The 72,089-nt window shown below is 42.5% G+C and overlaps 2 protein-coding genes across 2 annotated transcripts; both read right to left on the reverse strand.

Moving 5' to 3' along the window:
* Window positions 1–16,067: 16,067 nt before the first annotated feature.
* On the reverse strand, window positions 16,068–33,913 carry LOC306917696 (uncharacterized protein). Its single transcript, XM_079530605.1, has 4 exons — window positions 33,043–33,913; window positions 29,409–29,603; window positions 23,610–24,014; window positions 16,068–18,179 (listed from the first exon to the last, which is right to left on the reverse strand). The coding sequence occupies exons 3-4, from the start codon at window positions 23,856–23,858 to the stop codon at window positions 18,027–18,029; spliced, it is 402 nt and encodes a 133-aa protein (XP_079386731.1). The 5' UTR covers window positions 23,859–24,014; window positions 29,409–29,603; window positions 33,043–33,913; the 3' UTR covers window positions 16,068–18,026.
* A 52-nt stretch (window positions 33,914–33,965) lies between these two features.
* LOC306917700 (uncharacterized protein) lies at window positions 33,966–59,500 on the reverse strand (the record flags this gene model as incomplete). Its single annotated transcript, XM_079530608.1, has 5 exons — window positions 58,409–59,500; window positions 57,406–57,600; window positions 56,482–56,838; window positions 52,736–54,292; window positions 33,966–34,027 (listed from the first exon to the last, which is right to left on the reverse strand). Exons 1-5 carry the CDS (start codon window positions 58,713–58,715, stop codon window positions 33,966–33,968), a joined length of 2,478 nt encoding a protein of 825 aa, XP_079386734.1. The 5' UTR covers window positions 58,716–59,500.
* Window positions 59,501–72,089: the final 12,589 nt, after the last annotated feature.

A 72,089-nucleotide genomic window follows, 5' to 3' on the forward strand; every position in this document is an offset into this window, starting at 1 on the left:
GGGACACTGCCTCCACTCTCGCACAACTACTGGTACAACTTACTGCTAGCCAGCAGAGACAAGAGGTTCTCTTGACTAACCTTGCTGGGAATCGACCCGTTCCCTTAGGAACAGACATCTTAGGAATCGAACCCTTAGGCAGTTACTATTGTCTGACGTTCCAGTATATTTTCACAAGTTTTATGAGTCAATGACAAAAGTAAGTGCATGTATATGTTGATGTATTGTAACTATTGCTGTGTTTTATGCCTCGTAATGCGTGATTCATGTTGTGTAAGAGATGCAAGCATGGATGTTATCTATAAACTTCTGTTCAAAGTGTGAAAAGAAACACTACTAATGTCTACAGATGCAGTTTAATATTGAGCATACAGTATATGGTGTGATTTGTTACCTGCATGGTATCTTGCATAGCCTACTCATTGTGATAGAGTGGTATTTATTATTTGTTTGTTCATTTTGGCAAAGTACCGGCGTCTAACTATAGATGTATTCTGTTTGTTACTACAGAATTACTGTTTATAAAGACTGTGGAATTAAAAGGAAGTCAAGTCTATGTCCATCACTGCATTCTAATTTCTGACCGATGCACCATTTTGGTGAATGCACAAACCACAAAGAACTTGCACCCCCATATTTCCCTATTTTATACTCGTCATGATGTGCTTTCAGTGGTTTACGATTTTCCACCACTGTGGTAGACAACACAGTGGCTGGGTTATGTTTACACCCTAAAATGGGACATATCAGGGCCAGGGATGGATTAACCCCCACCAGGGCCCCTGGGCCGGTATTTTTTGCAGGGCCCCCATAGCGTGCGTGCACTCAACATGTTTGTGTTTTTCCATGTTTTTATCATGCTTTTGACCTAAATTTAACTAAATCAATGGCCAATGAAGGACCCCACTACCCCAGGAGTCCTTTTCAGGGCCTCAAACCTAGTACTGCGCGGTCCAATTCCCCGAAGGGCCCCTGAGAGCCAAGGGCCCCTGGGCCACGGCCCCACTGGCCCAATGGCTAATTTGTCCCTGATCAGGGCTATTATCTCTGTGCCGTAGCAGTTGCCTTAGCCTCGACGACCTTACAGGTGTATGCATAGGCTAAATGTATGTAATTTAGATAGCATGTTATGTAGACATAGTGCTCTATAGTGTATACGCATATAGTTTAATTATATAGATATTCCACTGTTAGGTTCTTAGCTTACCTATGATTCATGATGCCTAAATTGTTTATGAGAGAGCCATTACCATTCAAGCTTTTCATAGCATGTACAGGTGACAAAAACAAGGCCGGGGAAGTGAAACAAAAAACCAATTAGGTGTGCAGAAACAGACTATAATTTCAAGGCTATCCGCTATCCGTTTCAAATCTATCTTGCTGATATCATTCAGATGTTCTTCTAATGTATCTGAGTGATCGTTTTCCATCGCCCTCATTTATCTTTGTCACATCGTTCCAACTGGGTTCCAGTTCATCTTGAAAACATGACGCCAAACTGTAATCTCCCTGTCTGTGCGCACGCACATGCACACGCACACAAACGCACGCACTCACGCACGCACGCACAGGAAGCCATTAACATCCCCCGCCCCTCTTCATTTCCTCACGGTGGAGTCATGGTTTTTCTGTGGTATCGATTGTGCCGGGGGCACGCCTCATTAATGGCCTCGCTCAAGATGAAGTCAGCTGCCGATGGATGAGAGAGAGAGAGAGAGAGAGAGAGAGAGCGCTGTTTACTCGGCACCAACCGCATCATGACGGACAACGCAGGGAACTGGATTATACACTAATCTGATTTGTAACGACAATGATGACACTGCTGTGTGTTTTTAGAGCTAGAGTAAAGTAAACTAAACAGGTAACATTAACAAAAGGATACTTTTATGCTTCGATTTGCAAAGGGCTTCTCAATTTCTATAGGTTAACAGGGATGACTCATTTAACCCAATAAAACAGGGAAAGCATCTGTCCCATTTTCCCATTTTGGCACTTGAAAATCACACCCGTGTGAACTGAGTGGTGCAACTACCCTCTCCCCTCGCCTCTCTCTCTCTCTCTCTCTCTCTCTCTCTCTCTGTAATTAGCAGGCATCAGTGCAAAACTATCTCTCTCTGTCTGTTTCTGCGCCACTTTGGCCCCTACTGGTACTCTAAACATAGTCACAGGTGAGGATGGACATTGCTGTTCCTTGGAGTGGTTGCACCACTCAAAAAATAGGAGCTATACAGTACAAGCTCAGCTAGTACAGCCGCTATTTTGGAACGTTTCTGAAAAATCTTGAAAGTGTGAGAACTGCTGGTCTGGAAGGCATTTGCAGAACCTACGTCAGGTCTTAAGACTCCAGATTATAATTTTTCTTACAGAGTACTAAAGAACTCCTCTATTTGTCCTCCGGCGACTATACTCATGATATGACCTTCATGGGCGATGCTGGCTCACAGAAAAACTATACTGATGATATGACCTTCATGGGCGATGCTGGCTCACAGAAAAACTATACTCATGATATGACCTTCATGGGCGATGCTGGCTCACAGAAAAACTATACTCATGATATGACCTTCATGGGCGATGCTGGCTCACAGAAAAACTATACTCATGATATGACCTTCATGGGCGATGCTGGCTCACAGAAAAACTATACTCATGATATGACCTTCATGGGCGATGCTGGCTCACAGAAAAACTCCAGAGAAGCAAACACGCAACCCCACACACATCTGAAGAATGTGTGTGTGTGGGTGTGGGTGTACGCACGCGCACGCGCACACGGACACACACACACACACGCACACGCACGCGCACACACACACACACGCACACACACACACACACACACACACACACACACACACACACACACACACACACACACACACACACACTGTGATGCATAACAGCTTTTGATCTATAAAGTGACGTTTGAGTGACACATTTTATATTTCTTCACTGTCAGGCAGAAGACTCTTAATTATCCCCCCCTGGCCTCCCTGTATTTTAACTTTATCACTGTCAGGCAGAAGACTCTTATGCCCCCCCTGCTGGCCTCCCTGCATGTATTTTAACTTTCTGTGTGTGTTTTTTTTTGGGTAAATCAACTCCCTACGTGATCATACACTACAGCAGTCACACACAAAAGTTGTCAAAAGTAGCAGATCCACAAGCTCCACAATTCAAATGTAAAAAATGGCACGAGTAGCAGATTGAGTACATAAATATCAGCTTTTTTTTATCCTTAAAAGTAATTGAGGTTTTCAAAAACTAAGGGCCTATATCTCGGCCTCGCCCTTAGAGTATATATGAATAGAGACGGCACCCAGATGAAACCCTGAGGCGAAATGGACATAGTGGCCGAATTTGATATTGCAGCGTGGGCCCAAACACATGAACGCGCTGGTCCGTTGACTATCATTGTGCACATTCACGATGACACGTGAACGCTGAATGCCTGCAATGATAGTCAGCGGCAGCGCGTTCATGTGTTTGGGCCCAATCCATCCCAGAATGCACTCTGTTCCTACCCAGAATGCACAGTGAAATCGCCTCATGCGCTTTTGAGCAACTTAATGCAAGTGGATGGGAGGAGAACACGGGTGCCGTCTCTATTCATATATACTCTAAGGCCTCGCCCCGCTCCCATTGGGCTACCAAGATGGCGGCAGCACCAGGAGGGGGTGGGGCGGAGGGGGGCGGGGCAAGGCGAGGCCGAGATAGGCCCTTATTATTTGTCCTAGAATGTTTACATTATTCCCCGCCAACGTTTAAGGTAAAAAATAAAAACCTGTGAACCGGAAGTAATAATCTATCGTTTCTGGGGCACTCTCTAAAGACTTTCGTTTGACAGAAGCGCTAAAACGGCATCGCGAGGTTGCTGGGATTTTTTATTGAGCTCCTAAAACATGGATGTTTTGTATGATCACCTCAATCTGAGCTTCAATTCTGAGTAAAACGCTGCTAAAGATCGTCGCTAAAGATATGGACGGAGGGAAAATATTGAATGACGACACAACACGGAAGCAAAGCGCTGCCCTGTGACAGAGACGCCCGTCGCCAAGAACTGGTAAATATAACATTTGCGATGCTGGATCGCATTATAACACTAAGGCCTCACTCACACCTTTTGATCTAGCATACAACATTGATGCATGCTAGATGTAAGCAAGATGTAAGTGTCGGCCGCCCCAATGCATTTCCAATGGAAGTCACATGGTTTGATACAACATTTTGGACTACAAGCTGTTGTATGGCTTTCGGCTGTGTTTCGACTGCCCCCATCCCCCTCATACAACACAAATGTTGTGTCAAACCATGTGACTCCCATTGGAAATGCATTGCGAGCTTGCATCAGCTGACTTAACTTAAGACCTGGAGGCATGGTCAATTCTCTTTGGCCACTCAGAATAGCCAAATGGCATTGATCACGCCTCCAGGTCTTAAGTTATGTAATAAGACCTGGTACTTAAGACACGCAAAATACAGCCCATAACCTTTAATCCACCCGACACTGAAACATATCTTTATTACGTCACCATCGAGAGACTTTAGACTAGGGTTATACCCCACATTGATACATATCTTCATTACGTCACACTCAAAATCAGTATATGTACCACTGAATACGCATAAAAAAACCAAGTCACCACAATATACTATACTTTTCAACTTACAACTTACATATACATACATACAACTTACATATACATACATATCTTCATTACGTCACACTCAAAATCAGTATATATACCACGGCATACGCATAAAAAAACCCAGGCGACCACAGTATAGTACTTCTCAACTTACAACTTACATACAGTACATACGTTACCTATTAGCTAACCAATATTAAAACATATCGTAATTGCGTCACCATTGACGGACAGTTATAACCCGACTTCAGTATTTAATTCCAATGTTTTACAAAGAGGCTGAGATATGAAAGTCCGTAGCAGCAAGGAAAGCGTGCAAATATTGTGGTCATGTTGGGACGTATGCACGTGAGCTTGGTAGCTATATATATATATAGTACCTTGTTAGTGTGGAGGTTGATGGAAAGATCAAGACAAAACCAATAGACATTGCCAATCATTTTGCTGACCATTATGAAATCAAGGTAAATAATCTCAGGTCCAATATGCATGTAAATGCCTCAAACGAAGAACTGGTGGGAAATATAGATGCACAGATTATGCAGGGGAAAGAATGCAGTTTTGTTTTACCACCAGACATATCTTTTGGTGAAATTGAGAAAATGAAAACAAATCTCCAGGGCATGACCTCATTGACAATGAATTACTAAAATATGCTGCCCCATTTATCGCTAGACCTGTGAAATACCTATTTGATATTTCTCTGCAACAAGGCAAGTTTCCGACAATATGGAAGCATGCAAAAATCTGCCCTATTCCTAAGAATAGTAAGTCCGCTTTTACTGCCCCAAATAGTCGACCAATCAGCCTACTTTCCTCCCTAAGTAAAATCTTGGAGAAAGTAGTTAGTGATTATATATGGAAATACATGGAAACAAATAACCTATTAACTCGTGCCCAACATGCATACCGTAAAAACCATTCCACTGAAACAGCTCTCATTGACATGACGGATACCTGGCTGAATGCTCTCGACCAAGGTAAACTTGCAATCCATTTTACTCTTAGATTTCACTGCCGCTTTCGATCTGATTGATCACACAATTCTTCTAAAACAATTAAATCATTATGGCTTCAGTCAGAATTCTATCAATTGGATGAAATCCTATCTGTATACAAAAATAAATTAATTGGTATAATGAGACTTAATAAAAAGGAATACTACAATAAACTGTTGCAACAAAACAAAAGTAATACACAAGGTACATGGAATATTATATATATATATATATTCAAAAAAATCGGATTATCCCGAGCATTTTACCACAGAAAGTAAACCCCTTATATCCAATCACAAGGACATTGTAAATGAATTTAATGACTATTTCATAAAGGTTGGTCCAAATCTGGCAGACGAGATTGTTGACCCAATTAAGGACGGTGTTGATGTGAATATCATTAATAACAACCCCAATACCATTTTTTTAATGAAAATCGAGGAGAAAGAATTAATTGATGTGGTAAATAAATGTAAAAACAAACGATCCACTGATTGTGATGATATTGACATGAGCCTAGTTCAAAATATTATATTATATATTGCAAAACCACTGACCCATATTTGCAACCAGTCATTTCTGACAGGAATATTTCCCAATAAAATGAAAACTGCAAAGGTCATTCCGATCTTCAAAAATGGGAATAAGCATAATTTCTCCAACTATAGGCCAATTTCTCTTCTCCCGCAATTTTCAAAAATATTAGAAAAGCTTTTTGCACACAGACTGGAACATTTCATAGAAACAAAAAATCTATTAAGTGACCAACAATATGGTTTTAGATCTAACCGATCCACAACCATGGCAGTTATGGAACTTATAGATAAAATATCTACCAACACCGAAAATAATGAATACACTGTGGGACTATTTATAGATTTAAAAAAGGCATTTGATACTATAAATCATAGATTACTACTGGATAAATTAAATAGATATGGTATTAGGGGGGTTGCAAATGCATGGATTAAAAACTATCTAGAAAATAGAACTAAATACGTACAAATTAATAATGATAGATCTGAATCATCAACAGTCACTTGTGGGGTCCCACAGGGATCCGTCCTGGGACCAAAGCTTTTCATTTTATACATTAACGACATATGCAATGTCTCCGAGAGGCTGGATTGTGTCTTGTTTGCTCATGACACAAACTTGTTTTGCTCTGGCACAGATCTGAAGCATCTTCTGGATACAGTGGAAAGGGAATTCAAAACAATAAAAAGGTGGTTTGATGCAAATAAACTATCATTAAATCTAAATAAAACTTATATTTGGAAATCGTCAAATTGAACAAAATATACAAATTATGATAGATACAGTAAAAATAGAGAGAGTCTATGAAAATAATTTTCTTGGCGTGGTTATTGACCATAAGCTAAGTTGGAATCCCCATATAAATCAATTACAAACAAAAATATCAAGGGCAATCGCAATACTGCATAAAACAAAAACCATTCTTTCCATGGATTCACTATATATTCTGTATCAATCTTTAATATTACCACACATTACATACTGTATTGAAGTCTGGGGAAACACTTAAAAACATTAAGCAACCAAATATACATACTTTAAAAAAAAGCAATAAGAATTGTCCACAATGCTGAGTACTATGAGCCAACCAATACATTATTAAATTCAGAGAACTAGTGGACTTTAAAATCGCTCAATTCATGTACAAAATAAATAATCACATGCTCCCAGACTGTATCCAGAGGATGTTCCATAATCCATATAAAACAAACAAGATATAATCTCAGAGGTACATGCATTTATTCAAAAATAAAAACCAGAACAAATGGCAAACAAAGATCCTTAACATTTGCAGGAGTAACATTATGGAACAGCCTAAATAAAGAGGTAAAATTAAGCAGCTCATTACATTTATTTAAAAAAAATCTTAAAAACTATATGATAGACAATTATACAATTATAAGTGGATTGATATCAATTATAAGTGGATTGAATAACAAATACAAATACTCCTTCCTCCCTCTTTTGCGTTTATTATTATTATTATTATTATTATTATTATAATTATTATAATAATAATAATTATTATTATCATAATTTTTTACTATTATTATTATTATTTATTTTCTCTTTGTCCTTTTTTGTTTTTTTGTTTGTATGTTTTGCTTTTGTTTTTGTCTTGTTTTTGTTTTGTTATGCTTGTTTTGTTTTTGTCTTGTTTTAGTTTTTTGTTGGTATTTTTCATCCGTTATAGCTATGTTAAATATTAAAAGGGCTGGCATTATAAGCTGAGGCTTCTGCCAAACACTCCCTTTTGGTCAACAAAAAATATATATACCCTGAATACATTGTATAAGGTGTGTTTATTTTAAATGACCAATAAACTTGAACTTGAACTTGAAGCAGTCTGTATATGTCAACGGCTCATTTTCCTCACCTCGTTCTACTTCCTGTGGAATTCCACAGGGGAGTTGTCTTGGTCCTCTATTATATATTATATACACAAATGATCTTCCATTAGTACTAACCAACTCAAATGATCTTCCATTAGTACTAACCAACTCAAATGATCTTCCATTAGTACTAACCAACTCAAATGATCTTCCATTAGTACTAACCAACCAACTCAAATGCACACATGTTCGCTGATGACACAACCATCACTGCAGAAGCTGAATCACAAACTCAGTTGCACGAGCACCTGGCAAATGATTTTAAACACGTTGTTAAATGGGTTGAGAATAACAAATTAGTACTGAACACTGATAAAACTAAGAATATGGTCATATGCACCAACAGAAAAATAAATATGTTAGGGCCATGGAACTTATCTTATGGAGGGGTACAGATAAATGAGGTCACAGAAGTCAAACTACTAGGAATTAAAATACAAAATAATTTATCATGGACAGCTCGTACCACAGATATCTCTAAAAAGGTAATGCAAATGGCAGGAATGGTTGGGCGAATTGCAGGGCTTCTATCTGAAGAGACGTTGAGGCTAATATCCCGTAGTCTGATTTATAGTCATGTAAACTATTGCTGTGCAGTATGGGGCAACGCAGCTCAGACCGATATGAGAAGCCTGCAGATCACACTAAACAAAGCAGCTAGAATGGTCTTAAGATGTGGGTATGAAACAGACTGATTGATTGAAAAATTTATTAACAGTTTGCAGAATTACAGTACATTTCAAGCACACACTCAATACAAAGGCTGTTAACTGTGAGTGGACGACCGAATTAAGCATTACACTTGTTTCCAATAGGGTCCACCATGTTCAATTCATCAAAAACATTTAGAGACGTACAAATAGACACTTCTATATAGACAAAGAACAGAACAGGAATTCATCATAATGGAGGTAAAAAGGGAAAAGAAACATATACAGTGAGGGAAAAAAAGGGGTGGGCGGTGGGGGGGATTCACGTTCAGCTCCGTTCATTTGTTTGTTTTCCTTGGAGGAGCTGCGTTGGGGCCCCAAGTCGGCTCCGTGGCCGTACCTTGAGTTGGCTGTGTGGCCGTGACCGTCTCTTGTGTTGTCCTTGCGTTGGGTCCCCAAGTCGGCTCCGTGACCATACCTTGAGTTGGCTGTGTGGCCGCGACCGTCTCTTGTGTTGTCCTTGCGTCCGTGTTCTGCATAACAGAATGGGATGGCCCACAGCACTTGAATGCATAAGAAAACAGTCTCTTGCATTGATTTCTAAAAGAAATAATATAATAAACCAGTAAACATAAAGAATAAATTAACATTAGTTCGCGAGAAACATCAGGTCACAAGATCAAGACACGAAGATATTTATGTTCTACCAAAAATAAAAACTAGTATGGGAAGCCGATCTTTTATTTTTAGGGCAGTTAAATTATGGAACTCATCATTATAGCTGGGATTGCTTTTATTGATTCACTATTATGTTGTGATTTCTGTTTAGCTTTGTTTTTTTAGTTCTAGTTTCTGTGTTGGTATGCGGTCAGGTTTTCAGCTGGCTCAGGGAAGAGGATGACCCTGCCATGCATAGTTCACTATAGATAGTAGATAGTTAGCTAATAGGTAACGTATGTACTGTATGTAAGTTGGTGAAATTGAGAAAATGAAAACAAATCTCCAGGGCATGACCTCATTGACAATGAATTACTAAAATATGCTGCCCCATTTATCGCTAGACCTGTGAAATACCTATTTGATATTTCTCTGCAACAAGGCAAGTTTCCGACAATATGGAAGCATGCAAAAATCTGCCCTATTCCTAAGAATAGTAAGTCCGCTTTTACTGCCCCAAATAGTCGACCAATCAGCCTACTTTCCTCCCTAAGTAAAATCTTGGAGAAAGTAGTTAGTGATTATATATGGAAATACATGGAAACAAATAACCTATTAACTCGTGCCCAACATGCATACCGTAAAAACCATTCCACTGAAACAGCTCTCATTGACATGACGGATACCTGGCTGAATGCTCTCGACCAAGGTAAACTTGCAATCCATTTTACTCTTAGATTTCACTGCCGCTTTCGATCTGATTGATCACACAATTCTTCTAAAACAATTAAATCATTATGGCTTCAGTCAGAATTCTATCAATTGGATGAAATCCTATCTGTATACAAAAATAAATTAATTGGTATAATGAGACTTAATAAAAAGGAATACTACAATAAACTGTTGCAACAAAACAAAAGTAATACACAAGGTACATGGAATATTATATATATATATATTCAAAAAAATCGGATTATCCCGAGCATTTTACCACAGAAAGTAAACCCCTTATATCCAATCACAAGGACATTGTAAATGAATTTAATGACTATTTCATAAAGGTTGGTCCAAATCTGGCAGACGAGATTGTTGACCCAATTAAGGACGGTGTTGATGTGAATATCATTAATAACAACCCCAATACCATTTTTTTAATGAAAATCGAGGAGAAAGAATTAATTGATGTGGTAAATAAATGTAAAAACAAACGATCCACTGATTGTGATGATATTGACATGAGCCTAGTTCAAAATATTATATTATATATTGCAAAACCACTGACCCATATTTGCAACCAGTCATTTCTGACAGGAATATTTCCCAATAAAATGAAAACTGCAAAGGTCATTCCGATCTTCAAAAATGGGAATAAGCATAATTTCTCCAACTATAGGCCAATTTCTCTTCTCCCGCAATTTTCAAAAATATTAGAAAAGCTTTTTGCACACAGACTGGAACATTTCATAGAAACAAAAAATCTATTAAGTGACCAACAATATGGTTTTAGATCTAACCGATCCACAACCATGGCAGTTATGGAACTTATAGATAAAATATCTACCAACACCGAAAATAATGAATACACTGTGGGACTATTTATAGATTTAAAAAAGGCATTTGATACTATAAATCATAGATTACTACTGGATAAATTAAATAGATATGGTATTAGGGGGGTTGCAAATGCATGGATTAAAAACTATCTAGAAAATAGAACTAAATACGTACAAATTAATAATGATAGATCTGAATCATCAACAGTCACTTGTGGGGTCCCACAGGGATCCGTCCTGGGACCAAAGCTTTTCATTTTATACATTAACGACATATGCAATGTCTCCGAGAGGCTGGATTGTGTCTTGTTTGCTCATGACACAAACTTGTTTTGCTCTGGCACAGATCTGAAGCATCTTCTGGATACAGTGGAAAGGGAATTCAAAACAATAAAAAGGTGGTTTGATGCAAATAAACTATCATTAAATCTAAATAAAACTTATATTTGGAAATCGTCAAATTGAACAAAATATACAAATTATGATAGATACAGTAAAAATAGAGAGAGTCTATGAAAATAAATTTCTTGGCGTGGTTATTGACCATAAGCTAAGTTGGAATCCCCATATAAATCAATTACAAACAAAAATATCAAGGGCAATCGCAATACTGCATAAAACAAAAACCATTCTTTCCATGGATTCACTATATATTCTGTATCAATCTTTAATATTACCACACATTACATACTGTATTGAAGTCTGGGGAAACACTTAAAAACATTAAGCAACCAAATATACATACTTTAAAAAAAAGCAATAAGAATTGTCCACAATGCTGAGTACTATGAGCCAACCAATACATTATTAAATTCAGAGAACTAGTGGACTTTAAAATCGCTCAATTCATGTACAAAATAAATAATCACATGCTCCCAGACGGTATCCAGAGGATGTTCCATAATCCATATAAAACAAACAAGATATAATCTCAGAGGTACATGCATTTATTCAAAAATAAAAACCAGAACAAATGGCAAACAAAGATCCTTAACATTTGCAGGAGTAACATTATGGAACAGCCTAAATAAAGAGGTAAAATTAAGCAGCTCATTACATTTATTTAAAAAAAATCTTAAAAACTATATGATAGACAATTATACAATTATAAGTGGATTGATATCAATTATAAGTGGATTGAATAACAAATACAAATACTCCTTCCTCCCTCTTTTGCGTTTATTATTATTATTATTATAATTATTATAATAATAATTATTATTATTATCATAATTTTTTACTATTATTATTATTATTTATTTTCTCTTTGTCCTTTTTTGTTTTTTTGTTTGTATGTTTTGCTTTTGTTTTTGTCTTGTTTTTGTTTTGTTATGCTTGTTTTGTTTTTGTCTTGTTTTTGTTTTTTGTTGGTATTTTTCATCCGTTATAGCTATGTTAAATATTAAAAGGGCTGGCATTATAAGCTGAGGCTTCTGCCAAACACTCCCTTTTGGTCAACAAAAAATATATATACCCTGAATACATTGTATAAGGTGTGTTTATTTTAAATGACCAATAAACTTGAACTTGAACTTGAAGCAGTCTGTATATGTCAACGGCTCATTTTCCTCACCTCGTTCTACTTCCTGTGGAATTCCACAGGGGAGTTGTCTTGGTCCTCTATTATATATTATATACACAAATGATCTTCCATTAGTACTAACCAACTCAAATGATCTTCCATTAGTACTAACCAACCAACTCAAATGCACACATGTTCGCTGATGACACAACCATCACTGCAGAAGCTGAATCACAAACTCAGTTGCACGAGCACCTGGCAAATGATTTTAAACACGTTGTTAAATGGGTTGAGAATAACAAATTAGTACTGAACACTGATAAAACTAAGAATATGGTCATATGCACCAACAGAAAAATAAATATGTTAGGGCCATGGAACTTATCTTATGGAGGGGTACAGATAAATGAGGTCACAGAAGTCAAACTACTAGGAATTAAAATACAAAATAATTTATCATGGACAGCTCGTACCACAGATATCTCTAAAAAGGTAATGCAAATGGCAGGAATGGTTGGGCGAATTGCAGGGCTTCTATCTGAAGAGACGTTGAGGCTAATATCCCGTAGTCTGATTTATAGTCATGTAAACTATTGCTGTGCAGTATGGGGCAACGCAGCTCAGACCGATATGAGAAGCCTGCAGATCACACTAAACAAAGCAGCTAGAATGGTCTTAAGATGTGGGTATGAAACAGACTGATTGATTGAAATATTTATTAACAGTTTGCAGAATTACAGTACATTTCAAGCACACACTCAATACAAAGGCTGTTAACTGTGAGTGGACGACCGAATTAAGCATTACACATGTTTCCAATAGGGTCCACCATGTTCAATTCATCAAAAACATTTAGAGACGTACAAATAGACACTTCTATATAGACAAAGAACAGAACAGGAATTCATCATAATGGAGGTAAAAAGGGAAAAGAAACATATACAGTGAGGGAAAAAAAGGGGTGGGCGGTGGGGGGGATTCACGTTCAGCTCCGTTCATTTGTTTGTTTTCCTTGGAGGAGCTGCGTTGGGGCCCCAAGTCGGCTCCGTGGCCGTACCTTGAGTTGGCTGTGTGGCCGTGACCGTCTCTTGTGTTGTCCTTGCGTTGGGTCCCCAAGTCGGCTCCGTGACCATACCTTGAGTTGGCTGTGTGGCCGCGACCGTCTCTTGTGTTGTCCTTGCGTCCGTGTTCTGCATAACAGAATGGGATGGCCCACAGCACTTGAATGCATAAGAAAACAGTCTCTTGCATTGATTTCTAAAAGAAATAATATAATAAACCAGTAAACATAAAGAATAAATTAACATTAGTTCGCGAGAAACATCAGGTCACAAGATCAAGACACGAAGATATTTATGTTCTACCAAAAATAAAAACTAGTATGGGAAGCCGATCTTTTATTTTTAGGGCAGTTAAATTATGGAACTCATCATTATAGCTGGGATTGCTTTTATTGATTCACTATTATGTTGTGATTTCTGTTTAGCTTTGTTTTTTTAGTTCTAGTTTCTGTGTTGGTATGCGGTCAGGTTTTCAGCTGGCTCAGGGAAGAGGATGACCCAGCCATGCATAGTCCACTATAGATAGGTGAATGAACTGTATCTGTCTGTGGGCAGGCATATTCTGTGCCTGTGTGTGCGTGAGTGTGTGCGGTTGTATGAGTTGAGGATTAGGTATCTGAAATGTATTTTTGAAATGCAATGTACTATTTTGTAATGTAATATAATGTATTCTGTAATGTATTTATTTATTTCTGGACTCTTGGAAGATTAGCCGAAAGGCTAAAAGAGATCCAAATAAAAATCTAATCAAATCAACCAAGCATATATGTACATAAAAAATCACACCCGTGTGAACTGAGTGGTGCAACTCCGTGTGGGGGTCCCCGGAACTTCCAGACCCACAGGAACGCGCCCAGGTTGCCAGCCCGGTTCCGGTGAGCTGCCCCGCGTCCGAAACGGTCGAGAAATAGGTTAGGACATAGTCACAGGTTAGGACATAGGGACATTGCTGTTCCTTGGAGTGGTTGCACCACTCAAAAAAATCACACCCATGTGAAGTGAAAGGCACTCTAATCACCGTACATCATCATGCTTAGAAATAGACACTATGCCTATTTGCTCAGACACTGACGTAAAATTAACCAGTCATTGTCAATGGGAATTTAATGTTTGTGTAGGACAAAAATAGGCACACTCAGATGTAGATATAGGATGTATTGTTCACAGTAGTTATGGGGTAAATACAACACATCTTTGATAACATTTCTGTAATGATAAAAAGCACACATAGAGGACCTGTAGTGTTGAAACCTTTATTAAACCAAGAAAACAAACACATTATAAATATTTCCATCACCCTAACCCTAACTAAGGTATAAAAGGGTTTCTTTAAAGGGACACTTCACCCTTTTTGCAAAAAGAAATAATATGTTAATGACGTTTAGAAGATTTAGAACACTTTCCTGGGGGTCTTTATGTGTGTAATATGTGGTTTTAGATATTTTAGATTTTAGCAGTGAGCCCAGTGTCTCTGATGTCATCGACACTGGGCTCGCTTCCTTCCTGGACTACAATTCCTATAATGCTTTGGTGCACTGCTCCTCCTTGTGGATAGTGGGAGGGCTGTCTTACTGAGACAACATGTAGTCCAGGAAGTAAGTGAGCCCAGTGTCGATGGCCTCACTGGGCACTGGGCTCACTGATAGAATCTAAAATATCTAAACCCACATATTACACACATAAAGACCCCCAGGAAAGTGTTCTAAATCTTCTAAGCGTCATTAACATATGTTTCTGTGTCCCTTTAAGTTCCGAAAAAAACACCTCAATACAGACACTAATTTCTGTAGACTATAAACAATCAAAGTAATAAAAAAAAACTAACTCAACCGTCTCTGGAATCGACCATATTATGTACTATGATAATGTAACAATGTAAAGAACACACATGTCAACACACAGTGAACAGCTACACAAACCCAGCAGCTTGTCAGCACTTTACTGCACCATAATTTACTGCATATCAATGAACATAATAATTATTGCATAAATATTAATGAATATGACTTGTTAAAATCCTGACCAATGTGGACACACACACACTGATGCTCATATTGTACTACCAGTAACCTATGAGCTGGAGGGAATAATGCAAGAGAAAATAAACATGACATTCCACAATGTTGAATAGAAAATAAGATCCATACACAAAAATACATCACAATAAACTATTAACGTGTGTTTTATTCAGTCATGTTTGTCAGATTATGTAATTCCTCTGCTTTTGAATCATTGTCATCCTAGATTAGACTGCCTGATCATATGTGACTAAATTTGACTGAGGGACTGCCATTGGAGTTTTTTTTAATTTTCGTTTTTTCACGTCATATTAAAGCAGGGAATCATATCAAATTGACATATTGGTTGTTCAGTTTGACCCACCAGTTTTGGAGATATGGTTTATAGAGTATTGTCTTGCAGAAAACAATAAGTTGTGAAAACAGGCTTGAAAGGTTCACTTCTGTGGTCTCTAACATTACACCTAGCTACATGTTTAAGCATTTATTTCATATTTTCATGTCGATTTCAGCTCTGACACTTATTTCAGACATGCTCTATTATGTGAAGAGTCTGCCTGTGCTATTAACTCAACAAAAAAAAGCTGGAATTTGCGCGATGGCAGTCTCTCAGTCAAATCTGGTGACATATGTCATACACTAAAGGCTTGTGAGCACTTTACTGCATATCAATGAACATAATTATTGCATGAATGTTAATGCATATGACTTGTTAAATACTGACAAATGTGGACACACACTGATGCTCATATTGTACTACCAGTAACCTATGAGCTGGAGGGAATAATGCAAGATAAAATAAAAATGAAATCATGTTGAATAGAAAATAACATCCATACACAAGATACAAATTAAACTCAATCACAAGATACTATTAATGGGTATTTTATTCTGTCATGTTGATACTGTCAGATTACACATGTAATTCCTCTGCTTTTGCATAAATCATCCTGGATTAGACATTATGTCTTAAACTAAAGGCTTTTAGCCTGTATGAATCATCATGTGTGTTTTTAGATTACCTGCCTGAGTAAAGCCTGTACCACAAACTGTACAAGAGAATGGCCTTTCGCCTGTATGAATCCTCATGTGTCTTTTTAGATTACTTGTGTTAACACAGCCTTTACCACATACTGTACAAGGAAATGGCTTTTCACCCGTATGAGTCATCATGTGTGTTTTTAGATTACCCGTCACATTATAGCCTTTACCACATACTGTACAAGAGAAGGGCTTTTCACCTGTATGAGTCATCATGTGTGTTTTTAGATGACCCGTCATAGTAAAGCCTTTACCACATACTGTACAAGTATAGGGCTTTTCGCCTGTATGAGTCCTCATGTGTACTTTTAGACTACTCGTCTCAATAAAGCCTTTACCACATACTGTACAAGAGAATGGCTTTTCGCCTGTATGAATCCTCATGTGTGTTTTTAGATTACCCGTCACAGTAAAGCCTTTACCACATACTGTACAAGAGAATGGCTTTTCGCCTGTATGAATCCTCATGTGTCTTTTTAGATTACTTGTGTTAACACAGCCTTCACCACATACTCTACAAGAGAAGGGCTTTTCGCCTGTATGAGTCATCATGTGTGTTTTTAGATTACCCGTCACATTATAGCCTTTACCACATACTGTACAAGAGAAGGGCTTTTCACCTGTATGAGTCATCATGTGTGTTTTTAGATGACCCGTCCGAGTAAAGCCTGTACCACATACTGTACAAGGAAATGGCTTTTCGCCTGTATGAGTCCTCATGTGTACTTTTAGACTACCCGTCACATTATAGCCTTTACCACATACTGTACAAGAGAAGGGCTTTTCACCTGTATGAGTCATCATGTGTGTTTTTAGATTACCCGTCACAGTAAAGCCTTTACCACATACTGTACAAGAGAATGGCTTTTCGCCTGTATGAATCCTCATGTGTCTTTTTAGATTACTTGTGTTAACACAGCCTTCACCACATACTCTACAAGAGAAGGGCTTTTCGCCTGTATGAGTCATCATGTGTGTTTTTAGATTACCCGTCACAGTAAAGCCTTTACCACATACTGTACACGAAAATGGTTTTTCGCCTGTATGAATCATCATGTGTCTTTTTAGATGTGGCTTTAGATTAAACATTTTGCCACACTCTGTACAGCTAAAAGGTTTCTTCCCTGTGTGACTCCTCATGGAGTCAGGATGTTTTGATGATTTCAGGTCCTGGGACAGCTTGTGCTGTCCTCCCACATTTTGTGTGTTTTGTGATTTCAGTGTGTTTAAAGCTGACTGATCTGTCCTAGTCTCCTCCAACTCATCACTGTCTTCAGTGTCAGATTCAGAACAATGTGAAGAGAGGAGCTGCTCATCACTAGTTGGTTGTGATGTTCCACAGTCCTCTACATCAGCTTGTGTTTTCATGTGTTCAGTTGAGGTGCCGGCTACAGGCTCTGTCTCTCTGTTTTCATCATCATCATCTTCACTTTTCACTGCTAGTAATGTCAATGTTGACCCACCAGCCTCTTCTGGTCTTTGAAGTAGCTCCTCCTGTTCTTCTTTAATGTGTGGAGGTTGTGGTTCTTCCTGGGCCAGACTGGAGCTCCTCTCCTCTTCAGGTGGAGCCTCCACTTTACACACAGGGAGGTGCAGAAAGTCTAGAAAAGAATAATACAAAGAGACTCTATAACAGGTTTGAATCTTGTAGTGCAGAGTAGTGGCTGTAAGAGGTATCAACAGATTGAAAAATTTAACATTGAAATGTGACGGTGAACTGACTGTGCTGTAAATAGTGTGGCCGTTGTTTCTTTACATTGCAGCACTCTCATAGAAGATGTGAGACGAGCTGAATGAGAGGTAGTCATTATCATAGATATATATGAGAAAGGCTAGATGACACGTCCCCGCTGCTGGCCAATGGAGAGTGACGTTATAGAAGGGGTAGATGACTCGCCCCTGCTGCTGGCAAATGGAGAGGGACGTTATAGAAAGGCTAGATGACTCGTCCCCGCTGCTGGCCAATGGAGCGTGACGTCGCCGCATGTCGGCCATCTTGCTAAAGGTAGCTCGCCCACTCACAGCATTGTGTCTGTGTAGCATGTACTTGAGTGGTGCAAACCACTTCAACAACCAGCTTTGTCTGTACCCGTGTACCTGTACGTGTACCTGTACGTGGGACCCAAAGATATGAGCATGGTTACTATGGTCACTGACATTACGTCAGACCACAGCTGATCAGGCTATATAAGACCTTGCACCAACAGTTTGGTTTGTTATAAACGTCAGATGATACTGCATACTTATAATGGACTTTCATATAAAAAGGATTTAAGCAGATAAGCATCCTGAATCATAGCCATGTTGATGGCGTTTGTAATAAACCAACCCATTTGTAAATCTGTCAAGATTTCAGCGAGTTAAGAGTATTTTTGTTTGGGCTGATTACCAGCTACCATAGAATGTACCAGAAAAGTTCACTGTAGCAAGATGGCCGACTGGTGAACGACGCCTTTTTTCTCACTGGTACCCGTTCCAGAGACCATATTACACCAGTCCTCCGTGACCTTCACTGGCTCCCAGGCAAACAAAGAATCCATTTCAAAACACTCCTGACCACCTACAAAGCACTTAACAACCTGGCTCCCCTCCAAACCTTCAAAACATGGATGCACCTGGGACGTATCCTCAGTGATGTATCCCAAGGTCATCAGGGTTTCGGGTCTCCCAACATCATACCCCTCACTCAGGTGACCCAGCCGGGGTGATCAAGTCCCGACTTACGTCCCAGTAGTTACCCTCGATCAGTCCCATTAGGGAAAAACCAGGGCCACACAATTCGTTCTTCCTGAACTACTCTGCCAGGACTGGGAGGTACCATTCTGGCGCGTGGAAGGACTAGGCTCTGTGGGTTGACTCCTGTCCGGGCCCCTCCTACGTCTCACCAGGTCCACTCCTGCTCTCACTAGGTCAGGCCCTGTGCGTTGCACCAGACTCCCAGCACCAGGCACTTTATTCAGGAATGGTGGATTCTCGAGCCGCAACGGTTCCGCAGGCTCCACCTTGCTTTTGGTGGTGCCGCAGGCTCCGCTTGAGGCTTGAATGGCCCTCCTAAAGGCCTCACCGTGGGTTTGTTGGGCTTCTTCCTCACGGAAGACACAGGCTAGGGCGCCAACCCATACTGCTCCCGGGTGCCGTCTACTTTCTGGCTGCCACCCGTCTCTCCGGTGGTCACCAGACTATTCCTGGTTGTCACGTAGTCTATTCCTATGAGTCACTATAAATAGAATAACTAAAACAAAACACATACATACATGGATGCACCTGGGACGTATCCTCAGTGATGTATCCCAAGGTCATCAGGGTTTCGGGTCTCCCAACATCATACCCCTCACTCAGGTGACCCAGCCGGGGTGATCAAGTCCCGACTTACGTCCCAGTAGCTACCGTCGATCAGTCCCATTAGGGAAAAACCAGGGCCACACAATCCGTTCCTCCTGAACTACTCTGCCGGGACTGGGAGGTACCATTCTGGCGCGTGGAAGGACTAGGCTCTGTGGGTTGACTCCTGTCCGGGCCCCTCCTACGTCTCACCAGGTCCACTCCTGCTCTCACCAGGTCAGGCCCTGTGCGTTGCACCAGACTCCCAGCACCAGGCACTTTATTCAGGAATGGTGGATTCTCGAGCCGCAACGGTTCCGCAGGCTCCACCTTGCCCTTGGTGGTGCTGCAGGCTCCGCTTGAGGCTTGAATGGCCCTCCTAAAGGCCTCACCGTGGGTTTGTTGGGCTTCTTCCTCACGGAAGACACAGGCTGGGGCGCCAACCCATACTGCTCCCGGGTTCCGTCTACTTTCCGGCTGCCACCCGTCTCTCCGGTGGTCACCAGACTATTCCTGGTTGTCACGTAGTCTATTCCTATGAGTCACTATGAATAGAATAACTAAAACAAAATACATACATACATGGATGCACCTGGGACGTATCCTCAGTGATGTATCCCAAGGTCATCAGGGTTTCGGGTCTCCCAACATCATACCCCTCACTCAGGTGACCCAGCCGGGGTGATCAAGTCCCGACTTACGTCCCAGTAGCTACCCTCGATCAGTCCCATTAGGGAAAAACCAGGGCCACACAATCCGTTCCTCCTGAACTACTCTGCCGGGACTGGGAGGTACCATTCTGGCGCGTGGAAGGACTAGGCTCTGTGGGTTGACTCCTGCTCTCACTAGGTCAGGCCCTGTGCGTTGCACCAGACTCCCAGCACCAGGCACTTTATTCAGGAATGGTGGATTCTCGAGCCGCAACGGTTCCGCAGGCTCCACCTTGCTTTTGGTGGTGCCGCAGGCTCCGCTTGAGGCTTGAATGGCCCTCCTAAAGGCCTCACCGTGGGTTTGTTGGGCTTCTTCCTCACGGAAGACACAGGCTAGGGCGCCAACCCATACTGCTCCCGGGTGCCGTCTACTTTCTGGCTGCCACCCGTCTCTCCGGTGGTCACCAGACTATTCCTGGTTGTCACGTAGTCTATTCCTATGAGTCACTATAAATAGAATAACTAAAACAAAACACATACATACATGGATGCACCTGGGACGTATCCTCAGTGATGTATCCCAAGGTCATCAGGGTTTCGGGTCTCCCAACATCATACCCCTCACTCAGGTGACCCAGCCGGGGTGATCAAGTCCCGACTTACGTCCCAGTAGCTACCGTCGATCAGTCCCATTAGGGAAAAACCAGGGCCACACAATCCGTTCCTCCTGAACTACTCTGCCGGGACTGGGAGGTACCATTCTGGCGTGTGGAAGGACTAGGCTCTGTGGGTTGACTCCTGTCCGGGCCCCTCCTACGTCTCACCAGGTCCACTCCTGCTCTCACCAGGTCAGGCCCTGTGCGTTGCACCAGACTCCCAGCACCAGGCACTTTATTCAGGAATGGTGGATTCTCGAGCCGCAACGGTTCCGCAGGCTCCACCTTGCCCTTGGTGGTGCTGCAGGCTCCGCTTGAGGCTTGAATGGCCCTCCTAAAGGCCTCACCGTGGGTTTGTTGGGCTTCTTCCTCACGGAAGACACAGGCTGGGGCGCCAACCCATACTGCTCCCGGGTTCCGTCTACTTTCCGGCTGCCACCCGTCTCTCCGGTGGTCACCAGACTATTCCTGGTTGTCACGTAGTCTATTCCTATGAGTCACTATAAATAGAATAACTAAAACAAAATACATACATACATGGATGCACCTGGGACGTATCCTCAGTGATGTATCCCAAGGTCATCAGGGTTTCGGGTCTCCCAACATCATACCCCTCACTCAGGTGACCCAGCCGGGGTGATCAAGTCCCGACTTACGTCCCAGTAGCTACCCTCGATCAGTCCCATTAGGGAAAAACCAGGGCCACACAATCCGTTCCTCCTGAACTACTCTGCCGGGACTGGGAGGTACCATTCTGGCGCGTGGAAGGACTAGGCTCTGTGGGTTGACTCCTGTCCGGGCCCCTCCTACGTCTCACCAGGTCCACTCCTGCTCTCACCAGGTCAGGCCCTGTGCGTTGCACCAGACTCCCAGCACCAGGCACTTTATTCAGGAATGGTGGATTCTCGAGCCGCAACGGTTCCGCAGGCTCCACCTTGCCCTTGGTGGTGCTGCAGGCTCCGCTTGAGGCTTGAATGGCCCTCCTAAAGGCCTCACCGTGGGTTTGTTGGGCTTCTTCCTCACGGAAGACACAGGCTGGGGCGCCAACCCATACTGCTCCCGGGTTCCGTCTACTTTCCGGCTGCCACCCGTCTCTCCGGTGGTCACCAGACTATTCCTGGTTGTCACGTAGTCTATTCCTATGAGTCACTATAAAAAGAATAACTAAAACAAAATACATACATACATGGATGCACCTGGGACGTATCCTCAGTGATGTATCCCAAGGTCATCAGGGTTTCGGGTCTCCCAACATCATACCCCTCACTCAGGTGACCCAGCCGGGGTGATCAAGTCCCGACTTACGTCCCAGTAGCTACCCTCGATCAGTCCCATTAGGGAAAAACCAGGGCCACACAATCCGTTCCTCCTGAACTACTCTGCCGGGACTGGGAGGTACCATTCTGGCGCGTGGAAGGACTAGGCTCTGTGGGTTGACTCCTGTCCGGGCCCCTCCTACGTCTCACCAGGTCCACTCCTGCTCTCACCAGGTCAGGCCCTGTGCGTTGCACCAGACTCCCAGCACCAGGCACTTTATTCAGGAATGGTGGATTCTCGAGCCGCAACGGTTCCGCAGGCTCCACCTTGCCCTTGGTGGTGCAATTTGCTTTACCCAGCTAACCCTTTTCAATGTTTTTAATGTTTTTAGCTCTTAGTGTTTATTTATTTTTCCTAATAAAGTAGTTTTTATTTTTGTTGTTACCCCTGCCCCCCATGTAAAGCATCTTTGTTTACTCAGAAAAGCGCTATACGAGTTTGAGATATTATTATAATATGTCTATGGTCATTATTATTTATTCCATCTAGCCTTTATGTCTATGGTCATTATTATTTATAAAGTAAAAGTAGTAGTAAAAGTTAATAGTAAGCCTTGCCGAGCCATGAGGCCCATGGGCAGGAGCCTATCTCCTGTTTCTGTAGCGTGAGGCAGCTTGATGTACAAGTACACCCCCTAGACATGACGCTAGTATATCGCAGGGACTTACCCAAAATCCAACCCTTGATGCTGAGTGCCAAGCAGGGAGGCACTGGGTCCCATTTATATAGTCTTTGGTATGACCCGGCCGGGGATAGTTAATAGTATACTGAAGTAGAATTAACTGCAAAGCTTCAGTGAACGCATTAATACATTTACAACCAAACCATCGTCCCATTCAGAATACATTTAGATCAATGCATCGATGTAGTCACATTGTTAATGCTTAAGTCGATAACCGATTCATATTGGTTCATATATTTTCACCTTCAGTACCGACCCACTGTCACCAATAAAATAAATAGACATCTTTACACCCTCAGTACCGACCCACTTTCACCAATAAAATAAATAAAGACATCTTTACACCCTCAGTACCGACCCACTTTCACCAATAAAATAAATAAAGACAGATTGCTTTAAACTTACTGGGATCCATGTGGTCTTCAGGTTCATGTTTAAGGTAGTCTTCAGGTTCCTGTTTAAGGTGGTCTTCAGGTTCCTGTTTAAGGTGGTCTTCAGGTTCCTGTTTAAGGTGGTATTCAGGTTCCTGTTCAAGGTGGTCTTCAGGTTCCTGTTCAAGGTGGTCTTCAGGTTCCTGTTCAAGGTGGTCTTCAGGTTCATGTTCAAGGTGGTCTTCAGGTTCCTGTTTAAGGTGGTCTTCAGGTTCCTGTTCATGGTGGTCTTCAGGTTCCTGTTTAAGGTGGTCTTCAGGTTCCTGTTTAAGGTGGTCTTCAGGTTCCTGTTCAAGGTCGTCTTCAGGTTCCTGTTTAATATAACCAGTCGTGGCTGGAGAACTGATCTTCACCTGCAGACTGGACTCCACACACTGCTCTAAAATGAAGGAATACAATAAATACTTTAAAGATGGAGTGCCACATAGGGCTGGGTGCAATAACCGCAATATCACCATACCGCCGGTATGTAACGCATACCGCGGTGTCGGGTTCATTACCGCGTTTTTTTTTTCATTTAATTTATTTAAACTTTTTTTATATAGGCCTACGGGTGCATATGGTGTTGTATAAAATTAAAACAAAAGTTAACCATAATAAACAAGTATCATTGTTTAGTGTCTGATTATTTATGAACATATCATGAATCATGATGCTAGACTAGGCTAACCTGTATGGTATTGGCTTCGCGTTCGGGGGCGGGATTGTGTCGGCTCCTTAATAGCAGACCCACAAGCTAAGATCGCCTCTCGACTCGAGGCAGTGTTAGCTTGTAAATCAGTTATCTTGAGCAAGACACGGACAGGGACAGTCCATTATAAAACGTATGGGGGGTTTCTTGTGTGTGCCACTGCCTGTCTGAGTTGAGTCGACCAATCCAGTCAACTTCCGCTCAACGTGTTTCTCCTCTCCAAACAATAAATGGCAACTGGAGGTGGAGGTGTTGTTGTCGATATAACGAAATTGATTACTAAGCCAAATGTCACAGCGTCTATTTGGAAATATTTTGGGTTTATACCAGACGACAACGGCAAGCCAAAAAATGTGGATGAGGTTATTTTCCGCATCTGTGGCGCCAAGATTCCTGCTCGTCGTGGAAATACAACAAACCCCAGGACGCATCTCAGAGTAAGCCATCCTGCAAAGTTTGCTGAGTCGAAGCACGGCGCCGATGGCGGCGAAAGCAGTTCTACTTCTGGAAATGAAGGACATAGCAGGCGACAGCTAGGAGTCTCCGAGTCCTATGCTAGAGTGGCAAAATACGAGCGAGACAGCAACCGATGGCGTAAGCTCACCGACAGCGTGGTACGCTACTTGGCTGAAGAAACCGTACCATTTCGCACCGTGGATAAAGGGGCATTCATGGACATGTTGTACACGTTCGACAGACAATATACACTACCTGACAGAAAATACTTTTCTGGGAAAGCAGTGCCGGGTTTGTATGATGCGATGAGAGAAGATGTCGAGCAGGAGCTGAAGGACGTTTCCTTCTACTCGTTGACAACCGATTTGTGGTCAAGCGTAAACATGATGCCCTACATGAGCCTTACGGTACACTACTTGACCAAAGAGTGGGTGTTAAAAGTGAAGTGCTTGGAGACAGAGTTTCTACCAGAAAGCCACACTGCAGTACATTTGGCTGAAGCCCTCAGAGAAGCCCTCCAACGCTGGCAACTGGATGAGAAGCGACTGGCTTGCATTACTACGGATAATGGAGCCAACATAGTTGCTGCTATTCGAGACCTTGGGTGGACATGGCTAAACTGCTTTGGCCACAATTTGCATTTGGCTGTAACCAATGCATTGAAGGCGGAGGATGCCAGGACATCCCGAGCACTCGGCATGTGCAAAGGTCTCGTGAGAACCTTTTCATAAAAAAGAAAAAGCTCAGGGAAACACTGAAGGACCTCAACCCAAACCTTGAAACTCCTGCCAAAGGTTTAGTCATGGTGAGTTAAAGTTGTTCTTAATTTCATATTTCTTAATCAATAGTCAATAGTTATCGACGTATTTTATTAAATATATAGGCCTAATATAATAATGGGAATCTCAAAGTGATACAATGAGCAAATGCAAAAAAATAAAAGTATATACGTTAAATAAAATCACACCCGAGTGAAGTGAGGGGCGCTAATATATTAACTCATGTTGCTATGGTTGGGTGATGTAATGGTGATGTAAAACAAACACGGACAAAATAAACATTAAACTCTGCTCGTCACCTGGCCTGACGCAGAACAGGCTCATAGTGCCCTCTATCACAGATTCCCTCTCTGAGGAGAACTCAGTCACAGGCTCTTCTGTGAAACCAGTGTTGCAGCTGTTAAACGAGGAAATTCTCGCAACGACTGAGCCACAAGACACCGAGTTAACGGTAAACCTGAGGAAGAAGATGCTTGATGTCTTGAATGCGAAGTACGCAGACCCTAAACTACAGCATTTGTTGGCAAAGGCATCGTTTCTTGATCCCAGACACAAGGGCTGCATCCCAGCTGATGAAGTGAAAGATGTCATACTCGAAGAGATATTAGCCGAAATGGCTGACGAAGAGAGGCTCAGGCGTGATGATGATGGTGCCATGCCCAGGGCCAGGGCCTCAGATGGAGATGATGATGATGATGCCCCTCCACGTGCACCACCTCCTATCAAAAAGAGGACTCTGGCTGACCTTCTGAGCCAACGGAAACAAAGGGCCTCCATTCCGATCCCCAAGAGAATCCGTGCAGACACAGAGCTCACGAGATATATCCAGGAGGAAGCCATTGATGATCATGATGATCCGCTCATCTGGTGGAAGCACAATGAGGCCAGATTCCCTCTCTTGTCCAAGCTTGCCAGAAAGTACATGACCGTATGTGCTACAAGCACTGCGTCGGAGCGTGTGTTCAGTGCTGCTGGCAGGGTGGTGACACCAATGAGGGCCTGCCTTAAGCCAGAAAAAGTCAACATGTTGGTTTGCCTGGCAAGAAACCTGAAAAGTGAACGTGAGGCTAGAAAAAGATCAGCCAAAGCTGCCTTGCGTGCCTAGTTAGATGGGCTATTTCATGTCAAGGACATTATATTATGTTCTTGGAACATATGTTTCGTTTTATTTACTTACTTACTTACTACTTTACTTGAAAAAGAGCAGCCAAAGCTGCCTTGTGTGCCTAGTTAGATGGGCTATTTCATGTCAAGGACATTATATTATGTTCTTGGAACATATTTGTTCTGTTTTATTTACTTACTTACTTACTACTTGTTTACTTACTTACTTACTACTTACTACTTGAAAAAGAGCAGCCAAAGCTGCCTTGTGTGCCTAGTTAGGATGGGCTATTTCATGTCAAGGTCTCAAGGACATATTATGTTCTTGGAACATATTTGTTCCATTTTATTTACTTACTTACTTACTACTTTACTTGAAAAAGAGCAGCCAAAGCTGCCTTGCGTGCCTACTGCCTAGTTAGATGGGCTTTATGTTCCCATTTCGACCTGAGGACGATTCTACAAAATGTGTTCTAAATCCTGGCAGTTTTCAGAAAACCCTATGTTTCTATATCAGTGCCACTGATATAGATGATTATTCAGTGGTTTTCATTTTCAAACTATTTCATGTCAAAGTCCAAGGACATTATATTATGTTCCTGGAACATATTTGTTCTGTTTTATTTACTTACTTACTTTACCTACTACTTACTAGTTGTTGCATTATACTGTGAATTTGCACTACACCCTACAGCAGAGCATTGCACTATATTGCCTAAATGGCTGTTTTTTGTTTTGTTTGTTTGTGCTTGAACATATTTTTGCACTGAAATAATTCTTTTTTCAAAGAATTGTTGTGATACTGTGAGACTGTGACTGACTTTGCAATTTGCATTTACTTAAATTGTTTCTGCTGGATTTGCTCTGCAGCAGCAGAAGTGCACTGTCTGTGACCTTACTTGATACTGTACTAGTCTAGTAGGCTTACTAGGCTAGACTAGTTCTGCGCTAAATTTGCCTATGCCTTTTTTTTGTTTTTTTATTGTTGTGCTGCTGTTCAATGGCTAATGGCTATGAATAAATCGTATTTGGAAATTGTTGGTTCATGTTAATGACTTTAATGTAAATATCTCCAGTATACAATTACAGACAGTGTATAATGTTTTGTATAGCCTAAAGAACGTCAACTGGCAAAACTTTACTTTACTGGTAAAATGTCGCCATCTATTGCTTATATTAAATAAGCAGTAGATGGCGACATTTTACCATCTCCCAAGAATCGCATGGTCTATGGAATTGCTCTTTTCTTTTTTCGACTTAGCTATTTATATTTCGCACGGTATCGCACCTATAGCATTCACAGGTTTGTTCATGTTGAATTGATTGATTTGAAATAGCTTGGCTCGGAGTACATCACCATTATAATGTAATACTTCCGCGTATCACCTGTCAAAAAAGCTGATCTACAAGCTCACCTCCGAGCTTGGAGATCTGCCATTTCCGGCGTCGATTCACGTGATGGTCACGGAAGACGGCACTGTCGCAAACAAATACGACAGTTTGATCTGCAAAATGTTTTTTTTATCTGAGACGAGACTTTCCAAATAATCTTTCACGGATTACATTAATGTCATGATCATGGATGGCCCTGCAATTTCTTTACTATACCGCGTTGGAATATAAACATTTGGAACGATGATTTGCAGCGTGACTACGAGACGAGCAAACATCAGCAGGTAAATAAAACAAGCAATACAACTTGCGAGGCTACCGTGGCATCATAATAACATGGTGAATCATGATAATCATTTATTTTTGCCAGAAAGTGATGTCATATTAAATGTTCATTGATGAGGTCCATTCAGTATCAGTAAAGACAGACGAGGTTCACGTTAAAGTAAACTTCAAGTTCTTTATTGTTAATCTTTGTAGGCTACAGGTATTGTCCGGCTTCCTTAAAAGTAAAGCAGCAGCATAGGTGATAAGTAAACGACGGGACCTTAATAAAACCGCCATTAAATCGAATAAAAAAATGACATCTGGGGTCCGCGGTGCATACATTGTGCTGAGCTGCTCTATACATCTCCGTACACGGTGTTTTACCGGATTGTGCTGACTGCTGAGCTGCTCTATACATCTCCGTACACGGTGTTCCACCGGACTGAATAACACTATAAAACCGGAGGGGGGGGGGGGGGGGTGCGGTAATTACCGCCATACCGGCGGTATGGGGCCGACAATAACCGCGGTAATAAAACTCCCATACCGCCCCAGCCCTAGTGCCACAATATCTTTCCAGTTTTTCACGTGTCTATGAGGTGACAGCACTTCATTAGACCCCCTGGTGTGTTTCGTATGTGCAATGGTGTATTCGCTTTGTATTTAGGGTACTTCCTGGAGGCTGGAACCCTTGACAGTCAATGAAATAAACACTGATGTGTGTCGTAAGTGTGACGTATAATTAGCGCACGCACCCACGCACCTCCCCCTATATTCTTTAATACGACAACCTCTGTGGGCAGAGCTGCCACATACACAAGTGTGCATTTTGAACACAGCGGCGGCAGGGTGCTCTGAGTCTGTACCAAACTGTGTGACAGCTGTCAGTCATTTGATTTTGACACATTACCAGCTGACAGCAGGCGTGAGCAATGGCTGAATTAAGCAATATTACACGAGAGGGTGTTCTTTATCGTCATTAATGCACGCCTGCGGTGCCGTAGGAACTCGCCAGAAAGTAGCAGGTCATAACATGTCGCTTGTTAGATTAGAATCGATAAAGTGATATTTGATTTTATAATACCTGCGAGAGTGTCACAGCTCATCTCCCAGTCTAGTAAGGTCAATGATGACACATCAGCCTCCTCCTCCTGTTCTTCTTTAATGTGTGGAGGTTGTGGTTCCTCCTGGACCAGACTGGATGTCCTCTGATGTTGTGGAGGTTGTGGTTCCTCCTGGACCAGACTGGATCTCCACTTCTCATATTCAGATGAAACCTCTTTACACACAGACAGAAGGAGGAGAGAATAGGTTAGCATCAGCTCAACAACTCAAATGCTTTTTTATCATGTCAGGATGACATTGTTTAAAAAACACAAGTAGAGGCTCCTGGAATAGGCAAGCCTGTGTCTGTGTGTCCGCACTTGTTTTGTTTTTTTACTTCATCTGAACAACAACTATTCTCTATGAGGCAATAAGGGCCTTTCTCTGCCTCACCCCTCCCATTTGTTTATATTGTGTTTAGGATCCAAGATGGCCGCAGCACCAGGAGGGGGTGGGGCGGAGGTGAGGGGGTGGGGTCGACATATGCCCTTACTGGGCTGCGTTCACACATTCAAGACACCAGTCTTGTGTCTGCGTTTAATGGCTGCTCCAATGCATTTCCAATGGAAGCCCATATGGTTTGACCAAACATTTTGTTTGATGGGGAGGAGGGGGGCAGAACACATCCATCAAAGCTGTGTTCAGACACAAGGCAAGTGTCTTGAATGCAGCCCAGAAAGGGCATATGTTGACCCCGCCCACTCACCTCCGCCCCACCCCCTCCTGGTGCTGTGGCCATCTTGGAAACTAAACACATGGGAGAAGGGTGGGGCCGAGAAAGGCCCTTATTCTATGGGCAATATCGGTAGAAGGCGCAGTGGAGTAACTAAAGGTATTTATTTCCCGGTACAAATTATAAATTGTACCTGCAGTGTGTAGTTTGGTGTGTGTGTATGTGTGTGTGTGTGTGTGTGTGTGTAACTGGAATGTCTGGATGACATTAAAGCCTGGATGGCTTTACATTTTTTAAATTTGAATGAGAGCAAAACAGAGATTATGATTGTTAAACCCAGTCTTGCTGCAAATATGTCCGAAGTGGACCTCGGCCCCCTGGCACAATACATTAAACCCACCGTAACCAACCTTGGTGTAAGAATGGACAGTGATTTTTTAATGGATAAACAGGTGAATTTAGTTTTAAAAACCGCTTTTTTCCAGCTCAGGATTTTATCTAAGGTGAAGCCTTTTTTAACTTTTTTAGATTTTGAAAAAGTCATACATGCTTTTATCACTACCCGCCTGGATTACTGCAATGCACTTTATGTTGGGGCTAGCCAGGGCTGCATTTATAGATTGCAACTAGTGCAAAATGCTGCTGCACGCCTTCTGACAGGTACAAGAAGGCGTGACCACATTTCCCCCATTTTAGCTTCACTGCACTGGCTCCCTGTTTGTTTTAGGATCAAGTTTAAGATTTTATTGCTTGTTTTTAAATCCCTTAATGGGCTAGCACCTCCCTATATTTCAGATCTTTTAAAATTGTATGTCCCAGAAAGATCATTGAGATCAGCAAACAAACTTCTGCTGGAGGTCCCAAAGGCAAAACTGAGACTTAGGGGAGATCGTGCCTTTTCCGTAGCTGCCCCTAAACTGTGGAATGAACTCCCCCTCTCTGTAAAACTGTCCCCCTCTATCCCTATTTTTAAATCCCGTCTTAAAACACTTTTTTATTCCCAAGCTTTTACCCCAGAGTGAGTTATTTTTTATTTATTTTATTTTTATCTTTTGTTTTATTGTTTGTTTTGTTTTTCTCCACCCTGTTGTATATTTGTATCTCTATAATATGTTTTTGACAATGTTGTGCACTTTTATTTGTGTTTTTTGTTATGTTATGTAAAGCACTTTGGTCAACTCTGTTGTTTTTAAACGTGCTCTATAAATAAAGTTGGATTGGATTGGATTGGATTGCAGTGTGTAGTTTGGTGTGTGTGTGTGTGTGTGTGTGTGTGCAGAGCCGGACTAACAATGGAACTAGGTGGAGCTTAAGCGCCAGGGCCCGAAGCTTGCAGGGCCCGGTACGAGACTATAGGTACAACTGTTGCTTCTGTCGAAAAATATAACGCAACACAGGAACCCCCGCTAGTGTTTTTGGTCTTCTCGTCTGACAGTTTCTGTAGCAGCCCGATACTAGCAGCAAGGGGGGGGCTTGGGGGGGTTCCCGACGGCTGCGCGTTGCTTCCTCCTCCGACAGAGGGGAAGCGAGTAAGCGACGCCGTCAGAAGCCCCCTCGCTCTAGAAGGCCCCCTCTCTCAGACCGACCAACGTGTGTTGTTGTTGCGACAATAACATAGCCTACAGCCTATGTAAGAGGAATATAAACACAAGACCTTGGCGTAAACATATTTACCCTGCTCTAATGCAACAAAAGTGTGTTCTTACATCCTCCATTTCACGATTTCAGCACTCGTGAGTAAATTAATGTAATTGCTAATTTGCTATTATGAAAGTTTTCAGTGACGTTGCGCCCACCACAACTTGGTTGCATTGTCGTCAATAATTAATCTGTCTTTAAAACGTTCTAATATTAATATAGCATATTGACATTGTCTGTTACACACGTTATATGGACCATGTAACAACAGCACTGTTTGCAAATGTAGCTACATTTGTTGGCCACAAAGACAATTTAGACAAAACATGCTGCTGCATGTTTATTGTTAATGACTGTATTAATAACCATAAAGTAATCTCCTAGTCCTAGCCGCAATTTGAATTTGCAACTCTAGATTTTTTTATAATGGGATGAATCTAGAGTTGCAATACCCTCCATTGACTCCCCACTCATCATTTTGCGTTTGCGATCTGCTTGTCTTAAACGACGTTAAACTCACCAACATTGCAGCTGTAGTCCAAGCTTGAATTATTCTCTTTCAATCTGCCGAGCTTGTTTTTCATAAAAATCCCCCGTAGACATGTTATGAGCTACTTTCTGTCAAGAAATTCTGTGCAAGTGATTATTTTTCTAAGTGCTGGAGTTTGGAAGCGCTCGTCGTAAGTCACTGAACATCCCTGCATGCATCTGTTTCGCATTTGCACATAATGCAGGAGGCAGCAGCGCGACCCCTTAAGACAAACGAGTGCTTCCAAACTCCAACATTTCTTCTTATTGACAGAAAGTAGCTCATAACATGTCTACGGGGGATTTTTATGAAAAACAAGCTCGGCAGATTGAAAGAGAATAATTCAAGCTTGGACTACAGCTGCAAAGTTGGTGAGTTTAACGTCGTTTAAGACAAGCAGATCGCAAACGCAAAATGATGAGTGGGGAGCCAATGGAGGGTATTGCAACTCTAGATTCATCCCATTATAAAAAAATCTAGAGTTGCAAATTGCGGCTACTCCTAGTCCTTACATAATAGTTTAGCAGAGACTGAAGTTGGAAAGGCTGTGCCCAGTGCGGCTGTGTCTTGTGTGTCAGCGGGCAGCGCAGGCAGTAGTGGATATGCGCTAAACGGCGAAATGCATGTTAATTAATTAATTAATTAATTGGCTGAATCTGTAGGGCCTTTTGATTTTGAGAAGCGCCAGGGCCTTGAGAGGGGTTGATCCGTCACTGTGTGTGTGTGTGTGTGTGTACCTGCAGTGTGTAGTTTAGTGTTGTGTCTAACACATACCTGCAGTGTGTAGATCGATGTCCATATCAAAATCAATGTCCAGCAGTTTGTTCTGTTTCTCCAGCAGAATCTCTAGTGTCTCCATCTCTCTCTGGAAGAGGCTGCACATCCACACCGCGGCCACACGGAGGCGCTCCAATACAAACACTCTGACATGATCATCAAGCTTCACACAACAAACATCAGGACCACGCTGCTGTTTGTCCAAAACACACAATATGTCCTCTCCCACCACTGACGTCATGTGTTCATGTATCTTCAGCCGTACAGCCATTTGACTCGTTTTACCTCCTTTAGGAGACATTTAAACCAAATAGACTCTCTTCGAAACTACTGCTGTTTCCTTGGCTTCAACGCTGACAAATTGAACTCGATGCTGGGCTGAATGAGTGAGGATACACCGCTGGAGTGCCAAGAGATGATTTCGGGTCGTCACGTTTCAGTGACACCGAAGAACCGACTTAATGTAATATAAACATAGGCTATATAATGTGTAAATGTCTCTGTTCCTACTGTAATATAGAATGTGTGTTAAATATACTTATAACTTATAGGCAATAGTGTGTAAGAGACTATCTTCCAAACTACCCCTGTTTCCTTGGCTTCAACGCCGACAAATGGAACTCGAAGCTGGGCTGAATGAAGGAGGAAACACCGCTGGAGTCCCGAGGCCGAGATGGCTTCAGTTGTTAAGACTCGGCCGTACCTTGAGCTAGCTCTCCTGGCGTGGCTGCTCCAGAGAGTTGGAGATCGGGGGTCGATTCCAGCTCAGGGTGATAAACGTTACGTTGTTAAATATACTTACAACTTATAGAATGTGGAAAATGTCTCTTTTCTCTAGATGAGGATCAACAAAGAGCTTCTCTCCGATTCCGCCATTACGCTGAAAACACACATTCACACAACACGCATCGACTTCCGGTTCAACCGACGAACCGGAAGTCGATGTCACACCGAGCATGCGCCGCTGCCTCTATGCTGCCACCTGGTGGAGGAGGTGTGTATTGTGTAACTGTTACTGAATACATGATTGTGCCTTCCACTAGCTTCAGGAATAACATGAATGTTAAACAAAGTTACTGAATACATGGATGGTGATTGATGATTGACATTCTTTATTTATAGGAATACTAAACCCTTATCTCGTTTAAAGAGCACACCACCAATAAGCCATGAAACAACAGGTAACAGAGTATGTGGAATGCGACATCGTGAAAACATAATCTTCTTCCCACTCTGCATGGAAGTGATATGTTTTAGGCTTCTTTGCCGCACGCATCTTGATATACGATTGATATCCTTTTGATTTGTTTAATTGTTAACAACACAACAGACCATGCAGACTTGATCTTGATATATGATTGATATCCTTTTAATTTGTTTAATTGTTAACAAAGCAAAGTTACTATATTTACCCAGGGTATCTGGGCTAAGCTCAAGAACTTGTTTCCAGCCAGGCCCTGCTCATAGAACATTTCATGGTAGTGGTTCAATGCCTTGCTCAAGGGCACTTCAGCGGTGGTAATTTTAACGTGTCGGACCGCTGATTCGAACTGGCGACCTTCCGGTATCAAGACCGCTCCGCAATCCGTTCGGCCACCGCTGCCACAACACAATGCAGTGCCTTGAAAACAAGGCACTGCATTGTGTATGTTTTTTGTTTTTTTTTCTCCTTTTTCCATGGCAGCTAGTGGCAGGCGGTCTACCTGCGCAGCGCTTGCGATCGACGTAATGGGCATCCCTGATCTACCACATCTGGAGGCATGATCATTGAGAGCCCCACTCTCCTCCATGAAGGGATTTCTCAGGTCCTCAAAAGGCATCCACCAGTGCCAGCACACATCTGTCTAAAAAAGAATTATACAGCCTCTGAATGTTTAATAATGCACATCAGAAAATTACCTTGTAGCCAGCTGGCCTTTTTGCGTATTGTTCATGACGGCTCCATTCTTCTGACTTATAGAGGGTATGCGCGTGACATCATCATCATACCCGGAAGTTATGCGGGAATGCCTACTGAGTGGCAAAACACTACTTTCTGGCCCATACATCCAAACAGAAAAGTCCTATTTGATTCCATTAAATGACTTTAAACAACATTAAATTCACTTTGTCACTCACTTTGCCACTCAATTTGCCACTCGATCTGCCATTCACTTTATGCATGCGCATACCCTCTATAGGTGGCCTCAATTTCCTGCGTGCCAACTCATTCTAAAGAGAAGATTCCAAAGCCAGTACACCATCTCTATTTCTTTCAGATTCAGAATGTCGCTTGGCTTTGAGGCCAAAATTGCCGTCTGTAATTCGTCCTTTGCGGTGATCATGCCAGTCTTGGTTGTCCGCTTCATGGCCAGCAGTCATAGTGTTATGGATGACGTAACATCAAACTAACCGTTACGTCATTCTCCCTTCTTTATAAGGCCCAGTCCAGCCAGAATCACCTTATCGGACAATAAACTTGCGAAGGGAACCTACATTCTAAATCTAACCTCCTTAACTTCACGACTTGGTTCAAAACCTTAATTTAATCAAGACAGACCCTCTGTATTTTCCCTGCGTTTGGTATCTTCCCCTGTCAGCTTCGATTAAGGTATCTAAATCAAACCTTAACAGTATTTTCCCACCACCTCAGGTCGAAGCGGAGTCCCCATGGACACATCTAGGAAACCCAAGGACCTTAAAATCAAGCACGTAGTACCTACCCCATCTTCTTCCAACAAGGGACCCACTTCTGATATGAAGACCAGCCCGAAGACCAGGCAGTGTCCCCCCTCCAAACAGGGGGACACTGCCTCCACTCTCGCACAACTACTGGTACAACTTACTGCTAGCCAGCAGAGACAAGAGGTTCTCTTGACTAACCTTGCTGGGAATCGACCCGTTCCCTTAGGAACAGACATCTTAGGAATCGAACCCTTAGGCAGTTACTATTGTCTGACGTTCCAGTATATTTTCACAAGTTTTATGAGTCAATGACAAAAGTAAGTGCATGTATATGTTGATGTATTGTAACTATTGTTGTGTTTTAAGCCTCGTAATGCGTGATTCATGTTGTGTAAGAGATGCAAGCATGGATGTTATCTATAAACTTCTGTTCAAAGTGTGAAAAGAAACACTACTAATATCTACAGATGCAGTTTAATATTGAGCATACAGTATATGGTGTGATTTGTTACCATGGTATAGCTTGCATAGCCTACTCATTGTGATGGAGTGGTATTTATTATTTGTTTGTTCATTTTGGCAAAGTACCGGCGTCTAACTATAGATGTATTCTGTTTGTTATACTACAGAACTGCTGTTTATAAAGACTGTGGAATTAAAAGGAAGTCAAGTCTATGTCCATCATTGCATTCTGACCGATGCACCATCTTGGTGAATGCACAAACCGCAAAGAACTTGCACCCCCATATTTCCCTATTTTATACTCGTCATGATGTGGTTTACGATTTTCCACCACTGTGGTAGACAACACAGTGTCTGGGTTATGTCTACACCCTAAAATGGGACATATCAGGGGCTATTATCTCTGTGCCGTAGCAGTTGCCCTATAGCCTCGACGACCTTACAGGTGTATGCATAGGCTCAATTTATGCGTTATGTAGACATAGCGCTCTATAGTGTATGCACATAGTTTCATCATTATATAGATATTCCACTGTTAGGTTCTTAGCTTACCTATGAATTATTCATGATGACTATTGTTGACTATTGTTGTCTCCACCAGGCCGAAGGCATGGGGAGAGAGTATGTTTTGCACTCCGTCCGTGTGTGTGTGTGTGTGTGTGTGTCCGTCCGTGTGTGTGTGTGTCCTTCCGTCCGTCTGTTACCAGCTAATCTCCGGCACCGTTAACCCGGTCGATGCCAAACTTTGCACACACACTCCCTGGATGCCAACGATGAACCTCTGCCCCACATTTTCCAGAACGGCCTGTTATAGCGCCACCATGAGGCAGCTTTTCACATGTTTTACCTAAAACTGCACCGATCTGCGTGAAACGTTGCATGCACACTCCCTAGAGGCCAAGGACAAACCTTTGACCTGCATTTTCCGCATCTGCCTTTTATAGCGCCACCAGGAGGACTTTTGTAAAACACATTTTTTGATATTACTCCTCCAGATTCTGTCCAAAAATCTCACAAATCGTTACACAGTATCTCTATGGTCATGTGCGCAAGTCGGATCTGTCCGATATTTCATATTCCATCCTAATTGGCTATAATTGGCTTTCACAGTTTGCAAGATTGCCCCGTTTTGAACAAAAGCCTCAAATCATGAACGCAGCGTGCAATTTACGTGAAATCTTTCACACATTTTCTTACTAGGCTGAGGAATATATCCCACCCTTTTCACATATAGCGCCACCAACAGGTTGATTTTTGCAAAACAATTTTTTTGAACAAAATGCCTCAAATCATCCAATTGCCATCAAAGGCGTATGAAGAAATGGCACCCTTTTCACTTTGGCCTATTATTGACCATGTTTTTGCTCTTGCTTACTGTAAATCGCTCTGGATTAAGAGCATCTGCTAAATGCCTAAATTGTTTATGAGAGAGCCATTACCATTCAAGCTTTTCATAGCACATTGTACAGGTGACAAAAACAAGGCCGGGGAAGTGAAACAAAAAACCAATTAGGTGTGCAGAAACAGACGATAATTTCAAGGCTATCCGCTATCCGTTTCAAATCTATCTTGCTGATATCATTCAGATGTTCTTCTAATGTATCTGAGTGATCGTTTTCCATCGCCCTCATTTATCTTTGTCACATCGTTCCAACTGGGTTCCAGTTCATCTCGAAAACATGACGCCAAACTGTAATCTCCCTGTCTGTGCACGCACGCACGCACGCACGCACGCACGCACGCACGCACGCACAGGAAGCCATTAACATCCCCCGCCCCTCTTCATTTCCTCACGGTGGAGTCATGGTTTTTCTGTGGTATCGATTGTGCCGGGGGCACGCCTCATTAATGGCCTCGCTCAAGATGAAGTCAGCTGCCGATGGATGAGAGAGAGAGAGAGAGCTGTTTACTCGGCACCAACCGCATCGTGACGGACAACGCAGGGAACTGGATTATACACTAATCTGATTAGTAACGACAATGATGATGATACTGCTGTGTGTTTTTAGACTAAACAGGTAACGGTAACATTAACAAAAGGATACTTTTATGCCTCGATTTGCAACGGGCTTCTCAATTTCTAGGTTAACAGGGATGACTCATTTAACCCAATAAAACAGGGAAAGCATCTGTCCCATTTCCCATTTTTGCATTTGCTACTTAAAAATCACAACCGTGTGAACTGAGTGGTGCAACTCCCCTCTCCCCTCGCCTCTCTCTCTCTCTCTCTGTAATTAGCAGGCACCAGTGCAACACTATCTCTCTCTCTCTGTTTCTGGCACAACAGCGCCACTTTAGTACTATTTTTCTAACGTAGTACTAAAGAACTCCTCTATTTGTCCTCCGGCGACTATACTCATGATATGACCTTCATGGGCGATGCTGGCTCACAGAAAAACTATACTCATGATATGACCTTCATGGGCGATGCTGGCTCACAGAAAAACTATACTCATGATATGACCTTCATGGGCGATGCTGGCTCACAGAAAAACTATACTCATGATATGACCTTCATGGGCGACGCTGGCTCACAGAAAAACTATACTCATGATATGACCTTCATGGGCGATGCTGGCTCACAGAAAAACTATACTCATGATATGACCTTCATGGGTGATGCTGGCTCACAGAAAAACTATACTCATGATATGACCTTCATGGGCGATGCTGGCTCACAGATAAACTCCAGAGAAGCAAACATGCAACCCCACACACATCTGAAGAATGTGTGTGTGTGGGTGTGCACGCACGCACGCACGCACACGCACACGCACACACACGCACACGCACACACACACACACACACACACACACACACACACACACACACACACACACACACACACACACACACACACACACAGTGATGCATAACAGCTTTTGATCTATAAAGTGACGTTTGAGTCACTGTCAGGCAGAAGACTCTTAATTATCCCCCCCTGGCCTCCCTGTATTTTAACTTTATCACTGTCAGGCAGAAGACTCTTAATTATCCCCCCCCTGGCCTCCCTGTATTTTAACTTTATCACTGTCAGGCAGAAGACTCTTATCCCCCCCCTGCTGGCCTCCCTGTATTTTAACTTTATCACTGTCAGGCAGAAGACTCTTATCCCCCCCCTGCTGGCCTCCCTGCATGTATTTTAACTTTCTGTGTGTGTTTTTTTGGGTAAATTAACTCCCTACGTGATCATACACTACAGCAGTCACACACAAAAGTTGTCAAAAGTAGCAGATCCACAAGCTCCACAATTCAAATGTAAAAAATGGCACGAGTAGCAGATTGAGTACATAAATATCAGCTTTTTTGTATCCTTAAAAGTAACAGTTTTTGGACTTATGACAAAGTCATACGATTTTTGTCACACACACACACGTTACCGCAGTGAAAATTGTTCTCCGCATTTGACCCATCTCTTGGAGCAGTGAGCCGCAGCGTGCGCCGCGCTCGGGAATCTGATTAGTAGATTTGACCCCCAATCCAACCCTTTGATGCTGAGTGTCAAGCAGGGAGGCATTGGGTCCCATTTTTACAGTCTTTGGTATGACCCGGCCGGGGATCGAACCCCGACCTCCCAGTTTCAGGGCGGACACTCTAACCACAAGGCCACTGAGCTGGTTTCACTGAGATTGATGTTTTCAAAAACTATCCCGCTCCCACACCAAGATGGCGGCAGCACCAGGAGGGGGTGGGGCGGAAGGGGGCGGGGCAAGGCGAGGCCGAGATAGGCCCTTATTATAGGGAGTAAATGATAGTTAGCAACCAAATGGACCCTTATGGGTCTGTAACTCAGAGTGTACAAATGGAACTAAATGGTTCCATTTGTACACTCTCATAGTTAAATTAACATTGATTTGAAAATATAAATTGGGGGAAAGAGATAGAAATACCAGAAATGGGGGTCCGTAGACTAATGCATGTAAAATTGGGGGGGGGGGGGTCCCTGGCATATGTTTTCAAATGGGGGGCCGCGGGCTAATTAGTGTAAATTTGGGGGTCCTTGACATGAACAAGTTTGGGAACCACTGGTCTAGATATAGCAGTAGTATATAGTCATCATCATTGCCAGCTAGTGGCTGTTATAAATCATCACACCATCCCTTTTTCTTGTAAAATCACAACAAAATACTTTTAAACATTTCTGTTGAACTCTGTGAAATTACACAACTCTTAATATATACATACAAAGATAAAGATAAATAGTATTAGAAAATAGATAAAATAGCAAAAAAAACTGTGGGATAGAATATATAGTGCAAATGTATCGGCTAGCAGCAGTTGAAATCCCATCCAAAAAATAGAAAATCATCAACACTGGTGTATGTGAGTGTGTGTGTGTGTGTGTGTGTGTGTGCGTGTGTGCGTGCGTGCGTGCGTGCGTGCGTGCCTCAGGCACAGTAGAGGCGTACAGACAGTTGGACTGTCTGTACGGCAGCCCTCCTCCTCGCCTTCAGAACGAGACTTTGACCTGTGCGTCCACGAAGGCAGCGCCCAACGCCTGCACTGCGTCGCCAAGGTCTGCCACTCACTCACTCGTTAACTAAAACACCTGAAACAGACAGGGGAAGCATATTGTTTTTTAAATGACCGGTTAGTTTGATTAGAAAGTTCTGCATTGTCCCTATAACTCATGCATCAAATCACAAAACGTGTCGGCTGAGTACAGAAGGGATTCTTCTAATGGTTTGTTTGATTTATTGATTGATTGATTGATTGATTGATTGATTGATTGAATACTTTAATAACGGCTTGCAAAGAAGTACAGAAATACAGATAATGCTAAAAGGATAACACAGGCCTTGTTTCCATTCTGGTTCTATGTATTCAACTCATCAAGCGTGGGCATTGTGTGTACAGGTTGACCTTGCAAAACAGTGCAAATTGTTGGAATGTATGATCGTTAATTGCCTGTATATATATATATCACTGTATGTATATTTATACCTTTATTGAGAGCACGTGACCTCATACCGGTCACGTGATCAGGTGATCTGTATATAGGGAAGTGAAAATAAAGACACTGCTCTCTCAGCCATGGTCTAAGAAGCAAAGCCACGTCTGCTCTCCGAGTCTCTTTATTGCCCCTCCGTCATGCTTCCGGCTAGCTCTGGGTTGTTGTTGGTTTGACGCTATACGCCAGTGGTGGGCCGTCAGGGCCAGCAAGGCCTTCTCTGCTGGCCCACTTGCCTGATGCCACTTGCCTGATGCAGAAATTTATATTTTATAATAAGTTTTTCTTTTTAACAAATATTATATCTATAATATTATATATAATATTATATTTATTTAGCTGCCACTGCACTGTTTTTCACTCAGACAGGCTGGATGCTCTGCTTCCATTCTGTGCAGGTACAACAGCCCTTGGGTTTTTTTTAACCAATGAGATTATTTCCTTGTGTTGTCTCCGGGTAAAATTCTCTACCGGGAGGCCTGCAGAAACTCCAGTGAATCCCCTTGCTGTTGAAATGAATGGGATCAATATAGAGATTGACAGGGTCCTTAGCCAATCAGATTTCAAGTTTGCCCTGCTGGGCGTTTTCTTTCAAGTACGAGCGCCAGCTAGCTGGCCTTTGGTGACGTTAACGTCTTGCTTGGATCCCATCATTGGGGGGAAATATTGTCAAATGAGAAAAGAGAACTGGGTGTTTCAAACTTTCTGCGCGAGTTCCCATTTGTGGGTTGATTGAGGAGCTAAATAGATTTAACCCACAAACAAACGGCGAAGGAGGAGAAGAAACAGATTTACAGTCAAAGCATTTTTCGAGAAGGAAGGACTTCAAGAAAAGCTTGCAGGGTAGACCATTGGTATGATGCAGGCAGCCATGGTAAGGATCTTTATATAATATTTATATACATGCGATCGCGATGCGACGCAGCTTATTGATTGATCGTTTTATAGGCTATGGTTGTGGACTTCAGGATGTGTGGTTGTCCGTGCTGACAGTGTGTGTGGCCGAGTCTTATGTGGCTGTGCGCTGCGGAGCCACTTGTGTGTGTGTGTGTGTGTGTGTGTGTGTGTGTGTGTGTGTGTGTGTGTGTGTGTGTGTGTGTGTGCACGCGCGCACGCGCTGCGTGTGTTTAGTCCCCGCCGGTGCAGCATAGCTGGGATATTACAGAGCCTGATATGAGTGTGGTTCAGTTCCACCAATTTTTGCGTGGTTTAATGTTGTATAAGAACATATGACAGGGGGGGGGGGGGGGAGGGGAATAGCCGATCTACAAGCCCACAGCGCGTCGTGAGCTTGTAGATCGGCTAGTTTCGGGGGGGGGGGGGGGGGGGGGGGGGGTGTTGAAGGCCTAGTTCATTTCGGCACGGACCGCCACTGCTATACGCTAGCTTTGTTCAACACAAATAAAAGTGAGATTAGACAAAAGTTGCCTGCTAGTGATTGTAACCATGTTTTGCAATTATATACTCTGTTCATCTCTCTCTCTCTCTCTCTCCTGCCCTGCCTACACATCTGTCAGACCCCACTTCTGCATTGCTGTACTGAAACGTCACACACCTGTCCTCAGACGATTGAGGGTTGTCCACTCCATGCGGGGCAGGTGCTGGCAGGAGCATCTGTTGCCTCCTTGATGTAGTGGTGAAGCCTGGATGTTCTGCTGCCTTCCACTGATCCCTGCATCTCGCCATCACCCAGGAAGTCTTGGAGGTGTCAGCTGGTGTTGTGTGAAGCAGTTCCTGGACCTGTGTGGCAAAGGGGCACAGGGACTTGTTGTATGGTTAACCCATTCTGGGTGGGAACCCCTTTTGGTGTTTTAAGCATTATGTTATACTTTAGCTATTGACAAATAGCAGATCTACAAGCTCATAGCGCGGCACCGAGTGCGGCACTACGAGCTTGTAGATATGCTATGTTTGGAAAATATTGAAAATGTGTTGCAAATATTAGAATATATATATATATATATTTTTCTTATAATTTTTATCCCACAATTTTGTAACCCATTTTTTCACCCCTGTGTCAATTATCTAATGTGATCCTGGGCTCTACACACCCTCAGCCAACCTAGTCCCCATATATGGGAGACATGGGGAGACCAACGGACTTGAACTTGTGCTTCCTTCATGCCTGAGTGTCCAAGTTGCTCCTTTACACCTGACAGGGGGGAGTTTCCCTGGTTGGACGTAGCGCGTGGAAGGAACACGTTATTCCAACCAGTTCCTTTCCCCTCCATCAGGCGCCCCGGCTGGCCAGGGGGAGGCAGTTTAGAGACCAGGATTACTGCATGTTTTTTTTTGAGGGTACCTACCCTAGGGGACACGGGGAGAACATGCAAACTCCACACAGAAAGGCCCTTTCGCCAACCCCGCCTCGGGTATGGGCACTGACGCGGAGGAGGAAACACGCCGCCAGCACCCACAGCGTCCCGAGCGGGAATGGAACCCAGGACCTTCTAGCTGTGAGGCGACAGCACTACCAACTGTGCCACCATGCCCCCAGAATATATATTCTTTCAGAGCGAATGTTTTTAACTCCAGTCTTTGCTTCTGGGGGGGAGGGGGTCAGCGGCCAAATACTGATAATTCTGGGGGTCCGTGACATGAAAAAGGTTGAGCACCACTGACATGAAAGCATAGGTTTTTCATGATTTAGAAGACACTTGTACAATCGTCCTCATGTCTACAACTGTTGAAAATACTAAATAAAGTATCAAATAAATAAAAAAAAGGACGTCATCCGCTTGCAGCGAGCTATACACCTTGAAAAGTCATGACTCTTACTAAACACCAAAACTCAAGTGTACACTTAAACTGTTATTTTGGCTTGTTTACTGTTAAGTGAGAGACCCACAGTTTGGGCTCATTCTTAGTTCTTACTAAGCCTCGCTCTCTCTCACACACACTATGTTGTCGCCAAGAACGAGCTCAATATTTACAAAAACATACAACCGTCACTCTATTCCGAGTGATGCGGGCTAGAGTTTAAAGCCCAGGAGAAGGCCGTCGCTAGCTTTTCAGACGCCGCCCCCCTCTTGGGGACGTACACGTTTTTACACCCTATTCGAGTGCAATCTGAGCTCAGTCCAAATGAAAGCATTTGTTTTATTGAGCATAGTTAAGTTGACAAAACGGCACAGGAGGATGAATCACGCACAACATTACAACCTTGACTTGGGCTGAAAACCTTACGCCCAAATACGGAGATGACTGGTGTCATAGTGGTGATGTTATACTGTACATGAGTGATGTCATTATACTGGTGGTCACATGGAGTCTGGTTTAGTTGACTCGATGTCTTCTGGTTTTCCTTCATTTAGTGACCTTGTTGGCAGTGAGCACACTGTTGGTTGTCATGGCTACCAGTTCCCACCTGATGTCGTGTGGGAGTTCAGACTGATCCAGACTGTAATGAATAACTGCTAGTTTACATAAAGTCTTAAGAGAAGGACTCAAGTCTAAGATGTACAGCTCATCAGTGACTATGCCGTCTCTGCGTTTGTATCCCCCGAAAAGGATGATACGATCTCCCACCATGCAACAGCACATACCGCTCATTGGACTCGGTCCTTTCCCCTTGGGCTCAACCTTCTACCAGGAGAAGGTCTCTGGATGGAATTTCCACAAATCATTGAAGCGTCCATACTTCCAGTTCCAGCCACCAAATACGTAGAGCTCTCCATTGTAGATAAATGCTGAATGACCACAACGTCCTAATGGAAGACGCCGTGCAGAAGGTGTGTACAGCCAGTGGTTGGTCTTTGTGTCAAACACTCTGATGGTGTTGTTTTTGTAGTCGTTACTGTCACACAGGCCCCCAAATATAAACATCTTTGTCCCGATGATGGTGGCAGATTGACCGTATGAAGCAAATGGTGCAGTTCCTCTGGTGTTAATTAAAGACCAGACCATTGTGTTGGTGTCCAACTTGTACATGTCATTATAGTATACAGTCTGGTTGTATCCTCCATGGATAAACATGACCTTCTCCAACACACAGGCTGAGTGGTACTGAGTGGTAACTGGTGGAACAGTACCAGAAACCATGCTGGGTTTGAACCATCTGTGGGCGTCGACATCAAATGCAAAAAGCACATTGCAGTAAGGATAGCCCCCCCAGATGTAGACTGTATCTTCAACCAACACAGCTGTGTGGCCGTAGCGCCTGGATGGAACCTCAAGGTGACCGTCTCCTCTTCCAGGTTCCACCGGAGGTAACTTCTTCCAGAATAAAGACACTGTGTTGAAGACATGGACATCCATCTGTTCCATGTTGTTATATCTAACTCCGTCATGGCCTCCAAAGGAATAAAGTTTGTTCCTTACTGCTACAGCAGCATGTTCGGCTATCTTTGGTCCTCCTGCTTTTGAAACGGTCCAAGACAACATGTCTTTCTCTATTTCTGTCTGTCTGTCTGTCTGGTTCTGTGTCTTCTGGTCGCTCTCTTCTCTCTCGACTTCTACAGTCCTTTTCAACACGGTGCATAATCTTATATATCTTCCGTTGTTTGAAATCAAACGCAGCACAAACTGTTGCCATGCACGCCTTAACAATACCAATTCGCGCAGCAATTATTTTCTGCACCATTTGACTCAAATGTCTGTGTGTCATATTCTGCTATACTTGTGGGTAGAGATGTCCCGATACTGTATCGGTATCGGAAAAGTATCGGATCGGCTCTTATTTGGTCATATCGGTATTGGCAAATATGCCAGTCTAAGCACAGATCCGACACAGGGGTAAGCGGTTGACACTATGGCAGGTAAATAAAATGTTGGGGCATGTGGAGTTTGCTTTCAAGTTGCACTTTTGACTGAGGAGTCTGCTATAAACACAACACGAAATATATAGCTAGATAACTATAAACACTATTCCCGGTTGGTGGACTTCAAAATAAGTTATTTTTTCTTTTTTTATTATTATATTATATATTATTCTCTGGTATCGGTATTCGGTATTGGTTAACACAGAAATTGTGGTATCGGGATCGGTTCGGAAACGAAAAAAGTGTATCGGGACATCCCTACTTGTGGGGACATTTGGTCCTCACTAGTGCAAGGGGATTTGTCTTCGTTCGAGATCTGTGTAAAGGAGCAGTTCACCGCAAACATTTGACTTATTACTTGCGCAAGCAGAGCGCGCAAGTAAGGTGCTTTATCCGGCTCTTTGATGTGTATGCCGTGGTACATACGATGGTGACGTAACAGAGATAGGTTTCATATTACATACATGTATACATAGAGACATTGTGCTGTATTTTGCGTGTCTTAAGTACCAGGTCTTATTACTTAACTTAAGACCTGGAGGCGTGGTCAATGCTCTTTGGCCACTCAGAATAGCCAAATGGCATTGATCACGCCTCCAGGTCTTAAGTTATGTAATAAGACCTGGTACTTAAGACACGCAAAATACAGCCCATAACCTTTAATCCACCCGACACTGAAACATATCTTTATTACGTCACCATCGAGAGACTTTGGAGGGTTATACCCCACATTGATACATATCTTCATTAAGTCACACTCAAAATCAGTATATGTACCACGGAATGCGCATAAAAAACCCAAGTGACCACAATACACTATACTTTTCAACTTACAACTTACATATACAGGTACATACATACAACTTACATATACATACATATCTTCATTACGTCACACTCAAAATCAGTATATATACCACGGCATACGCATAAAAAAACCCAGGCGACCACAGTATAGTACTTTTCAACTTACAACTTACATATACATACAGTACATACGTTACATATTAGCTAACCAATATTGAAACATATCGTAATTGCGTCACCATTGACGGACAGTTATAACCCGACTTCAGTATTTAATTCCAATGTTTTACAAAGAGGCTGAGATATGAAAGTCTGTAGCAGCAAGGAAAGCGTGCAAATATTGTGGTCGTGTTGGGACGTATGCACGTGAGCTTGGTAGCTATATATATATACTGGACCTTGATACCAACCAAATAATACAAATCCTGTTAGTGTGGACGTTGATGGAAAGATCAAGACAAAACCAATAGACATTGCCAATCATTTTGCTGACCATTATGAAATCAAGGTAAATAATCTCAGGTCCAATATGCATGTAAATGCCTCAAACGAAGAACTGGTGGGAAATATAGATGCACAGATTATGCAGGGGAAATAATGCAGTTTTGTTTTACCACCAGACATATCTTTTGGTGAAATTGGGAAAATGTTGTTGTTGCTCCCTGAAAACAAATCTCCAGGGCATGACCTCATTGACAATAAATTACTAAAATATGCTGCCCCATTTATCGCTAGACCTGTGAAATACCTATTTGATATTTCTCTGCAACAAGGCAAGTTTCCGACAATATGGAAGCATGCAAAAATCTGCCCTATTCCTAAGAATAGTAAATCCGCTTTTACTGCCCCAAATAGTCGACCAATCAGCCTACTTTCCTCCCTAAGTAAAATCTTGGAGAAAGTAGTTAGTGATTATATATGGAAATACATGGAAACAAATAACCTATTAAATCGTGCCCAACATGCATACCGTAAAAACCATTCCACTGAAACAGCTCTCATTGACATGACGGATACCTGGCTGAATGCTCTCGACCAAGGTAAACTTGCATCCATTTTACTCTTAGATTTCACTGCCGCTTTCGATCTGATTGATCACACAATTCTTCTAAAAAAATTAAATCATTATGGCTTCAGTCAGAATTTTATCAATTGGATGAAATCCTATCAGTATGGCAGAAAGCAGTCTGTATATGTCAACGGCTCATTTTCCTCACCTCGTTCTACTTCCGGTGGAATTCCACAGGGGAGTTGTCTTGGTCCTCTATTATATATTATATACACAAATGATCTTCCATTAGTACTAACCAACTCAAATGATCTTCCATTAGTATTAACCAACTCAAATGATCTTCCATTAGTACTAACCAACTCAAATGATCTTCCATTAGTATTAACCAACTCAAATGATCTTCCATTAGTACTAACCAACTCAAATGATCTTCCATTAGTATTAACCAACTCAAATGATCTTCCATTAGTACTAACCAACTCAAATGATCTTCCATTAGTACTAACCAACTCAAATGATCTTCCATTAGTACTAACCAACCAACTCAAATGCACACATGTTCGCTGATGACACAACCATCACTGCAGTAGCTGAATCACAAACTCAGTTGCACGAGCACCTGGCAAATGATTTTAAACACGTTGTTAAATGGGTTGAGAATAACAAATTAGTACTGAACACTGATAAAACTAAGAATATGGTCATATGCACCAACAGAAAAATAAATATGTTAGGGCCATGGAACTTATCTTATGGAGGGGTACAGATAAATGAGGTCACAGAAGTCAAACTACTAGGAATTAAAATACAAAATAATTTATCATGGACAGCTCGTACCACAGATATCTCTAAAAAGGTAATGCAAATGGCAGGAATGGTTGGGCGAATTGCAGGGCTTCTATCTGAAGAGACGTTGAGGCTAATATCCCGTAGTCTGATTTATAGTCACGTAAACTATTGCTGTGCAGTATGGGGCAACGCAGCTCAGACCGATATGAGAAGACTGCAGCTCACACTAAACAAAGCAGCTAGAAGGTCTTAAGATGTGGGTATGAAACAGACTGATTGATTGATTGATTGAAATATTTATTAACAGTTTGCAGAATTACAGTACATTTCAAGCACAAACTCAATACAAAGGCTGTTAACTGTGAGTGGACGACCCAATTAAGCATTACACTTGTTTCCAATAGGGTCCACCATGTTCAATTCATCAAAAACATTTAGAGACGTACAAATAGACACTTCTATATAGACAAAGAACAGAACAGGAATTCATCGTAATGGAGGTAAAAAGGGAAAATAAACATATACAGTGATGGAAAAAAAGGGGTGGGTGGTGGGGGGGATTCACGTTCAGCTCCGTTCATTTGTTTGTTTTCCTTCGAGGAGCTGCGTTGGGTTCCCAAGTCGGCTCCGTGGCCGTACCTTGAGTTGGCTGTGTGGCCGTGACCGTCTCTTGTGCAGACACGGGTGAACTGCATAACAGAATGGGATGGCCCACAGCACTTGAATGCATAAGAAAACAGTCTCTTGCATTGATTTCTAAAATAAAAACATATAATAAACCAGTAAACATAAAGAATAAATTAACATTAGTTCGCGAGAAACATCAGGTCAACACAAGATCAAGGTATCTGAAATGTATTTTTGAAATGCAATGTACTATTTTGTAATGTAATATAATGTATTCTGTAATGTATTTATTTATTTCTGGACTCTTGGAAGATTAGCCGAAAGGCTAAAAGAGATCCAAATAAAAATCAAATCAAATCAACCAAGCATATATGTACATAAAAAATCACACCCGTGTGAACTGAGTGGTGCAACTCAGTGTGGGGGTCCCCGGAACTTCCAGACCCACAGGAACGCGCCCAGGTTGCCAGCCCGGTTCCGGTGAGCTAACCTGACTCCGCCAGATGGGGCAGCAGAGAGTACACTGGGTTCCCGGATGGGAGCAGGAGGGGGGAACCCAGTGTACTCTCTGCTGCCCCATCTGGCGGAGTCAGGTTACCGGTGAGCTGCCCCGCGTCCGAAACGGTCGAGAAATAGGTTAGGACAGTCACAGGTTAGGACATAGGGACATTGCTGTTCCTTGGAGTGGTTGCACCACTCAAAAAAATCACACCCATGTGAAGTGAAAGGCACTCTAATCACCGTACATCATCATGTACACTTTATGTTGGGGCTAGCCAGGGCTGCATTTATAGATTGCAACTAGTGCAAAATGCTGCTGCACGCCTTCTGACAGGTACAAGAAGGCGTGACCACATTTCCCCCATTTTAGCTTCACTGCACTGGCTCCCTGTTTGTTTTAGGATTAAGTTTAAGATTGTATTGTTTGTTTTTAAATCCCTTAATGGGCTAGCACCTCCCTATATTTCAGATCTTTTAAAATTGTATGTCCCAGAAAGATCATTGAGATCAGCAAACAAACTTCTGCTGGAGGTCCCAAAGGCAAAACTGAGACTTAGGGGAGATCGTGCCTTTTCCGTAGCTGCCCCTAAACTGTGGAATGAACTCCCCCTCTCTGTAAAACTGTCCCCCTCTATCCCTATTTTTAAATCCAGTCTTAAAACACTTTTTTATTCCCAAGCTTTTACCCCAGAGTGAGTTATTTTTTATTTATTTTATTTTATTTTTATCTTTTGTTTTATTGTTTGTTTTGTTTTTCTCCACCCTGTTGTATATTTGTATCTCTATAATATGTTTTCGACGATTTTGTGCACTTTTATTTGTGTTTTTTGTTATGTTATGTAAAGCACTTTGGTCAACTCTGTTGTTTTTAAACGTGCTCTATAAATAAAGTTGGATTGGATTGGATCATGCTTAAAAATAGACACTATTTTAGACACCCTGACGGTAATCCCAGAGATGAGCGATATTTGAACTAATAGAAAATGGTGAATGCATAGGCCTATGCGTTGTACGTGCGTTGTGTAAACCGGTGAATGTGCGCACACACAGGTGGTCCCCCCTCCCCTCTTTTCCTCCTTTCTCCTCTCTCTTCTAATTTATCCACCTTTTTGTTTTTGTGTGTTTTTTTTTTTTTTTCCCTAGCATTATCTCTGCATTGGGGAAGAGTGGGTGGGTACAACGGGGTGGATGGGAGGGAAATGAGGGGTGTCTATATCTATGTACCACAAATGTATATGTACATGTATATGTATATGAACAAGGACCCCACATAGGAGGGGAAAAAAAGTGTAAAAAACCCAATAAAAATATATAAAAAAAATAAAAATAGACACTATGCCTATTTGCTCAGACACTATGACGTAAAATTATCCATTCATTGTCAATGAGAATTTAATGTTTGTGTAGGACAAAAATAGGCACACTCAGATGTAGATATAGGATGTATTGTTCACAGTAGTTATGGGGTAAATACAACACATCTTTGATAACATTTCTGTAATGATAAAAAGCACACATAGAGTACCTGTAGTGTTGAAACCTTTATTAAACCAAGAAAACAAACACATTATCAATATTTCCATCACCCTAACCCAGGAATAAAAGGGTTTCTTTAAAGGGACACTGAACCCTTTTTGCAAAAAATAATAATATGTTAATGACGTTTAGAAGATTTAGAACACTTTCCTGGGGGTCTTTATGTGTGTAATATGTGGTTTTAGATATTTTAGATTTTAGCAGTGAGCCCAGTGTCTCTGATGTCATCGACACTGGACTACACCGCTTCCTTCCTGGACTACAATTCCTATAATGCTTTGGTGCACTGCTCCTCCTTGTGGATAGGGGGAGGGCTGTTTTACTGAGACAACATGTAGTCCAGGAAGTAAGTGAGCCCAGTGTCGATGGCCTCACTGGGCACACTGATACAATCTAAAATATCTAAACACACATATTACACACATAAAGACCCCCAGGAAAGTGTTCTAAATCTTCTAAACGTCATTAACATATCTTTCTGTGTACCTTTAAGTTCCGGGAAAAAAAAACACCTCAATAAAGACACTAATCTCTGTAGACTATAAACAATCAAAGTAATAAAAAAAAAACTAACTCAACCATCTCTGGAATCGACCATATTATGTACTATGATAATGTAACAATGTAAAGAACACACATATTCAACACACAGTCAACAGCTACACAAACCCAGCAGCTTGTCAGCACTTTACTGCACCATATTTTACTGCATATCAATGAACATAATAATTATTGCATAAATATTAATGAATATGACTTGTTAAAATCCTGACCAATGTGGACACACACACACTAATGCTCATATTGTACTACCAGTAACCTATGAGCTGGAGGGAATAATGCAAGAGAAAAAATGACATTCCACAATGTTGAATAGAAAATAAGATCCATACACAAGATAAAACAAAAATACATCACAAGAAACTATTAACGTGTGTTTTATTCAGTCATGTTTGTCAGATTATGTAATTCCTCTGCTTTTGAATCATTGTCATCCTAGAATAGACTGCCTGATCATATGTGACTAAATTTGACTGAGGGACTGCCATTTTTAAAGCAGGGAATATTAAAGCAGGGAATCATATCAAATTGACATATTGGTTGTTCAGTTTGACCCACCAGTTTTGGAGATATGGCTTATAGAGTAATGTCTTACAGAAAACAATAAGTTGTGAAAACAGGCTTGAAAGGTTCACTTCTGTGGTCTCTAACATTACACCTAGCTACATGTTTAAGCATTTATTTCATATTTACATGTCAATTTCAGCTCTGACACTTATTTCAGACATGCTCTATTATGTGAAGAGTCAGCCTGTGCTATTAAAACAAAATCTCCTCTGGTGAAAAGCTGGAATTTGCGCGATGGCAGTCTCTCAGTCAAATCTGGTAACATATGTCTTACAGCTTTTCACCCGTATGAGTCATCATGTGTGATTTTAGATGACCCGTCCTAGTAAAGCATTTACCACATACTGTACAAGGAAATGGCTTTTCACCCGTATGAGTCATCATGTGTGATTTAAGATTACCCGTCTCAGTAAAGCCTTTTCCACATACTGTACAAGAGAAGGGCTTTTCACCCGTATGAGTCATCATGTGTGATTTTAGATAAACCGTCCGAGTAAAGCATTTACCACATACTGTACAAGGAAATGGCTTTTCACCCGTATGAGTCATCATGTGTGATTTAAGATTACCCGTCTCAGTAAAGCCTTTTCCACATACTGTACAAGAGAAGGGCTTTTCACCCGTATGAGTCATCATGTGTGATTTTAGATGACCCGTCCCAGTAAAGCCTTTACCACATACTGTACAAGAGAAGGGCTTTTCACCCGTATGAGTCATCATGTGTGATTTTAGATGACCCGTCCTAGTAAAGCATTTACCACATACTTTACAAGGAAATGGCTTTTCACCCGTATGAGTCATCATGTGTGATTTTAGATGACCCGTCTTAGTAAAGCATTTACCACACACTGTACAAGAGAAGGGCTTTTCACCTGTATGAGTCCTCATGTGTAATTTTAGATCACATGTCTGAGTAAAGCCTTTACCACAAACCGTACAAGTATAGGGTTTTTCACCCGTATGAGTCATCATGTGTGATTTTAGATGACCCGTCTTAGTAAAGCCTGTACCACATACTGTACAAGTATAGGGTTTTTCACCTGTATGAGTCATCATGTGTTTTTTTAGATCACATGTCTGAGTAAAGCCTTTACCACAAACCGTACAAGTATAGGGTATTTCACCCGTATGAGTCCTCATGTGTACTTTTAGACTACACATCATAGTAAAGCCTTTACCACATACTGTACAAGAGAAGGGCTTTTCACCTGTATGAGTCATCATGTGTGTTTTTAGATGAGCCGTCATAGTAAAGCCTTTACCACATACTGTACAAGAGAAGGGCTTTTCACCTGTATGCGTCCTCATGTGTGTTTTTAGATTACTCGTCCAACTAAAGCCTTTACCACATACTGTACAAGGAAATGGCTTTTTGCCTGTATGAGTCATCATGTGTGTTTTTAGATTACACGTCACAGTAAAGCCTTTACCACATACTGTACACGAAAATGGTTTTTCGCCTGTATGAATCATCATGTGTCTTTTTAGATCTGCCTTTAGATTAAACATTTTGCCACACTCTGTACAGCTAAAAGGTTTCTGCCCTGTGTGACTCCTCATGGATTCAGGTTGTTTTGATGATTTCAGGTCCTGCTGTCCTCCCACATTTTGTGTGTTTTGTGATTTCAGTGTGTTTAAAGCTGACTGATCTGTCCTAGTCTCCTCCAACTCATCACTGTCTTCAGTGTCAGATTCAGAACAGTGTGAAGAGAGGAGCTGCTCATCACTAGTTGGTTGTGATGTTCCACAGTCCTCTACATCAGCTTGTGTTTTCATGTGTTCAGTTGAGGTGCCGGCTACAGGCTCTGTCTCTCTGTTTTCATCATCATCATCTTCACTTTTCACTGCTAGTAATGTCAATGTTGACCCACCAGCCTCTTCTGGTCTTTGAAGTAGCTCCTCCTGTTCTTCTTTAATGTGTGGAGGTTGTGGTTCCTCCTGGGCCAGACTGGAGCTCCTCTCCTCTTCAGGTGGAGCCTCCTCTTTACACACAGGGAGGTGCAGAAAGTCTAGGAAAAAATAATACAAAGAGACTCTATAAAAGGTTTGAATCTTGTAGTGCAGAGTAGTGGCTGTAAGAGGTATCAACAGATTGAAAGATTGAACATTGAAATGTGACGGTGAACTGACTGCGCTCTGTGCTGTAAATAGTGTGGCCGTTGTGTTTACATTGCAGCACTCTCATAGAAGATGTGAGATGAGCTGAATGAGAGGTAGTCATTATAATAGATATATATGAGAAAGGCTAGATGACACGTCCCCACTGCTGACCAATGGAGAGTGACGTTATAGAAGGGGTAGATGACTCGCCCCCGCTGCTGGCCAATGGAGAGTGACGTTATAGAAAGGCTAGATGACTCGCCCCCGCTGCTGGCCAAAGGAGAGTGACGTCGCCGCATGTCGGCCATCTTGCTAAAGGTAGCTCGCCCACTCTCAGCATTGTGTCTGTGTAGCTTAGCATGTACTTTTTTGAGTGGTGCAAACCACTCCAACAACCAGCTTTGTCTGTAGCCGTGTACCTGTACGTGTACCCGTGTACCTGTACGTGGGACCCAAAGAAATGAGCATGGTTACTATGGTCACTGACATTACGTCAGACCACAGCTGATCAGGCTATATAAGACCTTGCACTCAGTTCACACGGGTGTGATTTTTTAATAACCATAACTTGCTCAATTTTCAACTTATTTTCAAACAGTTTGGTTTGTTATAAACATCAGATGATACTGCATACTTATAATGGACTTTCATATAAAAAGGATTTAAGCAGATAAGCATCCTGAATCATAGCCATGTTGACGGAGTTTGTAATAAACCAACCCATTTGTACATCTGTAAAGATTTCAGCGAGTTAAGAGTATTTTTGTTTGGGCTGATTACCAGCTACCATAGAACGTACCAGAAAAGTTCACTGTAGCAAGATGGCCGACTGGTGAACGACGCCTTTTTTCTCACTGGTACCCGTTCCAGAGACCATATTACACCAGTCCTCCGTGACCTTCACTGGCTCCCGGTCAAACAAAGAATCCATTTCAAAACACTCCTGACCACCTACAAAGCACTCAACAACCTGGCTCCCCTCCAAACCTTCAAAACCGGCCTCAAAACACACCTCTTCAACTAAAACAAAATACATACATACATGGATGCACCTGGGACGTATCCTCAGTGATGTATCCCAAGGTCATCAGGGTTTCGGGTCTCCCAACATCATACCCCTCACTCAGGTGACCCAGCCAGGGTGATCAAGTCCCGACTTACGTCCCAGTAGCTACCCTCGATCAGTCCCATTAGGGAAAAAACAGGGCCACACAATCCGTTCCTCCTGAACTACTCTGCCGGGACTGGGAGGTACCATTCTGGCGCATGGAAGGACTAGGCTCTGTGGGTTGACTCCTGTCCGGGCCCCTCCTACGTCTCACCAGGTCCACTCCCGCTCTCACCAGGTCAGGCCCTGTGCGTTGCACCAGACTGAGTCCCAGCATCAGGCACTTTATTCAGGAATGGTGGATTCTCGAGCCGCAACGGTTCCGCAGGCTCCACCTTGCCCTTGGTGGTGCAAATTGCTTTAACCAAGTAACCCTTTTCACTGTTTTTAATGTTTTTAGCTCTTAAGTGTTTATTTATTTTTCCTAATAAAGTTTTTTTTTTGTTGTTGTTACCCCTGCCGCCAATGTAAAGCATTTTTGTTTACTCAGAAAAGCGCTATATAAGTTTGAGATATTATTATATTATGTCTATGGTCATTATTATTTATTCCATCTAGCCATTATGTCTATGGTCAATATTATTTAGAAAGTAAAAGTAGTAGTAAAAGTTAATAGTAAGCCTTGCCGAGCCATGAGGCCCATGGGCAGGAGCCTATCTCCTGTTTCTGTAGCGTGAGGCAGCTTGATGTACAAGTACACCCCCTAGACATGACGCTAGTATATCGCAGGGACTTACCCCAAATCCAACCCTTGATGCTGAGTGCCAAGCAGGGAGGCACTGGGTCCCATTTATATAGTCTTTGGTATGACCCGGCCGGGGATAGTTAATAGTATACTGAAGTAGAATTAACTGCAAAGCTTCAGTGAATCTTTACACCCTCAGTACCGACCCACTTTCACCAATAAAATAAATAAAGACATCTTTACACCCTCAGTACCGACCCACTTTCACCAATAAAATAAATAAAGACAGATTGCTTTAAACTTACTGGGATCCATGTGGTCTTCAGGTTCATGTTTAAGGTAGTCTTCAGGTTCCTGTTTAAGGTGGTCTTCAGGTTCCTGTTTAAGGTGGTATTCAGGTTCCTGTTTAAGGTGGTCTTCAGGTTCCTGTTCAAGGTGGTCTTCAGGTTCCTGTTCAAGGTGGTCTTCAGGTTCATGTTCAAGGTGGTCTTCAGGTTCCTGTTTAAGGTGGTCTTCAGGTTCATGTTCATGGTGGTCTTCAGGTTCCTGTTTAAGGTGGTCTTCAGGTTCCTGTTCAAGGTGGTCTTCAGGTTCCTGTTTAATAGAACCAGTCGTGGCTGGAGAACTGATCTTCACCTGCAGACTGGACTCCACACAATGCTCTAAAATGAAGGAATACAATAAATACTTTAAAGATGAGTGCCTCAATATTTGTATTTTTTCCAGTTTTTCACGTGTCTATGAGGTGACAGTACTTCATCAGACCCCCTGGTGTGTTTCGTATGTGCAATGGTGTATTCCCTTTGTATTTAGGGTGTCTTCCTGGAGGCTGGAACCCTTGACAGTCAATGAAATAAACACTGATGTGTGTCGTAAGTGTGACGTATAATTAGCGCACGCACCCACGCACCTCCCCCTATATTTTTTAATACGACAACCTCTGTGGGCAGAGCTGCCACATACACAAGTGCATTTTGAACAGAGCGGCGGCAGGGTGCTCTGAGTCTGTACCAAACTGTGTGACAGCTGTCAGTCATATGATTTTGACACATTACCAGCTGACAGCAGGCGTGAGCAATGGCTGAATTAAGCAATATTACACGAGAGGGTGTTCTTTATCGTCATTAATGCACGCCTGCGGTGCCGTAGGAACTCGCCAGAAAGTAGCAGGTCATAACATGTCGCTTGTTAGATTAGAATCGATAAAGTGATATTTGATTTTATAATACCTGCGAGAGTGTCACAGCTCATCTCCCAGTCTAGTAAGGTCAATGATGACACATCAGCCTCCTGCTCCTGTTCTTCTTTAATGTGTGGAGGTTGTGGTTCCTCCTGGACCAGACTGGATGTCCTCTGATGTTGTGGAGGTTGTGGTTCCTCCTGGACCAGACTGGATCTCCACTTCTCATATTCAGATGAAACCTCTTTACACACAGACAGAAGGAGGAGAGAATAGGTTAGCATCAGCTCAACAACTCAAATGCTTTATTATCATGTCAGGATGACATTGTTTAAAAAACACAAGTAGAGGCTCCTGGAATAGGCAAGCCTGTGTCTGTGTGTCCGCACTTGTTTTGGTTTTTTTCTTCATCTGAACAACAACTATTCTCTATGAGGCAATAAGGGCCTTTCTCTGCCCCACCCCTCCCATTTGTTTATATTGTGTTTAGGATCCAAGATGGCCGCAGCACCAGGAGGAGGTGGGACGGAGGTGAGGGGGTGGGGTCGACATATGCCCTTACTGGGCTGCGTTCACACATTCAAGACACAAGTCTTGTGTCTGCGTTTAATGGCTGCTCCAATGCATTTCCATATGGTTTGACCAAACATTTTGTTTGATGGGGAGGAGGGGGGCAGAACACATCCATCAAAGCTGTGTTCAGACACAAGGCAAGTGTCTTGAATGCAGCCCAGTAAGGGCATATGTTGACCCCGCCCACTCACCTCCGCCCCACCCCCTCCTGGTACTGTGGCCATCTTGGAAACTAAACACATGGGAGAAGGGTGGGGCCGAGAAAGGCCCTTATTCTATGGGCAATATCGGTAGAAGGCGCAGTGGAGTAACTCAAGGTATTTTTTTCCCGGTACAAATTATACCTGCAGTGTGTAGTTTGGTGTGTGTGTATGTGTGTGTGTAACTGCAGTGTGTAGTTCGGTGTGTGTGTGTGTGTGTGTGTGTGTGTGTGTGTGTGTACCTGCAGTGTGTAGTTTAGTGTTGTGTCTAACACATACCTGCAGTGTGTAGATCGATGTCCATATCAAAATCAATGTCCAGCAGTTTGTTTTGTTTCTCCAGCAGAATCTCTAGTGTCTCCATCTCTCTCTGGAAGAGGCTGCACATCCACACCGCGGCCACACGGAGGCGCTCCAATACAAACACTCTGACATGATCATCAAGCTTCACACAACAAACCTCAGGACCACGCTGCGGTTTGTCCAAAACACACAATATGTCCTCTCCCACCACTGACGTCATGTGTTCATGTATCTTCAGCCGTACAGACTCCATTTGACTCGTTTTACCTCCTTTAGGAGACATTTACACCAAATAGACTCTCTTCGAAACTACCGCTGTTTCCTTGGCTTCAACACCGACAAATTGAACTCGATGCTGGGCTGAATGAGTGAGGATACACCGCTGGAGTGCCAAGAGATGATTTCGGGTCGTCACGTTTCAGTGACACCGAAGAACCGACTTGAAATGAAATTAAATGAAATGATTACTATATTTACCCAGGGTATCTGGGCTAAGCTCAATAACTTGTTTCCAGCCAGGCCCTGCTCATAGAACACATTTCATCGTAGTGGTTCAATGCCTTGTTCAAGGGCACTTCAGTGGTGGTAATTTTAACGTGTCGGACCACTGATTCGAACTGGCGACCTTCCGGTATCAAGCCCGCTCCGCTATCCGTTCGGCCACCGCTGCCATATACTTAATGTAATATAAACATAGGCTGTATAATGTGTAAATGTTTCTGTTCCTACTGTAATATAGAATGTGTGTTAAATATACTTATAACTTATAGGCAATAGTGTGTAAGAGACTATCTTCCAAACTACCGCTGTTTCCTTGGCTTCAACGCCGACAAATGGAACTCGAAGCTGGGCTGAATGAAGGAGGAAACACCGCTGGAGTCCCGAGACCGAGATGGCTTCAGTTGTTAAGACTCGGCCGTACCTTGAGCTAGCTCTCCTGGCGTGGCTGCTCCAGAGAGTTGGAGATCGGGGGTCGATTCCAGCTCAGGGTGATAAACGTTACGTTGTTAAATATACTTAGAACTTATATAATGTGGAAAATGTCTCTTTTCTCTAGAACAAAGAGCTTCTCTCCGATTCCGCCATTACGCTGAAAACACACATTCACACAACAGGCATCGACTTCCGGTTCAACCGTCGGACCGGAAGTCGATGTGTGACACTGTCACACCGAGCATGCGCCGCTGCCACCAGGTGGAGGAGGTGTGTAACTGTTACTGAATACATGATTGTAAGGATGAATGAATTGACTGCCTTCCACTAGCTTCAGGAATAACATGAATGTTAAACAATGTTACTGAATACATGGATGGTGATTGATGATTGACATTCTTTATTTATAGGAATACTAAACCCTTATCTCTTTTAAAGAGCACACCACCAATAAGCCATGAAACAACAGGTAACAGAGTATGTGGAATGCGACATCGTGAAAACATAATCTTCTTCCCACTCTGCATGGAAGTGATATGTTTTAGGCTTCTTTGCCGCACGCATCTTGATATACGATTGATATCCTTTTAATTTGTTTAATTGTTAACAACACAACAGACCATGCAGACTTGATCTTGATATATGATTGATATCCTTTTAATTTGTTTAATTGTTAACAAAGCAAAGTTACTATATTTACCCAGGGTATCTGGGCTAAGCTCAAGAACTTGTTTCCAGCCAGGCCCTGCTCATAGAACATTTCATGGTAGTGGTTCAATGCCTTGCTCAAGGGCACTTCAGCGGTGGTAATTTTAACGTGTCGGACCGCTGATTCGAACTGGCGACCTTCCGGTATCAAGACCGCTCCGCAATCCGTTCGGCCACCGCTGCCACAACACAATGCAGTGCCTTGAAAACAAGGCACTGCATTGTGTATGTTTTTTTTTTTTTTTCTCCTTTTTCCATGGCAGCTAGTGGCAGGCGGTCTACCTGCGCAGCGCTTGCGATCGACGTAATGGGCATCCCTGATCTACCACATCTGGAGGCATGATCATTGAGAGCCCCACTCTCCTCCATGAAGGGATTTCTCAGGTCCTCAAAAGGCATCCACCAGTGCCAGCACACATCTGTCTAAAAAAGAATTATACAGCCTCTGAATGTTTAATAATGCACATCAGAAAATTACCTTGTAGCCAGCTGGCCTTTTTGCGTATTGTTCATGACGGCTCCATTCTTCTGACTTATAGAGGGTATGCGCGTGACATCATCATCATACCCGGAAGTTATGCGGGAATGCCTACTGAGTGGCAAAACACTACTTTCTGGCCTTGACAGCCCATACATCCAAACAGAAAAGTCCTATTTGATTCCATTAAATGACTTTAAACAACGTTAAATTCACTTTGTCACTCACTTTGCCACTCAATTTGCCACTCGATCTGCCATTCACTTTATGCATGCGCATACCCTCTATAGGTGGCCTCAATTTCCTGCGTGCCAACTCATTCTAAAGAGAAGATTCCAAAGCCAGTACACCATCTCTATTTCTTTCAGATTCAGAATGTCGCTTGGCTTTGAGGCCAAAATTGCCGTCTGTAATTCGTCCTTTGCGGTGATCATGCCAGTCTTGGTTGTCCGCTTCATGGCCAGCAGTCATAGTGTTATGGATGACGTAACATCAAACTAACCGTTACGTCATTCTCCCTTCTTTATAAGGCCCAGTCCAGCCAGAATCACCTTATCGGACAATAAACTTGCGAAGGGAACCTACATTCTAAATCTAACCTCCTTAACTTCACGACTTGGTTCAAAACCTTAATTGAATCAAGACAGACCCTCTGTATTTTCCCTGCGTTTGGTATCTTCCCCTGTCAGACTCCCCAGCTTCGATTAAGGTATCTAAATCAAACCTTAACAGTATTTTCCCACCACCTCAGGTCGAAGCGGAGTCCCCATGGACACATCTAGGAAACCCAAGGACCTTAAAATCAAGCACGTAGTACCTACCCCATCTTCTTCCAACAAGGGACCCACTTCTGATATGAAGACCAGCCCGAAGACCAGGCAGTGTCCCCCCTCCAAACAGGGGGACACTGCCTCCACTCTCGCACAACTACTGGTACAACTTACTGCTAGCCAGCAGAGACAAGAGGGTCTCTTGACTAACCTTGCTGGGAATCGACCCGTTCCCTTAGGAACAGACATCTTAGGAATCAAACCCTTAGGCAGTTACTATTGTCTGACGTTCCAGTATATTTTCACAAGTTTTATGAGTCAATGACAAAAGTAAGTGCATGTATATGTTGATGTATTGTAACTATTGTTGTGTTTTAAGCCTCGTAATGCGTGATTCATGTTGTGTAAGAGATGCAAGCATGGATGTTATCTATAAACTTCTGTTCAAAGTGTGAAAAGAAACACTACTAATATCTACAGATGCAGTTTAATATTGAGCATACAGTATATGGTGTGATTTGTTACCATGGTATAGCTTGCATAGCCTACTCATTGTGATGGGGTGGTATTTATTATTTGTTTGTTCATTTTGGCAAAGTACCGGCGTCTAACTATAGATGTATTCTGTTTGTTATACTACAGAACTGCTGTTTATAAAGACTGTGGAATTAAAAGGAAGTCAAGTCTATGTCCATCATTGCATTCTGACCGATGCACCATCTTGGTGAATGCACAAACCGCAAAGAACTTGCACCCCCATATTTCCCTATTTTATACTCGTCATGATGTGGTTTACGATTTTCCACCACTGTGGTAGACAACACAGTGTCTGGGTTATGTTTACACCCTAAAATGGGACATATCAGGGGCTATTATCTCTGTGCCGTAGCAGTTGCCCTATAGCCTCGACGACCTTACAGGTGTATGCATAGGCTCAATTTATGCGTTATGTAGACATAGCGCTCTATAGTGTATGCACATAGTTTCATCATTATATAGATATTCCACTGTTAGGTTCTTAGCTTACCTATGAATTATTCATGATGACTATTGTTGACTATTGTTGACCATGTTTTTGCTCTTGCTTACTGTAAATCGCTCTGGATTAAGAGCATCTGCTAAATGCCTAAATTGTTTATGAGAGAGCCATTACCATTCAAGCTTTTCATAGCACATTGTACAGGTGACAAAAACAAGGCCGGGGAAGTGAAACAAAAAACCAATTAGGTGTGCAGAAACAGACGATAATTTCAAGGCTATCCGCTATCCGTTTCAAATCTATCTTGCTGATATCATTCAGATGTTCTTCTAATGTATCTGAGTGATCGTTTTCCATCGCCCTCATTTATCTTTGTCACATCGTTCCAACTGGGTTCCAGTTCATCTCGAAAACATGACGCCAAACTGTAATCTCCCTGTCTGTGCACGCACGCACGCACGCACGCACGCACGCACGCACGCACAGGAAGCCATTAACATCCCCCGCCCCTCTTCATTTCCTCACGGTGGAGTCATGGTTTTTCTGTGGTATCGATTGTGCCGGGGGCACGCCTCATTAATGGCCTCGCTCAAGATGAAGTCAGCTGCCGATGGATGAGAGAGAGAGAGAGAGCTGTTTACTCGGCACCAACCGCATCGTGACGGACAACGCAGGGAACTGGATTATACACTAATCTGATTAGTAACGACAATGATGATGATACTGCTGTGTGTTTTTAGACTAAACAGGTAACGGTAACATTAACAAAAGGATACTTTTATGCCTCGATTTGCAAAGGGCTTCTCAATTTCTAGGTTAACAGGGATGACTCATTTAACCCAATAAAACAGGGAAAGCATCTGTCCCATTTCCCATTTTTGCATTTGCTACTTAAAAATCACAACCGTGTGAACTGAGTGGTGCAACTCCCCTCTCCCCTCGCCTCTCTCTCTCTCTCTCTCTCTCTCTCTGTAATTAGCAGGCACCAGTGCAACACTATCTCTCTCTCTCTGTTTCTGGCACAACAGCGCCACTTTAGTACTATTTTTCTAACATAGTACTAAAGAACTCCTCTATTTGTCCTCCTGCGACTATACTCATGGGCGATGCTGGTGTAGTAAATTGAGTGTTGATAATAGGTGGAGATATGTACCAGGCAGGTTATACAAAAAAGAGAGGCAGTCCAGGCAATGTCCTTTCTTTCCAATTTAGAGTTTATTACAGGACATCCATAGGCATTCCAAATCATGACTAAACAGGAAGATATTCTCTGAGAAGCCCTTATTTCAAGAACACCAAAACATATATCGAATCATGACTTACCAGTGGTGGTTCTGGAAGCAAAGCACAACTGACACGAGGTGCTTTTTATACGGGGTGTCTATTCACATGCACTAAATGCATGTGACCATGTGTGTGTGTGTGTGTGTGTGTGTGTGTGTGTCCATTACCAATACGTAACCAAGGCTGTAACCAAGGAGGTCTCAAGATAATAGAATATATTATAGTCACATCCATTGATAAACTTTCCGACATAGCCTGGGAACCCTATGACCTATTTGACCTCAGGTCGGCAGAACTGTGGGTGCACCTCAGTATTAAAAGTCCAGCCTATCTGTTTCCTTCAATAGCATGCCATGCACCATAAGCATTACCTTGGGTGTATGTACTTAACATTATGCTTATACTTGTACTTAACATTATGCTGTGGGTGTAATACATTTGTGTGCAGTAAGAATGTATATTTGTGCCATGGTATAAAGACATGTTGTCTATACATCAAATCAGAGTAAGCCTATTTGTCTCAACAAAGGGAAGGAGAGAAGGGGTAACACAGTTCTATGGGATATAGACTATATCATATAAGTGTATTATGTGTATATGGGTTATCAATATACTACAGAACCCCTCTCGAAGGTTTAACAAGAACCTTCGTAAACGTATATTTATAACAAAACTATACCGAAACGTAACTCCAAAACAAAAACAGCAATAACCACTCAATCTCAAAGTAACCTACCCCCAACACAATGGTATCCCCTGACCCCTCTTGAGAGACAAAAGCATGACACAAATAATAAAACAACCAAATAAACATCAAACAATACTAAACACATAATACATGTGTCATTGTCAACCACACGTTCAAAAATAATAAACCATAAACAATTGACAGAATGCACATCACCAAATATTACATGCATTGAAACACACAAAATAAAAACAAAACAAAAACTTCTAAGTTGAAATGCAAAATCTTCAATGACAGCGGTTTTCTGTCCGTATCCTCCCCCCTACTCACATAAGTATGTATGCTGTGGCATTAACATCCTTATTTGAGTCTACAGTCAGACATATGATTCCTGCAACCTCTGCGGAGGTCGCAGTTGGTCGCCCCGGTTACACTGACGCCAGAAATGGCTGAATTCTCCGCATATGTGACAAGCGCTCTGGTTCCTCTGATGGGAATAACTACCAGGTCCTTGACGTCTAGGTGGTCTAACCCCGGGCAGAGGAGAGTATGGGAGGTACTGGGGTGCAGCCTGGCTGGCACGTGGTGGCTGCAGCTGACTCCCTGGACTAACCCCCATCTGTCTCCCCAGTTGGGCATGAGTCCATTCCCTCTTCATCTCCTCACCTTGTTCTGTCTGAGTAGTTAGCTTTTTGCGGTACAGATTGACATAATGCGCGACATGGTGTATATACATTGCTTTAGTCATGCTGGTAAGACCCACAACCTCCATTAACTCCTTCTGTACTGCCTCAGGCAGGCCTTTTTCAACCTTGCCTCTGAAAACCACCTGCTCAAATTTATTTAGGTCTGGATCGTTCCCTGTGACTGATCTCCATCTTTGATACACCCGGTCTACATAAATTCTTGGGTGTTCAGCTCGACTCATATCCTCAATAAAAATACTGCTGGGGTCTACATTCGTCGGGTAGAGGACCCTCAAAACACGCCAGAGGCGGCTCCTGTATGCATCAAAAAGGTCATCATTAAGGTCATCATTAACAGTTATATCGATGTATCTCTGAAGTCCTGCCCAATTCAAAACATTGTCCATCGCATAAACGCCAACTTGCCAGACAATCAATTTCTTAAAATCACCCATCGTCAATTGAATGCCCTCCAAGAGTACATTGAACGTAGTGATCCATGAATGGGCTCCGTCACAGAGTGGCGGCAGGTTGTTTACAATGTATTTTATGTCTATGTATGAAAATGGACGATAGACCAGGTTGTGACCCTCAATTATCACTGCCATTTGTGTAGCAGTGATAGTGTCGTCCCTCATGTTGCAAACACGTTCCCGCTCATCCATATCATAGTGCCGGGTGACAGCAAGATGACCTGGCTGTCGCTCAAATGACCACTGGTCACTGTCGTCGTCAGAGCTCACCTCAGAATTCACTGAGTCCCCGCTGTAGTCGTCTGATCCCGAATTGATAGCACAATTTTGTTGGCCAGCGGTGTCACCAGGCCGGCTGTCCTTGCAGGCCTGGTTGGCGGTTCGTTGCCCCTGCTCCGCCTCAACTAGTACTGACTCAAGGGGTGATGGTGCCCTGGCCATTGTCCTGGCCCGAATATCCGAAATCTATTCTATTTCCCAGAAGTTGTTCGTATAACAAGAAATGGGACAATTCACTGATATCAAATCAACAAGCTCCTTATAGGGCACAAAAATGGTGGTTTTCTTAGACTGCCGAGGGGCCATAGCTTTAACCCTTTAGTTTCACCCACTAGAGGTGGGGCCAACTCCGTCCCTCTCAGCACTCACACAATTAGCTACCAGCTGATCTGTGACCACGGGGTCATGAGCCCCCTGGTCCCTGTGCACTATGCGTTTTAGGGAGCGCACGTTTTAGCCGTCGCGTCCACGCCCTCCCACGAAACTCACAGCACACTAAGGCCAGTACTTGTTATCATCCACACCAAAATACCCTCTTCCAAAACTACTCCTTGTGATTACTTAAGACATCAGACTCCAAAGTCAATCATTACTTATGTGTTCATTTCTTTATCTATTGATTATTCCAAATACGGACCTCATATGAGTCCTGTATAGCTTTCCCTCTCTGTTAGCCGCACATTTATCAGTGCATTGAATTACTTTCACTCTGTATATTAGTTCCTCATCTCTGTCTTTATCCTCAAAACCATAACATGTATAATTGGCTTACTATATGTAACTTAAACTGTTCTCATATTTGACTATATTTTCATTTATCAACTTATTTCTCACTTAAAATAATGGTCTCTATCAGCAATTGGACATATTCTCTCCCAATGTAAAAGTCCCCCCTTGTAACTTTGTGAAGTACATTACTACATTCAGTCATTGCCTCATTCATACACGTTCATCACTCTCCAAAGCACATTCATTCCTCAGGGTTCACACTCATCATCCCATCACATTATATGGAGATCTTATGTATGTATGTACCTATTTTCCTTTCCCACCGTCAAACTAACCGTCCTGTCCCAGTCATGTCCATGCAATGTTTTCCAGAGCTCCGATAATCAGTCAGTCATGCATGCCGATCGAGGAATATGCTCTGTCATTTACATTAGTCTACTTCATAAAGTTCGAGCACGTGCTGAATTGATCTGTGCCGTTATTTTAGTTACAATGAACCGAACAACACAGGTCACCACAACACACCCATATGCAATCAACCAGCAAATATACTTTTGCTTCTATCATTACACACGCATGCCATTAACTCACGGTCTCAGTCTAAAGTCAAGTCGTCATGTCATTTTCTACTCGATATTGACATACCTATTAGGTCTATTATGAGTACATTCCTCACTGTATTTTCTGTGTCTATTAGACTTTAAATGTGTAATGCAATATTGTTGTACTCATTCATCAGCCATTTACTCTGTCCTTTCAGTCCATACGGCTTCTATCACACTTTTCATTCATACAACACACTTTTCCAAACATGTGACTTATCATTGGAAAATATCCCCTGGCTTGCTACCTCCCCGCAAACTTATACTGTCACTAAACTCCTCCTAGTTCAGGTTTTCGTGGCTAGGTGAAACAGTATTATATCAATAATAATATCTGCTTCCTCCTGACAAATAAATGTACCATAGCCAGTCCCACCACTCAAAATAAGAAAAGGTTCAAAGTCAGAGTTGTATCATGACCTTGCTTTGCCTAGCATATATTTCCCAATGATCTGCCTGCATGCCTGCACAAACACACTCAAAGAATTGATTTACAAATACTACTATGTGGTCTATTAAACTTCAAATGTTTTGAGCCATAACTGATCTTTGCCAATCATGGCAGTCCCCAGATCACCGGAGGTCATCTGCAATGGGTCTGCATGCTTTCCCCCTCAATCCAGACAAGGCCTCTGTGTCTTTTGTCTGAGTTCCTGGCCTTTGTTCTGTAGTCTGGGATGGGGTTTGGCTCTGTGTCGTCACTGGACACTCCACATGCGTTTTGGACATAAGAACACAAAAATGATGTTATTAGTATCAATTCTCCAATTCTTTAAACATAACACTCAATTACATGGGCCTTCACTCACACTCACACAATAGGAACCAGGGTCCAATGATGCTCTTTTGTTTTCATTTTCACTTTAGTTCCAAAATTCAATTGCTCAAATAGACCATTTCTTCCAAACAAGAATGCAAAGGAGATTCCTAATTACTCCCTGTTTCATTATGATATTCCTTTATGTATATAGAGATTTAAAGGTTTCAATTTCACTGTCCATCAATGTCTCCTTTGGATTATTCATTGTTTATTACCTATTATTATTATCATCATTATTAGCCTATTATTATTATTATTATAATTATTATTATTATCATTCGTATTATTACCCTTATTACTAGTAAGTATTTTCTTAAATGTTCCAAACCAAATCAATATACCTTCCCCCCTTTAAAACACGGAACATGTTTTAACCATAGCCAAATGTACAAAGGCCATTGTGACATCATCAACCATGGATTGGAACACTCAACAAAACCGTGAAAAACTGTGAAAGCCAAGCCATGCCATGCCATAGCCGGGAAGGCCAACACCGGCCCCCCACCCCCACCCCACCCCTCTCATTGCTGAGGAGAACGGGCAGGGAGGAGCGCATGCAGCAACAAGTAATCGAGTATATCTACTCCCCACTGTCGCGCGAGTGTGGACCATACACTCCTCTCCTATACCCCCCTCGGCGCTAACCCGAGGAGCAGGCCGTGTAAAGCCCTGCCATCCCATTGGCCGGAAGGACAGACGCCGAGAAGCGCACAGAGAGAGAGAGAGACCAACTACTTTCACTCCCCATATAATAACCACATTTAATACAATAGTCCCAATTCAATATAACAACCATCAACAATATGATCAACAGTCGCATTATCACCATAACAAAACATAACACACCTCAATATCCGCCCTCATTTTATACAAGTAATCCACACAAGACACACGCATACAAAAAAAAATCCAATTCAAACACAAAACAAAACTTTTACATTATCCATTCCATCAAGAGTGACAACAACAACACCTTAACACCAAAAGTGTCTAAGAGTATCTTAACACCAACAGTGTCTAAGAGTACACTATCTTAACACAAACTGTGACTAAGACTGTACCATTTCAACAGCTCAGCTTAACACCGTAGGAGTGACTAAGACTGGCAAAAACCACCCGTGAGCCCAAGGCCCCCTTTAAACTAACAAAGTATACATGTCATTCAGTTCGTTCCAGCTGATCTGTTTCGTGCATCAAAGGGTGCGACTCCCCAGGCTAGACTGTATAACCAAATAGGTTTGCAGCAGACGTTCACCGTTACGACTTATGGAATTAAAAAAAACTCCGCGCACCGCCCAACATCACCAAGCCCAGTAAAACCCCGGCCATGCGCATGGCCCCCCTTCAATCACACTACACATTTCTTTTCACTTTTTTATTTAGTTTTTTTTGTTTTTATATCTTACTTATGTCATACACATTTATTGTATGTACTTGTCTTTATTTCTAGCAACCGTAGTTCCTACCAATAAAGTAACATGGACTCCCTCTGCCTGCAACAAAAGGCCATACCCCCACCATTATACAACACCCCAACGTCAAATCAATAAAGGTTCTTTCCGTTAACCTGTTCGTGGAAACGCAGTAAGCAGCCAACAACTTACCAACGTCCCCTCGACAGGTTGTAATCGTCCGCAGCTAAGCTCGCCAGATTTGTAGTAAATTGAGTGTTGATAATAGGTGGAGATATGTACCAGGCAGGTTATACAAAAAAGAGAGGCAGTCCAGGCAATGTCCTTTCTTTCCAATTTAGAGTTTATTACAGGACATCCATAGGCATTCCAAATCATGACTAAACAGGAAGATATTCTCTGAGAAGCCCTTATTTCAAGAACACCAAAACATATATCGAATCATGACTTACCAGTGGTGGTTCTGGAAGCAAAGCACAACTGACACGAGGTGCTTTTTATACGGGGTGTCTATTCACATGCACTAAATGCATGTGACCATGTGTGTGTGTGTGTGTGTGTGTGTCCATTACCAATACGTAACCAAGGCTGTAACCAAGGAGGTCTCAAGATAATAGAATATATTATAGTCACATCCATTGATAAACTTTCCGACATAGCCTGGGAACCCTATGACCTATTTGACCTCAGGTCGGCAGAACTGTGGGTGCACCTCAGTATTAAAAGTCCAGCCTATCTGTTTCCTTCAATAGCATGCCATGCACCATAAGCATTACCTTGGGTGTATGTACTTAACATTATGCTTATACTTGTACTTAACATTATGCTGTGGGTGTAATACATTTGTGTGCAGTAAGAATGTATATTTGTGCCATGGTATAAAGACATGTTGTCTATACATCAAATCAGAGTAAGCCTATTTGTCTCAACAAAGGGAAGGAGAGAAGGGGTAACACAGTTCTATGGGATATAGACTATATCATATAAGTGTATTATGTGTATATGGGTTATCAATATACTACACTGGCTCACAGAAAAACTATACTCATGATATGACCTTCATGGGCGATGCTGGCTCACAGAAAAACTATACTCATGATATGACCTTCATGGGCGATGCTGGCTCACAGAAAAACTATACTCATGATATGACCTTCATGGGCGATGCTGGCTCACAGAAAAACTATACTCATGATATGACCTTCATGGGCGATGCTGGCTCACAGAAAAACTATACTCATGATATGACCTTCATGGGCGATGCTGGCTCACAGAAAAACTATACTCATGATATGACCTTCATGGGCGATGCTGGCTCACAGAAAAACTATACTCATGATATGACCTTCATGGGCGATGCTGGCTCACAGAAAAACTATACTCATGATATGACCTTCATGGGCGACGCTGGCTCACAGAAAAACTATACTCATGATATGACCTTCATGGGCGACGCTGGCTCACAGAAAAACTATACTCATGATATGACCTTCATGGGCGACGCTGGCTCACAGAAAAACTATACTCATGATATGACCTTCATGGGCGACGCTGGCTCACAGAAAAACTATACTCATGATATGACCTTCATGGGCGATGCTGGCTCACAGAAAAACTCCAGAGAAGCAAACACGCAACCCCACACACATCTGAAGAATGTGTGGGTGTGCGCGCACACGCACACGCGCACACACACACACGCACACGCGCACACGCACACGCGCACACACACACACACACACACACACACACACATACACACACACACACACACACACACACACACACACACACACTGTGATGCATAACAGCTTTTGATCTATAAAGTGACGTTTGAGTGACACATTTTATATTTCGTCACTGTCAGGCAGAAGACTCTTAATTATCCCCCCCCCCCCCCCCCCCCCCCCCCCCCTGGCCTCCCTGTATTTTAACTTTATCACTGTCAGGCAGAAGACTCTTATGCCCCCCCTGCTGGCCTCCCTGCATGTATTTTAACTTTCTGTGTGTGTTTTTTTTGGGTAAATTAACTCCCTACGTGATCATACACTACAGCAGTCACACACAAAAGTTGTCAAACGTAGCAGATCCACAAGCTCCACAATTCAAATGTAAAAAATGGCACGAGTAGCAGATTGAGTACATAAATATCAGCTTTTTTTATCCTTAAAAGTAACAGTTTTTGGACTTATGACAAAGTCAAAGTCATACGATTTTTGTCACACACGTTACCGCAGTGAAATTTGTTCTCCGCATTTGACCCATCTCTTGGAGCAGTGAGCCGCAGCATTCGCCGCGCTCGGGAATCATTTGATTAGTAGATTTGACCCCCAATCCAACCCTTTGATGCTGAGTGTCAAGCAGGGAGGCATTGGGTCCCATTTTTACAGTCTTTGGTATGACCCGGCCGGGGATCGAACCCCGACCTCCCAGTTTCAGGGCGGACACTCTAACCACAAGGCCACTGAGCTGGTTTCACTGAGATTGATGTTTTCAAAAAACTACCCCACTCCCACTGGGCTACCAAGATGGCGGCAGCACCAGGAGGGGGTGGGGCGGAGGGGGGGCGGGGCAAGGCGAGGGCCGAGATAGGCCCTTATTATTTGTCGTAGAATGTTTACATTATTCCCCGCCAACGTTTAAGGTAAAAAAAACAACCTGTGAACCGGAAGTAATAATCTATCGTTTCTGGGGCACTCTCTAAAGACTTTCGTTTGACAGAAGCGCTAAAACGGCATCGCGAAGTCGCTGGGAATTTTTTTATGAGCTCCTAAAACATGGATGTTTTGTATGATCACCTCAATCTGAGCTTCAAT

The sequence above is a fragment of the Electrona antarctica genome, assembly GCF_951216825.1.
Source record: "Electrona antarctica genome assembly, contig: SUPER_24_unloc_1, whole genome shotgun sequence".
NCBI classification, from domain to species: Eukaryota; Metazoa; Chordata; class Actinopteri; order Myctophiformes; family Myctophidae; genus Electrona; species Electrona antarctica.

Bases quoted from the DNA above. Each gene is read 5' to 3' on its own strand.
- LOC306917696 (XM_079530605.1), bottom strand. From the start codon at position 23,858: ATGAACAGGAACCTGAAGACCACCTTAAACAGGAACCTGAAGACCACC. The intron at 18,180-23,609 runs GTAAGTTTAAAG...ATTCTTTTCTAG, and splicing joins TGAAGACCACATGGATCCCA to ACTTTCTGCACCTCCCTGTG.